At 40.7% G+C, this 72089-nt stretch overlaps 1 protein-coding gene across 1 annotated transcript; it reads right to left on the reverse strand.

The window, feature by feature from the left end:
• Positions 1–20657: 20657 nt before the first annotated feature.
• Positions 20658–41334, reverse strand: DPT (dermatopontin). Its single transcript, XM_020784992.3, has 4 exons — positions 39629–41334; positions 33319–33444; positions 26823–26930; positions 20658–25569 (listed from the first exon to the last, which is right to left on the reverse strand). Exons 1-4 carry the CDS (start codon positions 39925–39927, stop codon positions 25503–25505), a joined length of 600 nt encoding a protein of 199 aa, XP_020640651.1. The 5' UTR covers positions 39928–41334; the 3' UTR covers positions 20658–25502.
• Between the last annotated feature and the right edge of the window lie 30755 nt (positions 41335–72089).

Below are 72089 nucleotides of genomic sequence, written 5' to 3' on the forward strand. Positions count from 1 at the left end.
GCAAAGGTACATTAGAATTTTGATTTTGGCCCAGATACTGCCATGACTTTTTTTAGTTCCTGTTTTATTCATATTTATTTTCCCTGCTGCCTGCATCTCTGTTACTTAATTTTCCTTTTGTTCAGATCATTATCCACTTTTTCTCAAGTCTCTGGAGAGAGATTTGAAAGGATAAATCAACATCTCTACTGTTCATTTCACTTGGCACATCATTTTCCTTTCAAGACAGGTATTTGATATCTTGGGTTAGCATTCTAACTTGTACAAATCACTTGGAATGTTCTGTTGAATACCCTGGATTGTTTCTTGATTGCAAAATTACTCCAGCCATCACATCTCTGTAATCTCTGTACATAACTGATAGTACAGGACGATCATTTTGTACACTTTCATTGTACATACGGCAGAACTTTACCTTAACACTCCCTGTTCATGATGGTATAAGATGGTCATTGTATATAATTTGACTGGACGTCTGGCAAAACTTTGCAGTAGGGACTCCCCGTTCTATCCCGTCCACCTTCATTTGACTCTTCTGCAATCGCTGAGCAAAATCATTTTGCAATTAGATCTAGCTTTCCTCAGTCTTTTGTTTCTAGAGTCTTGGTCTCCTAGTTTCCCCAGCATTCTGGCTGCCAGCTAGTCACTTAGAGAGGAACTATAGAGTCCATTATTAGATATGCCCAATTAAGATTGTTAGATTTTGACCTTAACATTAGCCCTTTGTTACACTTCCCTCTTTCAGGATTCTCAGACTTCTTACATGTGCATTCCAATTGTAATAGCCAGCAATGATCTAAAACTGATTTCAAGCAAGGGTGGGGGAAAGAAGTTGTTTTTTCCCTGAGTTGTGGGAAACTTCTGCTTAAAGGTTGTAGCTGCATTCTGTTCCAGAGGCATGTATACACTCCTGGCAGGAAGCGGCAGCTGGCAGCAGGCAGGGTAACCCCTTCTTCTGCCCTTTCGCTTAGAGGTAGAGCATAAGATCAAAGGGTTATTTTAGCCAATCCTAGATATCATTAGGTAACTAGTATCCTATCTGTTTCTCTCATAACCTACTATGTAATCATGCTAAGTAAATAAAAGACCTCTCAGGGCGTTTCCAGTTGGCTCTGCTGTCTCCTTTGTTCTCTCTCTAAGGCAATTAGCCTTCCTTTGTTCTGTGATCACCAACACCAAGTGTTTTTTTGGGGGGGGGACCCTTTAAAGAGATTGCTTCCAATCAACATAAATATGCAAGGAAAGCTTTTCAAGATCAGATCATTTGATAAAGTTTATTGTTCTGTGGTGGCCAACCAGATGCCTATTGGAAGTCTACAAACAAGACATGAATACAATGGACACTCACCCAGTTTTTCTTTTTAACAGATATGCTACTTAGAATCTGAAAGGAATAATTGAAAACCAGTGCTTTTCAACTGATGGTACCTGTACCAGTGCAAATGTGACATGCTGTCAACTTCTGACCCTATGTGCCATGGACGATCATCTGTGACCTTTTGGCAAACTAGTAACAGCCAGGGTTTTATTTGTTACGCTTGCCAACATAACTCAGAATAAGGTTACAATATGAAAATGAACACTCAGATGTCAAGGTTTCCCATCTGTTGAGGTCAATTCCTAAGGCCTTCAGATCCCCCTTGCAGATATCCTTGTATCGCAGCTGTGGTCTCCCTCTGGGGCAATTTCCCTGCACTAATTCTCCATACAGGAGTTCTTTTGGAATCCGACTGCCAGCCATTCTCATGACATGCCCAAGCTAATGTAGACATCGCTGTTTCATTAATGTATACATGCTAAAAAATTCCAGATCATTCTAGGACTACTCCATTTGGAACTTTAACTTGCCAAGTGATACCAAAAATGTGTCGGAGACAACGCATATGAAATATGTTCAGCTTTCTCTCCTGCTGTGCACAAAGGATCCAGGTCTCACTGCAGTACAGGAGTGTGCTCAGGACACAGGCTCTATAGACCTGGATCTTGGTATATGCCGTCAGCTTCTTATTAAGCCATACTCTCTTTGTGAGTCTAGAGAACATGGTAGCTGCTTTGCCAATGCGTTTATCCAGCTTGACATCTAGGGAGAGAGTGTCAGAGATCGTTGAGCCAAAGTACATGAAATCATGAACAACATCCAATTCTTGCGTAGAGATGGTAATAGAGGGAGGTGAGTCCACACCTTGGCTGATGACTTTCTTCAGGCTATTAGTCCAAAATCTTGGCAGACCTTACTAAAATGATTTATAAGTTGTTGGAGCTGTTCAGCAGAATGGGCAGCAGCATCTGCAGCATCAGTGAAGAGAAAGTCCTGCATGCATTTCAGCTGGACTTTGGTTTTTGCCCTCAATCTAGAGAGATTAAAGAGCTTTCCGTCTAATCTAGTCCATAGATAGACACCTTCTCTTGCAGTTCCAAAAGCGAGCTTCAGCATGAGAAGAAGAAAAATCCTAAACAGAATCGGTGTGAGGACACAGCCCTGTTTCACTCTTCTTTGGATGTCAAAGGAATCTGATGTTGAGCCATCAAAAACTACAGTGCCCTTCAGTTCCTCATGAAAGGACCTGATAATGTTAAGGAGGTGGACATCCAATCTTGGGAAGTATTTTAAAAAGGCATCCCTGCTAACCAAATCAAAGGCCTTTTTGAGATCTATGAAGGCCACAAAGAGTAGCTGTCATTGTTCCCTACATTTTTCCTGCTACTGTCTGAGGGAAAATACCATGTCAATGGTGGATCTATTAGCTCGAAATCCACACTGTGATTCTGGATAGACTCTGTCTGCAAGCACCTGGAGCCTCTCCAGCACAACAGAGACAAGCAGCTTCCCTACAATGCTGAGAAGAGAGATGCCATGGTAGTTATTGCAGTCGCCCCTGTCTCCATTGTTTTTATACAATGTGACAATGTTTGCATCCTTCCTGTCCTGTGGTACTTCACCTTCCCTCCAGCAAAGACAAAATATTTCATACGGCTCAGTGGTGATGATCTCTTTACATCACTTCCGCACTTCAACAGGGATGTTATCCTTCCAGGTGCCTTGTTGGAGGCGAGGGAATCCAAGGCCACTTTTATTTCTGCTAAAGTTGCTTCGCTATCCAACTATTCCAAGACAGGCAGACGATCGATGTGATTTAATGCCTATTCGGTAACTACATTCTCTCTAAATATAGCTCAGAGTAGTGCTGCACCCAGCGTTCCATCTGCTGTGCTCAGTCCTGGATGATCACGCCTGTAGCAGTCTTCAAAGGAGCAGATTTCTTCTGTATTGGACCTAAAGCCTGCTTGATACCATCATACATTCCCTTGATGTTACCTGATCTGTCCTAAACCACTGTGAAATCATAAATCCTGTTTGTATCCATAGACTATGTCACAGAAATCATGGGTGCATGGCTTTGCAGTTGTGCAAAAATACTAATCCCAGGGATGGATCCTCATGATTTTAACACGGGATCTGCCCCATGCCACTGTCCAATCAGTGGGCGGAGATGGTGCCTATGATTAAGAATGATCCTACATAAAAATCATGTAGATATATGAGGATCTGTGACTCGCATCCCCCCTTTTTTAACTCCACTGCAAAGACAGCTCTTCACTCCTCACTTATGCTAAGCATCTCACCCAGCTCTTGCCTCCAACCCTGAACCTCAGGCTTTCCTATTTGGCTCCTTCATGATTGGACTCTCTCTCTCTCTCAATCTCTCCCTCCCCCCCCTCTCTCTCTCTGACTCTCTCTCTCTCACACACACACACACACACACACACACACATGAAGTGGTGGGAGTGACAAACCCCACAGAAACAATTCCCAGTGACAAACGTGCCCATATTTGCCAAAACAATTAACAATAAATCTATTTTTACAACTGAGCTAAATGAGATGACTCTCTTCCCAGCCAGTAAAGTACCTCACTTTTGGACCAAAAGCATGCTTCCTGGGGGGCGGGGGGGAATCCAACCTTTTTTGTACCCAACATTCCCTCTGAGCTGCGCAGGCACATGGGTGCACAGCACTACATCAGGGCTGCACAGTCAAGCTAGTGTTGCCATCCATTTGCTTTCAGCCGCTGCCAGAACCCCACATGTGGGGGCAGGGCTCCTGCCCAGCAGTCTGGAAAATTGGAGAGAACATTGTGCCATTAAAAAAATATTATTTTAAACGTGCTAAGCCTGATTTAAAATCTATTTCCTTTGGTAATGGGACCAAGCTATCAGTCGCTGTAAATCTCAGCAGCAAAATATCACAGGTAAAAAAGTTAATGTAGGCATGTGGTGTTATGTGCCAAGTCATGTTGTCAGACCCTGAGACAGGGTGCTTGACTCCCCCAGGAGTTCGACAGAAAGCCAAGAACTGCACTGTGAAATTCAGACGTTATTCCAATCGGCTTATAGGTCTGGTAAGCGTGAATTAGGTCATTGCTTCAAAACACAGACCAGACAAAATTCTCCCCCTCCCTACTTGGAAATGTTGATTTCATCTAATAGCTTCTCCCCCCCCCCCACAACCCTATGAACTCAAGCCCTGGAGAATAGAACACTAGGAGTGGCTTTGGAAAGAGCTCCAACAGAGCCATCTAAAAACAGACCAAGGATGTGGTTGATGCAAAGTCAGATTTCATGAAAGAAAGAGATTCAGTTTTGTAATGGAACATTTTTAGCCTACTCACTGCTCAGCAGTATGTAACAGAACGGTGCGAGCTGGTGTAGAGATGTCCTATTGATACACAAGAACAAATTAACACAGATGGTGTTCACAAACTAACAATCAAAAGTCTTTTACCTTCCACCCCCAATTTGCAAACTAGTGACACATAGTAACTACAGATATAAATCTTGATTGAACTCTTCTTGTGGAGTAAATGGGAATGAACTCATGTGGTGCTGTGGGTAGCATGTTGAACCAAGACCCAGGAAATCTCTGTTCAAATCCCTACTTGGCCATGGAAACTCAATGCAGGGTGGAAACAGCAAACCAATCCTTGAACATCCTACATACCCCACAAACTCTGTAAAGGTTGTCATTAATTCAGATGTGACTTAATGTAGTTTTTTATAGTTTAGTCATTAAGTTGTTTACGACTCTTTGTGACCCCAAGGACCAGAGCATGCCAGGCCCCCCTGGCTTCCACTGCCTGCCGGAGTTGGGTCAAATCCATGTTGGTAGTTTCGATGACACTGTCCAACCATCTCATCCTCTGTCGTCCCCTTCTCCTCTTGCCGTCACACTTTCCCATCATCAAGGTCTTTTCCAGGGAGTCTTCTCTTCTCATGAGATGGCCAAAGTATTGGAGCCTCAGCTTCAAGATCTGTTCTTCCAGTGAGCACTCAGGCTTGATTTCCTTTGGAATGAATAGGTTTGTTCTCCTTGCAGCCCAGGGGACTCTCAAGAGTCTCCTCCAGCACCAAAATTCACAAGCATTAATTCTTCGGCGATCAGCCTTTATGGTCCAGCTCTCACTTCCATACATCGCTACTGGAAAAACCATAGCTTTGACTATGTGGACCTTTGTTGGCAGGTGATATCTCTGCTTTTTAAAGGTGTTGTCGAGGTTTGTCATCACTTTCCTCCCAAGAAGCAGGTTTTTTAAATTTTGTGGCTACTGTCACCATCTGCAATGACCACGGAGCCCAAGAAAGAGAAATCTGTCACTGCCCACGTATCTTTCGCTTCTATTTGCCAGGAGGTGATGGGACCAGTGGCCATGATCTTACTTTTTTTGATGTTGAGCTTCAGACCATTTTTTGCACTCTCCTCTTTCACCCTCATTAAGAGGTTCTTTAATTCCTCCTCACTTTCTGCCATCAGAGTGGTATCATCTGCATATCAGAGGTGGTTGATATTTCTTCTGGCAATCTTAATTCCAGTTTGGGATTCATCCAGTCCAGCCTTTCGCATGATGTATTCTGCATATGAGTTTAATAAACAGGGAGACAATATACGGCCTTGTCGTACTCCTTTCCCAATTTTGAACCAATCACTTGTTCCATATCCAGTTCTAACTGTTGCTTCCTGTCCCACATATAGATTTCTCAGGAGATAAATAAGGTGATCAGGCACACCCATTTCTTTAAGAACTTGCCATAGTTTGACTTGGTCTGCACAGTCAAAGGTTTTGCGTAGTCAATGAAGCAGAAGTAGATGTTTTTGTGGAACTCTCTGGCTTTCTCCATAATCCAGCACTTGTTAGCAATTTGGTTTCTAGTTCCTCTGTCCCTTTGAAATCCAGCTTGTACTTCTGGGAGTTCTCGGTCCACATACTGCTGAAGCCTGACTTGGATGATTTTGAGCATAACCTTGCTAGTGTGTGAAATGAGTGCAATTGTACGGTAGTTGGAGCATTCTTTGGCACTGCCCTTCTTTGGGATTGGGATGTAGACTGATCTTTGCAAATCCTCTGGCTAATGCTAAGTTTTCCAAACTTGCTGACACATTGAGTGCTACCTTAACGGCATCATCTTTTAAGATTTTAAATAGTTTCAGTGGAATGCCATCAACTCCACTGGCCTTGTTCTTAGCCATGCTTTCTAAGGACCACGACTTTACTTTCCAGGATGTTTGGCTCAAGGTCAGCAAACAGACTATCTGGGTTGTCCAGGACATCCAGATCTTTCTGGTATAATTCCTCTGTGTATTCTTGCCACCTCTTCTTGATGTCTCCTGCTTCTGTTATGTCTCTTATCATTTTTGCCCTTTATCATGTCCATCTTTGCACAAAAGGTTCCTTTAATATCTCCAATTTTCTTAAACAGATCTCTGGCTTTTCGCATTCTATTATTTTTCCCTGTTTCTTCGCATTGTTCATTTAAGAAGGCACTCTTGTCTCTCCTTGCTATTCCTTGGAAGTCTGTATTCAATTTTCTGTAACTTTCCCTATCTCCTTTGAATTTTGTTTCCCTTCGCTTCTCTGCGATTTGTAAGGCCTTGTTGGACAGCCACTTTGCTTTCTTGCATTTCCTTTTCTTTGGGATGGTCTTTGTTGCTGCCTCCTGTACAGTATTACAGGCCTCCATCCATAGTTCTTCAGGCACTCGGTCCACCAAATCTAGTTCCTTAAATCTGTTTTTCACTTCCACATTGTATTTATAAGGGATTTGGTATAGATTATACCTGACTAGCCCAGTGGTTTTTTCTACTTTCTTCAGTTTAAGCTTGAGTTTTCCTATAAGAAGCTGATGATCAGAGCCACAATCAGCTCCAGGTCTCATTTTTGCTGACTGTATAGAGCTTCTCCATCTTTGGATGCAGAGAACAAAATCAATCTGATTTCATTAGTGCCCATTTGGTGATGTCCATGTATAGAGTCACCTTTTGTGTTGCTGGAAAAGAGTGTTTGTGATAACCAGCTTGTTCTCTTGACAAAACTCTATTAGCCTTTGCCCTGCTTTGTTCTGAACTCCAAGGCCAAACTTGCCTGTTCTTCCTTTTATCACTTGACTCCCTACTTTAGCATTCCAGTCCCCTATAATGACAAGAACATCTTTCTTTGGTGTCAGTTCTAGATGGTGTTGTAAGTATTCATAAAATTGGTCATTTTCAGCATTGGTGGTTGGTGTATAAACTTGGATTACTGTGATGTTGAAAGGTCTGCTTTGGATTCATATTGAAATCATTCTATCATTTTGTAGATTGTATCCCAGTACAGCTTTTCCTGCTCTTTTGTTGACTATAAGGGCTGTTCCATTTCTTCTACAGGATTCTTACACACAATAGTAGATATGATAATCGTCTGAATTTAATTCACCCTTTCCCATCCATTTTAGTTCACTGATGCCCAGGATGTCGATGTTTATTCTTGCCATCTCCTGTTTGACCACATCCAGCTTACCAAGGTTCATAGACTTACATTCCAGGTTCCTATGCAGTATTCTTCTTTGTAGCATCGGACTTTCCTTTCACTTCCAGGTGTGTCCGCAGCTGAGCGTCCTTTCAGCTTTGGCCCAAGTACTTCATTAACTGTGGAGCTACTTCTGCTTATCCTCTGCTCTTCCTCAGTAGCATGTTGGACGCCTTCCAACCTGAGGGGCTGATTCTCCAGCGTCATATCTTTTAGCTTTTTGTTTCTGTTCATGGGATTTTCTTGGCAAAGATACTGTAGTAGCTTGCTAGTTCCTGCTCCAGGTGGATCACATTTAGTCAGAATTCTCCACTATGGGTGTCCCTGTACAGCCTAGCCTATCACTTTTCTGAATTACTTAGGCCCCTTCGCCACAACAAGGCAGCAATCTGTGAAGGGGTGTGACTTAATGGCATGTAGACACAACTAGAAGCAAATAGAAATTTTCTCCATAGCTCATATTTCAGTAAGAGATAGGGGAGATATCTTAGAGATTATCTTGGAGATAATTTACATGTTGTGTTTCTGTAAAATCCATTGTACTAGAAAATATTATAATTGTTGTGTTTTTGCATGAACTAGTAAAAGTATTAGCAATAGATGAGTTGACCATGAATTCGTAATCAATCTTTCTGTCCTGGAGTGTTTACAGTATGTACCTAGTTTCACACACTGAGGAAAAAGACACTAGATTTTCACTGAGACAGGAGTTTTAATATGTTGTACCAATCACAAGGTCGGAAATCAACAACCTGGAACGGGATCTTCTCAGTAGTGACCACCTCATTATGGAACTCCCTTCTGATAGAGATTTAACAGACCCCTTCCCTCTTTGGCTTCAGAAAACAAGTGATGATTTGATTCTTCACCAGGCCTTCCACAGCCTTGACCCTGATTAAGTTTGTATCTTCTAATTTCAACACTCTACTCTTTTGGGGCTAACTGTCCCTGCTCTGCCGCCATCTTTTGTATCAGCTGGTTTTATATACTGTTAGTCTATGACTGGTCTTTTATTTGTTGTTTAAATTGATATTTATTATTGAATTTTATTTTATGTCCTTGTTATTGTAAGCCACCCAGAGCAGTGGCCTGGCCCCTAGATTACTGAGATAACATTTAAACAAATGGACAGATGGACGGAGGGACAGACAGACAGATAGGTGATAACCCCTCCACCCCTCCCCTTTTTGTTACCTTGGTCCTGTATTAATGCCATATATTAAGGGGATTGGAGACTAGTGATAAAATACAAGGGGGTGCTGATAAGTATTGGGGCTTTTCCAGAAAAAAATGAGCTAGGAAGCTATAAATTGCAGGGTGTATTGGCCAATTTGTCTGTATTTAATGGTGCAAAAATCAACTACCTATGATTTTAACTTATCTTTCATGTTCTGGTCCAAAGTTAACATGGCAGCACTTCCAGAAAAATTCTATGTGGAAGAGTATAGGATCATAATCAAGTTCCTGTTTCTCCAAGGGAAAGGTGCAAAGCAGATCCACGATGAAATGTAACAAACTATGGGTGACAGTGGCCCTTCATATGCGTGATATGTGGCCTTTCGATCCAGTTAAACATTGGACTGTTAATTTTAAAACTGGGCATTTCTGTGTTGAAAGTGAGAAACCCAGTGGAAGGCCTGTTTCTGTCTCTGTGCCTGCAAATGTGAAAGCCATCCATGACATGATCATGGAGGACCACCGAATATCAGCCAAAAGCATTGCTATATATCTGAGAATATCACGTGAGAGAATTGGTGCCATTATCCACAACAACTTGGAATTGAGAAAGCTGGCATCAAAGTGGATCCCCAAACTTTTGACAACCAAACAAAAGAGAAAATGTGTGGAGTCATTGGTGGCTGTTTTGAAACATTTTGCAAGAAATGAGTCAGATTTCCTGGTCAAACTGGTAACTGGTAATGAGACATGGATCCACTGTTATGATCCTGAGACAAAGGAACAGTCTAAGGAATGGAGGCCCAGTGGTTCCCCCAGGCCAAAGAAGTTCCGAGTGCAAAGGCCAGTGTAGAAGCAAATGGCAATAGTTTTTTGGGATAAAAAGGGAGTTCTGCTGGCGGACTACCCCCAACAGGGTTCAACCATAAATGCAAAATATTGCTGTGCTTTATTGACGAAGCTGAGGCAAAACATCAAGGAAAAATGTTGAGCAAAGCTCTCCAAAGGTGTCATCCTGTTGCATGACAACACCTCGTCACACACTGCAGGTGAAACAATGGCAAAACTGACCTCCTTAGGCTTTCAAGTGATGCCCCATCCACCCTATTCTCCCAACCCGGCTCCTTCTGACTATTATCTGTTCCCCAAACTCAAAAAACACCTAAAGGGACAACGATTTGGGAGTGTTCTGGAGGCAACTAATGCTGCAAATGGGTGGTTATACCAGCAGACGGAAGAATTTTATTTGCAGGGACTTAAGAAGCTGCAGGACAGATGTCGCAAGTGCACTGACTTCCTGGGGGAATATGTGGAATAGTGTGGCAGTTACAGCTTCCTAGCTCAATTTTTTTCTGGGAAAGGCTCAATACTTATCAGCAGCCCCTCGTAGTAGGTCCCAGTCTTCTATCTGCCACCCAGTGTAAAATATAGCTAAAATGTTTTTCACTCTTCTAAAAGGCTTGATAGTGCTGTAAATAAAGCTCTCCTGTTAAAAAGACTAAGTTGCATTGGACATAGAAGGGGGGGTGGATCTGTATTTGTGCCATGCCTCTTGTGCGTGCATCTCCTATTCTCAGTCCAAAATTCTAACCAGTAATCTCACACAGTGCACAAAGAACTGGGATTGTTCAAAAGAGATCAACTGGAACCTCCCACTGATGTGATAAATATTGCAAAACCGAAATAGATTGGTTGTTTACCCGGAGCCAACAAAGAGTTGAGGGCCAGTCCCTTGAAATCTAAAGACTTCTCCTGAGAGCCAGTTGATCTTCTGCCAGAGGCCTCATGGTGCCAGGTACCAGCTTCCTTTTAGCCAGCCAGGAATCTGACGTTGTGACTCATTGGCAAGCTTATCTCCTATTATGAAATTTCAAATGCTGAACTGGAGGAGGTTCCAACCTGGTTTTCACAAAGGGTTATGGTTGGAAAGTGCTAATTTCTCTCTCTCGCTCTTATCAAAAAATAAGCATTCTGATTATTATTTCTGAGGCACTCATTAACCTGTAGCCTAAACCTTCTGAAAAAGACAGTAGCAAATAAACTAACTAGGCTGAAAGGCCAACTGGGCTGAAACACCATTATAGGGTTGCCAGATCAGCAAGGTCCCGTTCCCTGAGGTTTAGGGCCCAAAATGAGAGTGAAATGAGCCTTTATGATGCCACACGTGCAAGCCCTTGAGATGTCAGTGGGATGACGTGGCAGAGACAGGCCATGCTGTAATTGGGATGGCACAGAGCTGACTGGCAATGGGCATGAGGCAAGTTCAGAGTCCAGATTCTAGGCCCAGAATCTAGGTAAAGCCTGGCTATGAGGCAATATAGCAACTGGAACCAAAAAAGTTAAATATTTTTTGACAACTTAGGGAGAGTCCTAGGCCATGAGACTTGATGAACATAAATGCATGCACCCATCTGATTTCTCCCCCTCTTCTTACAACTAACTTTTTGATATACCAACACCGCATGGAGAAAATACATAAAAACATCCTCGTGCCAAGCCAATAAGCCCTCACATCACTTGGAAATGGGAGAAGGGGCCCCTGGAACAATCTGAGAACATATGGAGGTGGGTGCCTGTCAACCCTTTAAAGCTACTTCACCTACAAAAATCCATTTTTCTCATCTACAACACTGCTTGTCCTGAAATATATTTCTTCACTTAGAATGCTAGAGAAGCATAGCAATGCCCTAAGACTCCAGCTGGTGGTATGAGACCTGGCAATTGAGACCTGGCAAAGTATTACTGGAGCACAGCTCTCCTTCAAAATTAGTGTTGTTAATAACATTTCACCATAAACCTTTCACTTCCCTGAGTATTGATATAATCAGGAAGCAAAAATATCAGCTTTGGAGAAAAGAAACCTGGAAGACTTAATTAGTTAGGCATCCTTCAGTCTCGAGAGACTATGGTAACATGCTCTGTATGGAGGACTTGGAACAGCGTCTGGTGTGGCTGAGGAGGCCAATTCGAGAGTGACAATCCCTTCTACATTGAAGACAAATACAATCTGTCCCCAGTCCAGCTCCCTGATTTTGCTGGGTTTGGGCCTGCCTCTTTGCCTCCAGGCTGAACGCTCAGATGTCAAGGTTTCCCATCTGTTGAGGGTCCATTTCTAAGGCCTTCAGATTCCCCTTGCAGATATCCTTTTAACACAGCTGTGGTCTCCCTCTGGGATGCTTTCCTTGCACTAATTCTCCATATAGGAGAGCTTTTGGAATCTAACCGCCAGCCATTCTCACGACATGCCCAAGCCAATGTAGACATCACTGTTGCATTAATGTATACATGCTAACAATTCCAGATCATTCTAGGAGCACTCCAGTTGGAACTTTGTCCTGCCAAATGATACCAAAAAGGTGCCAGAGACAATGCATATGGAATGTGTTCAGCTTCCTCTCCTGCCAGGATTCACTGCAGTACAGGAGTGTGCTCAAGTCACAGGCTTATAGTCCTGGATCTTGTTATATGCCGTCAGCTTCTTATTAAGCCATACTCTCTTTGTGAGTCTAGAGAACATGGTAGCTGCTTTGCCAATGCATTTATCCAACTCAACATCTAGGGAGAGAGTGTCAGAGATCGTTGAGCCAAGGTACACAAAGTCATGAACAACCTCCAGTTCTTATGTAGAGATGGTAATAGAGAGAGATGAATCCACGCCCTGGCCCATTACTTGAGTTTTCTTCAGGCTGATTGTTAATCCAAAGTCTTCGCAGGCCTTGCTAAAACAATTCATGAGTTGTTGGAGGTCTTCATCAGACTGGGCAACAACGGCTGCATCATCGGCGAAGAGGAAGTCCCCATATGCATTTCAGCTGGACTTTGGTCTTCACTGCGATTCTGGATAGACTCTGTTTGCAAGCACCTGGAGTCTCTTCAACACAACATGGGCAAGCAGCTTCCCTGCAATGCTGAGAAGAGAGATGTCACGGTAGTTATTGCAGTCGCCCCTGTCTCCTTTGTTCTTATACAATGTGATGATTTTTGCATCCTTCATGTCCTGTGGTACTCCACCTTCCCCCCAGCAAAGACAAAAGATTTCATACAGCTCGGTGGTGGTGATGTCTTTACAGCACTTCAGCAGGGATGTTAATCTTCCCAGGTACCTTGCCGGAGGTGAGGGAATACATTCCCTTGGTATTACCTGTGTCCGCTGCTATCTGTATCTGAGAGCAGAGCTGAAGCCAATAATCGTTGGAACAATAATCTCCTGGCAACCTGTTGGACTTTGCTACGAGCAAGTAAAAGAGCCTGTAAGTTGTCCTCACTAGGACAGGCTTTTTATGCTGCTAGAGCTCTCCTTTTATCCTTGATGGCTGGCATCAACCCCTCCAAATGGGCTTTGAACCATTCTGCTGTCCTTTTGGTCTTCTTGCCAAATGTGGACAAGGCGGTGTTACAAAAAGCGTTTGCATCAGCTGGTCCTGGAAGGGATTCCTCAAGCAATTGGGCAAATTCCTCCACTTTTCTTGTATCACGAGTCTTGCTGATGTCAATACGTCATCTTCCTTCCTTTTTTGTGTGATACAATCTCTTTGCTCTCAGTTTTACTCTACTATACACCAGGGAGTGATCAGTATTGCAATCAGCACTCTGGTAACTGCATGTGATCGTAATATTAGGAAGGCTGGAACTTCTAGTGAGGATCAAATAGAGCTGATGCCAGTGCTTTGATCTTGGATGTCTCCAGGAAACTCTGTGTTGAAGACTTAATAGTGCCTTGGTAAACATACTGTATGCATGCAGTATACATGCACCAAAATGATAGCAGGGTCCTAGGGACAGGCTTTGTGCCCCACAGATTAGATACAGTTGTGGGGGGAGGTGTGGAGAGCTTCACTTGTGACAACTTGATACTTTCCTAAGGATTTAAGCAGTTAAAGAATTATGTCTTCTAACCATAGGCTGCCTATAGTGCATAGTTCGGCACTAACTCTACTCCAATTAATTTTGTACCACCTGTACATCTGTTCCTCCTTCCTATATTTATTCCTACTAAGACAATCATCTTGATTCCATATAAATTAACAGTTTCAGCTTAGACCCTTAGACTTCTAAGTCTCTCAGACTACAAAGTAACCCTAATAGACTCTTAAGTCACAGAGTTATTTTTAAAAAATAATTTGGGTGTCACTGTGTCCTTTGATGTGCCAGGCAGTTCTAGCAATCTCTCTAGGGAGAAGAGACTCACAGGCTATTTCCAGCTGCAACTGGAAGTAAAAGATGATACACAATGTTCAGATAATTTTTTAAAAAACATCAGGCTCTTATCTCGCCAGTCCCTTTGAGCTGTAGCCAGCTTGTAATCTATGGGCCGGTTACCATTTTATCTGGAGCTCAAAGCTATTTTTCCTACTGATCAGTGTGTTGCCCGCATCAGATCTGTGCATTCAACATAAAGAGAACCTTTCACCAAAGTAGCTCTTTAAAGAGCTCAGATTTGTCACTTCTGACCCAATTCCATAGTCATGGAAGTGAAGTGTGCCCAAAAAATGGCTACCCATATGTGTTTTTCTTTGTCAATTTTCAAATATATATCCTTTATGTGAGCAAATGCAAGAAAGCTTTTGGTGGGCCAGATAGGCGGGGTATAAATTAAATAAATAAATAAATAAATAAAATATCAAGATGAAAACTCTATAGCAGACCTATTGAATCCAGGGGAACTGCTTAAATGTTGACATGCAATTATCAGGCTTCAATAGGATGCACAATTCGATTTATCAGCATCCCCAATTAGAGGAAGCTCATTAAATCAATTGTTGAACAATTACTTAAACTATCGATTTAATGGGTCTTCTCTGGTTGAGGCAGGATTGAGGTGAATTCAGGCCATTTATATAAATCGTAGTCAAAGCCGTGTGTGAGATCTGAGCAGAAGTTGATACAGTGACCAAAGAGAAGTTCCTTGTTGGGGCCCAATTACAAGAAGAGAGCAAAAACGTCTCAATATTGTGAGTGACCCATCGAAGCTAGAAGTAGGAGGAGCAGCAGGTTAACAGCATACCCTTTCTCAGGTAAAGGCAGTATATACCTCAGTGTTTGAGACAAACAAATAGAGACTAAAGTTTTGGAGTTGGACTGAGGAAGGGTCAAGCTATATATCACATACATGATTGATTGATTGATTGATTGATTGATTGATTGATTGATTGATTGATTGATTGATTGATTGATTGATTGATTGATTGATTGATTGCACTTATATGCCACCCATCTAGACATTGTCTACTCTGGGCGGCTCACAACAGACAAAATAAAAACAGTTAATATATAATAACGATTTATCAACAATATACAATGATAACAATAACTCAAGATGGGATGAAAGAATAAATTACGTAGTGCCTGGAAGGAAGGCCTGTCTGAATAACCAGGTCTTAAGTTGGTTTTTAAAGATGCCCAGCAAGGGAGCCAAATGGATCTTGGAAGAGAGTTTATTCCAAAGAGAAGGGGCCAGTGCCGAGAAGGCCCGGTGTCTTTCTGGACTTCCCTTGGCATTAGGCCCCTCAATTGCCCCTCCTGACTAGATCGAGTGGCGCTGGTAGATCTAGATGCGAGGAGGCGCTCCGCCAAGTATTGAGGTCCTAAACCTTTAGGGCTTTATATGTAATCATTAGAACTTTGAAGTCGCCGCAGAAGTGGATGGCCAACCAATGTAAGGTGGCCAAAGTGGGAGGGATATGTTGTTATTTCCTCACTCCACTGAGAAGTCTGGCCACCGCATTCTGCACCATTTGTAGCTTCTGCATCAGTCTCAAAGGTAGCCCCACGCGGAGCACATTGCAGTGGTCTAATCTCGAGATTACGAGTGTGTAGACCAAAGTGGTGAGCGCCCCAACATCAAGATAGAGATGCAGCTGGGCAATCCGCCAAAGATGGAAATACGCAGAACGGACCACTGATGTCACCTGAGTTTCCATGGTGAGCGCTGGGTCCAGATGTATCCCCAAGCTGCGAACCTCACTCTTTGCAGTGAGAGTCACCCCCCCCAAAAGAGAGGGAGTTTCCCAAACTGCTGATGGAGGGTGCACCCACTCCATCAATAGAAGTCACATTAGTGTCCAGGATACATGTTTCCAGTAGAGTTTTGTGTCAGAGTAATCATGCTTGCATAGAAAGCCCAAGTATGTCTCCTCATAACCAACCATAAATCAAAGAATGCAATGTCTGAATTACAGGAATTGTGAAAAGCTCCTAAAGTGACAATCCAATGTTATGCAGTATGTAAATCTTTCCCCTTTCCAGTGATGTGCTATGCATAATGCATAGTTTGACTTAGAGAAGGAGAGAGAGAGAGGGAGAGACTTGGAAAAGTTGGGAGGAGAGCTGTCTCTCTAAAGATCTGATGTGGGACAATGGGATTTTTTAACTTTGTGAGCTCAACTTGTATATCTGTAAATAAACAGTCATACAACAAAGGGGTCACAGACTTCATGGGGAAACTGTTGAAAATACACAACCTACAAACAGTATTCAGATCCACCACAAAAATACAATGAACGTTACGGTCAGCCAATGACAAAGGGTATTCCCTCACCGCTGCAGGAGTATATCGGATACCTTGCAGTTGTGGCCAGGTATATATTGGGACCATAAAACGTAGCATCCAGACCAGAATCAAAGAGCATGAAAGACACTGCAGACTAAAAGAACCGGAAAAATCAGCAGTAGCTGAACATTCCCTGAAACAAGCTAGACATGAACTCCTATTTCAAAACACAGAAGTACTGGACAACACCAACAATCATTATGTTAAACTACACAGGGAAGCCATTGAAATCCACAAACACCAGCACAGCTTCAACAAAAAAGAAGAAAGTCTAAAAAGCAACAAAGTCAGGCTCCTAGCACTGAAAAATACAGCCTGCAAAAAGGTCAATGAACTCTACCCAGCCACAAGGACCAGTAATCACTGCACACAAAAGATTAGCCAACGATGCCCATCGATTACAACAAAACACCCATAACAAAACAAAAAAAACCCACCCTGATCACGGGAAACACCCAATCTCCTGAAAAAAAAACCCTGATCCCACAGCTACAAATACTCAACAATCCCACACACTACACCAGAACATAGACAGAATTCTAGCTCCTGTCCTCTGAAGATGCCGGCCACAGAGACTGGCAAAACATTAGGAAGAAAAACCTCCAGAACATGGCCAAACAGCCCGAAAAACCCACAACAACCATTTCTCCATGTTTATCTGTTCTGTTGCTGAGAGAGCTGTATGTAGTTCATGGTGCCTTTTGTTTTTGTTTTAAAGAGAACTCAGAACTACTCTGCATTGTTCGATGGCCAGCAATTAAACCCTGTGTCTTCATTCTACTGTTCATGATATTGTGTCTGTTTACCAAGTACCAAGGCCTTGTGTCCAAGTAAAATGAGAATCTCACTGTTCTAGGCATCATTGGGCTGACAATAAGAGAAGGCCAGTTCCAAGACAAGGCAAGGGCTCATGGGGCAAAAATTGCAGTAAAAAATACTGGATTTTGCAATGTTGGTTTCATTTCTTTTTTTCACATTGTTAATAATAAAAATGATTCTGTGCTGTTAAATCAATTCTGACTTATGGCAACCCTTTCTAGGCTTTTCCAAGTACAGAATACGCAGAAGTGGTTTACCATTCCTTTCTTCTGGGGGCATCATAGGATTGCGCAGCTTGCCAAAGGCCACATAGGCTGGCTCTACTCAGAGAAGGCATAATAGGGAACCAAACTCTCAGCCTCTGGCTCCACAGCCAGATACTTAAACCACTGAGCTATGTTACCAGGCTTTTATTTAATATCAGCTAACATAACAGAATGTTTGCATCTCTTGCATTTTGGACTATACAAATGTTCCTTTGGAATTGCCTGTTGATAGTTTAGGTGGCAAGGCCTAGCTAGATATGCAGCTGTCCATACATATTAAAATAAATGAATACATATAAGATATGGTGGAGGAAGCGTGGCCTTGCTCCTCCCACATACACCCACAGAGAAGTATTTCCCAAAGTAGTGAAAGATGTCTGCTTGTCACAGGGCAAGCTTTCTTACAGTTACGTATTTTGTGTTTAGTGCATGTTTTTTTTAACTAATCATAGGGAGTTGGTGCAGGATTTATATCCAAGTCTGATTGCCAAAGTGCACAGCTCTCCACCACAATCCACTATAGGAGAGCAAATATGTTAATTACAGGGAACATGTATTTCTCTTGATCACTACCAGCATGATAATGATCGTCATCTTAGAACTACAGAGATGGATTCAAACTCGCAACTTCTGGCTCCATAGCCAGATAGCTTCCCAATATTTAGATTGATTCTCTATGAGATGGTAAATATGTGCCTTGAATGCTGATAGTTACAGGTTCAAATCATTGCATCCCCCATTAAAAGAATCAGGTGGGAAATTTACTGCTCCCAAAAAAAGCATCAGTTTTAAGGCAATGATTCCCAGTCTTGGAGCACTAAAGCTTTGTATACTTCAACTCCCAGAATCTCTGCTCAGCTCAACCAGTGTTGAAGGATTCTAGGAATTGCAGTCTAACGACATCTCAGGAAGCATGGGTTGTCTTTCTCAATGGAAACTCTCCACCACAAACAACAGAGGCTAGAGCTTTTGTACAATCTTAGAATCACAGAATAGTGAAGTTGGAAGGGGCTTACAGTTCAACCCCCTGTTCGATGCAGGAATACAAATCAAAGGATATCTGCCAGGTTGTTGTCTAAGTTTTTCTTGAATGCCTCCAGTGCTGGAGCACTCACCAGCTCTCAAGGTAATTGGTTCCACTGTCGTAAACACAGGTTTCCCTGTACATTCCTAGCATTTCCAAGTTAGGCAAAGATTTAATAAAGATTGGAATGTAGAAATGATGAAGATGCTCTGGCCAAGAAAGCTTTGTCTGTGACATGTCAAGCATCTCACCTGTTTTTATCAACATGGTTGAGGTAACAGAGACAAATAGAAAGATGGTGCAGTATTCTTGTGGCATTCATAATCATGGAACATCATATTCCAGGAGCTCTCCAAGAGCAAGAAAGAAGGAATTGCTAGCAGTAGTTCATGATGAAATGAAATGGTAGAATCAACAGCAACCGATCACAACAGATTTCTTGGATACACTAGCACTCTTTGATGGAACCTCTTCAGAGCTCACTTACATGCCAAATCGAAAATATAGTAGGAAGCAATGTTTTGCAAATGCACTCTGGTTCCAGACCTTAGAAAGCTTACTTTTTGGTGTAAAACTCTCAGACTCTTCCAGCCCACATAAACAGTGGCCATAGCACCTGGGGATTCTAGGAGCTGTAGTCCAAAAAGGTCACAAAGAGTTGGACATGATTTAACAACTAAACAACAACAACAAGTCCAAAAAGGTTGCGTTCCCATGCCTTGTGCTCTGCATCTGCTCAAGCAACAGCTCTTTATGAACAAGACAGCAGAGAATCCATCTTTCCTGTGCTTTTTAGACTTCTTGGGGAAAGCATCATGCCAAAGGTGCAGCTGTTGAAAGAGACAGAAAGGAACCAAATGCACAATAAGCAGAAGAAGCTGGCAAGGGTCTGGACTGAGATAAAGTCTCTGCAGCGGTCCAGAACAAATCCATAGAGGCTCTTCTAAAACAAGGGCACTTTTGTGGACACAGTGCAGATCTGGGCAGCCTCCTACTGAGTTATTTGCTCCTCACTGAAGCTTCTGTAATTCTATCGCCTGAAAATTCATGCAGATACTGCCTTTTCCACAACTGTGCTTGTTCAGTGTATTGTGTCTGTTTGCCAAGTAGGAAGGTTGCGTGTCCAAATAAAATGAGAATCACATCGTGCCAGGCATTGCTGGGCTGACAGTAACAGAAGGACATTTCGAAGACAGGATTTCCATTCTTGCATCTTAAAGAGAATAAATGGTGAACTGAGAAATGAAAATTTGGTATTGGTTGCTTGCCTAATCAGTATGTCTGCAATTGTGTCAGTGATTCCTGTGGTTATTTATTTTCTAAAGCATGGCCTACCAGAATTTGAACTTTACTAGATGTCCTATCCTGTCACCCTAATTTTGAATTATAAATTTTGCTTTTGAGGCCCATCTGATTTTGAGACCTTTCTGTTCCCCCTGCAAACCAGCCTCTTAAGGTTTGGAAACACCTTAGTTCCCATTCAGTCCTGGTCAGGACTTTCCTTAACTGAAATGGACTTTAGAAATAGCCCCTAATTTGGTGAAAACCCATCAAAGTTGAGAGGGATGATTGAGACAGTTTTTTTTCAAGTTCGTGAAATCCACAACTTCCAAGCAATCTCATCTTTAAATCCTGAAAACTGATCACAAAACAAAACCCGCTTACCTGTGAACTCCTTGAGGTGAAAGTAACTCCAGCTGGGACACAAACAGGTCAGAATTTTCCTCTTTTAATGTCTGTTCCTGATCTTTCTACCCACTCTTTTTCTCATCTTCATCTCCCCGTGTTCACTCAGACATTCTCTCTACTCACTGTCCTCATTCAACGGCGCCGTAACTTCTTTGTCACATAACGCTATCTGCCAACAAGTCTTCCACTTTTCTGTTGGCACTTGAGACATGAGAACTTTGCTTATTTCCAGGATATCCTCTAGAATATCGTTGTCTTACATTTACAATTAGTGAATGAATTGACTCAGCTGAAAAGTCTTAGAAGCTATTGCATCAACCAATTATTTATTTCCTCATTTCATTATAATAATCCATAGTGCAGTTATGAACACTAAACATAAAAAAGATGTCCTAATACAGACATTGAAAGTAAATTTCATAGTTTCCAAAAATTTGCTGTCTAGTATCTCTGCTTTTTAAAATATAATCTTTCCCTGATGATAGGAACATTTGCCACTGGCTTCCGGTTCATAGACAAGCCTTAAATAATGCTTAATAAAATTATTTCCCATATTTGATCTGCACAGCATATGTCACCAGCAAACTACCTTTCCTGGGTGATTAGGGAATTGTATCACTCAGTAAGTTGGAGGACACGGCTGCAGAACCAAGGACGAGGAGTTCATATCCTCACCATACTTCCCAGGAGAGGTGCCAGTTGAGATCACACAGTGCATGTGTGGCTGATGGACTTACGTGGCCTGCAACTTGTTCGGGCTTAGGTAAGGTGTAAAATTCCAGAGTGCCCCTAGAAGAAAAGGCTGGTGAACTACCTCTTAGTGTTTTATACTTCAAAAAGCCCCAGAGGGTCACCATAAATTGGAATCAACTTGATGGCACATAATTAACTAATCACTCCAACACATCTGAGGAGCACCATATTGAGAAAGGTGCCATTAAGACCATCAGAGGTCACTGTATTAATCACTTAGACTTTATATATAAGATCAACTGAAGAAGTTACTCTATATCAGGCAGTGCTATTAATATCTTGTTTGTTTCCTGACTCTGGGCAGAGCACAACTGACAAATAAAGCTCAAGGCAGACCCAGGGAGCTTGCGAACAGGAGAGCAGACAGGGAGTTTGCCACGGGAATTCATTGGGGGAGGCCCCTAACAAAGGTTTGACTGTCCCAATGAGAGTTATCTGGATCAATCTAGCTGGGGCAAAAAACAAAAGGAACTTGGTAATTAGAGTCTACTACTGACCGTCCAATCAAAGAGAAGAAGTGGACAAAAGTTTTGAAAAACAAATTGCAGGGTTTTCAAAGAGACATGATGTAGTAGTGATGGGAGATTTCAATTATCCAGATATATGTTGAGAGGCAAATTCTGCCAAGTATGGCCCTTCCAAGAAATTCCTGGCTTGTGTAGCTGATAATTTTCTCCTACAAAAAGTGAAGAAAGAAACGAGAGGATTTCCTATCCTCGACTTGATTCTGACCAGCAGAGATGACTTGGTGGGGGAAGTGGCAGTAAGGAGAACTCCAGGCGAAAGTGACCATGTCCTTCTAGAATTCTTCATTTCAAAGGAAATGAAAGCAACGTGTAGCCACACACTTCTGCTGGATTTTTAAAAAGCCAATTGTAATAATCAGGCAACCTCCCTGATCAGGTAGCCTCCTTGATAGACAGAGGGAATGCTGTAGATTTAGTATAGCTTGACTTCAGCAAAGCTTTTGACAAAGTGCTCCATTATATCCTGATTAGCAAGCTAACTAGGTGTGGGCTCTGTAGCCAATTGTGCATCCACCTGACACTGATCAAGTGTCAGATGGATGCACAGTTGGCTACAGAATCGTACTCAGAGGGTGATGATTAATGAGTCCTTCTCTAACTGGGAGGAGGTAATAAGTGGGGTTCCCCAAGGCTCAGTCCTGGGCCTGATGCTCTTCAATATTTTTATTAATGACTTGGATGAAGGAGTGCAGGGAATGCTTGTCATATTTGCAGATGATACCAAATTGGGTGGAATAGCTAATAATCCTGGAAGACAGAAACAAAATTCAAAATGATCTAGATAGGCTTGAGCACTGGGCTGAAAACAACAGAATGAAATTCAACAGGGATAAGTGCAAAGTACTGCACCTCAGAAAAAGAAACCAATTGCACAGTTACAAGATGGGGGAATACCTGTCTCAGCAAGAGTATAAGTGAGAGGAATCTTGGAATTGTTGGAGACCACAAGCTAAATTTGAGCCAACAGTGTGATATGGCTAGAAAAAAGGCTAATTGTATTTTAGGCTGCATTAATAGAAGTGTAGTTTCAAATCCTGCAATGAGCTAGTCTCCCTCTATTCAGCACTGGTTAGACCTCACCTTGAGTATTGTGTTCAGTTCTGAACACCACACTTCAAGAAGGATGCTAACAAATTGGAACAAGTTGGAAAGGCTGAAAGAACTGGGTATGTTTAGCCGTGAGAAAAGAAGACTGAGGGGTGATATGATAGCAGTTTCCAAATATTTGAAAGGCTGTCATACAGAGGAAGGGCAAGATCTGCTTTCAATCATCTCAAAGTGCAGGACATGCAACAATGGGCTCAAGTTAAAGAAGGCCAGTTTTCCATTGGGTATCAGGAAAAGCTTTCTAATTGTTAGAGCAGTACAACAGTGGAACCAGTTAACTCGGGAGTTGGTGAGTGCGCCAACACTGGAGGCATTCAAGAAAACTTGGATAATCACCTGGCAAATGTGCTTTGATTGTGTTCCTTCACTGAGCAGGGGGTTGGCCTTCATAGCCTTGTAGGCCTCTTCCAACTTCATTTTTCTATGATTCTATGATAACAGATAATCTCTGAAGTTGACTCCTCTGACGAAGGCATATTCAAAGCTTTTATGCATCACAAAAGCACAGAGCCGTTGTGTTTGCCCCACCCACAAGTGCTTTCAGTAAACATTTTTTTCAGGATTTATGACATCAGACTACTGACACAAGTCTTCAAAGGGGACATCAGCTCCAGGGGCAATCTGAACTTTTGACCCTATCCATCAGAGCTCCATTAGCTAACTCTCAGGAGGAAAACTTTTTAACTCCTTCATGGCCAAAAAGGCATTAGTATTTGGGAAAGGATTTTGTTATTTGTTGTAAACATATTTAAAAAGGAATAGAAAACACAAATATTCAGAAGCTCATTTGTTTAAACTGTGAAATTACTATTTTGCTTTGTGGCTGGGGGTGGTCTTACTTAAAGTTAGCAGAGCTTTGGTACCTGTATCCTGTCATAGTTTCAAACATTCCACCTATCTTGTCACTATACAATTGTTTCGTGATTTTGTTTTTTTTTAAAAGCACCCCAAGACTATATGCCATCAAATCACTTCTGATATGTGGTGACTATATGAGTTAATGACCTCCAAAATGTCATATCATCAATAGCTCTGCTCAGATTATACAAACAAAGAACATCTTATGTTAGGTGGTTTTCTCTTTCCACTGCACCTCTTTCCCAGCAGTATTCTTTTTTGGTCAATTCTGTATTCATCTTATATGTGTGTGGTAGTTTATTCATTTTTATTTGAGTGAGAGTCAGGCTTGACTTGATTGAGTACCCACTTTTCTGCCTTTCTGACTGGCTGTAATATTTGTAAAACTCCAATACCACATTTCAAATGAGTAGATTCTTATCCCTGTCTTTCTTCACTGTCTTTCTTGAATAATTTTGATTTTGGTTTCCAATGAAAACCTTTGCTGTCAAAACGCAAGGAGACATATTTTGGAAAAAATACATACAGTACCGTACAACATGTCTGTAGAGCATTTGGCCCAATATAGCTTTTCTTCCTCAGATTGCCTCCTCTAAGGGAATGGGATGGAAATTGGAATATAGCTTTCTAGTCTGCATTCTGTGAAGCAGGCATGGGAACATTAGTTTACATTAAAGTGTGTTTGTTTATTCTCTGTGTTGCACTTACTCACATCTTTGCTTCACCATTTTATTAAGTCCAAAACAGTCCTTGAAAATATTTTGGCACAGAGGGGCTACAGACATGTCCTAGCTCTCCTGGCTTCTGAATTCTTCCAGTAACCATATTACAGGTCATGTGCTCATCCTCCGGAACCCTCTAGCACTGAGTAATTCTACATGAAAGAAGTTGCTATTGAAATGTGTGTGTGGTGTATATATACTTAAACATTTGTTTTTTAAAAAACCAGAAATTCAACTCTTCAGGAAAAAAAAACCCTCCAGTTTATGAATCTGGGATGTTGTGCATCTGTACCCACAATTCAAAAAGCCAAGAAATGGCCTGTGTTGCTGCACAATATCGTGCCTGCATTGCCAATAAAGATGCCAAGTTTTACGTAGCGAAGGGCAGCCAGAATGTTGACAACACCAATGATAGCAGTCAGGACTATCTACAGGATAGCCTGTTGTGCTTAATTCCATTCACAAAGTGACACCAACCAAGGGAAAATTCCAGAAGCTGAGCCTGTTTTTCATCAGTTAACCACTTCTTCAAAAACATCCCTGACAATTGCTTTGTGATGTGTTCAATTAATTGACAACGGCTGTCAATGGATACTAGAGATGCTCTACAAAATCAAGCACATGTTGTGTATACAGATGAGCTAGACAGCCAAGAAAATCACTTTGTCGAGGTTTATAACAGAAAACATCTAAACAGTGTCAAGTAGTTCTCAATTTAAAAAGATAACTGAGGAAATGATCTACTGTTTTCTTTAAGTGTATGTTACAGTCCAGACAGGAGTGTGAGAAGTTACCGGGGAAAAAGGACAGGGACAAAGCTGTTGTGGAAGTAGTAAGTGGACTATGTGCATTACATGGCTAGTGATGGTCCTGCAGTTGCATCCACCAGGTCTGTGGATAAGCGAGGAAGCAGCAGAAGATGAAACACTCTGCACACATGCTTTGCAGAGATTATGTGAACTCAGACAACACAGTTAATGTCAAGAACCATATGGATGAGCCCATAGAGTTGAACAGTGTTTTACTTTCCAGCCTTCTCCCCAGAGGAGGAATCCTACCTCTGCAAAGAAGCTGGTGAATGGTTGATACATTGTTTTCCCCTATCTTTTTGCTTTTACCCACTAACCTTTCCCCCACAGCCACATTGCCACACCATGATGTATATTCAATGTGTCTAAACATTGTCAAATTGACAGTCAAAATCTGTCATCCTGCAGACAATAAACTTCCATTGGCGATCCCTGGAAGGGAAGAGAAAAGAAAAACACATTAATGAGTTGTGAGTGAGGACAAATACTAACACAGAACACAGTGGAGGGGGAAATTCTTGCTTTTGTTCTGATATTCGTGCCTATGTTTTCTTTAAAATTGTGATGTTTATAGTCTGAATGTCCTCCAGTAAGGAAAAAGTGGCATATATAATTCACCTACATTGCTCCTTGTCCCTGAAATAAGCTTGTAAAGGAAGTCCAGGTAAGGGTGTATAACCCACAATTATCCAGAGTGTTTCATAGTTCAAGGGCCTCTACAATCTGGATGTCCTACATCCCAGGTAAACACTCTTAACTGCTACAGCAATCTGGTTCTTCTTGTGATTTGTACAGGTGATTTGTATAGGCAACTTGCAAGAAGAAGCAATAAACCAACCAATCTTCCTTCCTTCCTTTGTATCTAGTTATTCTCATGATTTTTAGAACATTTGTGATGGTCTCTTTTAACAAATATTGAGAGTTTGATCTGAAATGCTCTTATTTTGGCTGCTACGTACCTTCATTTGATATGTACAACTGCTGTTGGTCCCCCCCAGTTAACAAGTTCCTTCCAAGATTAAAATTGTTGGAAAGGATACAATTCTGTGAAGCTACCTGAAGCAAACAACTTCAGGCAGTAAAACTGAAGGTATGAATAGAGGCACATTTTCATAGATTAACATGGTCAATCAAATGAACTATCAAAGATCATAGCTCATTTTTAGTTCATTTCACATAAACAGATTAGTACTGTATTGATCCTCCTTTGATCTTAATGGAATACATTCTGAAGTTAAGAATGTTTGCATCTCTCTGAAAGTGAAATCAAGATCAAAGTTGATGTGGTGGTGCTGTGTTCAGCCAAACAGCAACTTTGGCTAGAGATTTTCTGCTTCAAATGGACCACTGGAGGAAGTTCAGAAATTAGTTGTAAGTGTACAGGAAAACCTAAGTCAGAAAGTCTGGTAGATTAACATGCCCTCAATTGATTACAGACTATCTCTAATGGCAGTTTGTGGCTCCAGATTGCTCTGAAGAGGTGAGGGATAGTTTATCACTCTGTCTACTGGAAGGAAGCTCTTATTTACCATGATGACTAAAGTCCCTACTTTCCAAACTAGTCTGTTTCATCCTTAATACAGTATTGCTTCTTGTGTTTTGGGGGACAAAAATCACAGCCTTAAAAGCCATTTGTTAATACTGGGAGAAAAAAATGGATTTTCGAGAAAATATTTAAACTTGACCTTTCAACACCAGAGAAAGTTGTGGCTGCTCCACGGATATAGTGATCATAGGTATACATTATCATGTCCATCTCTTCTCCATAGTGTGTTGGATATTCTGTTGTCAACCTGTTAACAGAGGGGGAATCAACTTATCCAATGTCTATAGAAATGGTAGTGATGGAGAAATAATATGGCTTGTTTTGATTTTATATCCCTTTCCTTTGTCAGCTGATTCAAATTTGTGGTTGCCCCAAGTCATCCCACACTTAGTGTGATCCAACGTGTGAAGTCACCTGCTTGTGGGTTATAGACAGGGCCATATGTCCTGTGATTCCATGTCTGCATTCAGTAAAAACAGGACTGGGCACTGAGGACAGAATTCAGCATTCTGAAATTCTAGTCTCTCTCTCTCTCTCTCTCTCTCTCTCTCTCTCACTCACACACACACACACACACACACACACACACACACACACACACACACACACACACACACACACACACACACACACACACATGGTATCATGGGAAACAGAGAGACAAAAATAACATATTTCTAGGTGTTATGGTAGTAAAGATGAACCTCAAAATTTGTGGGCAATAGGAGAAGTCTCAGAAGTAAGGCTTGTATTTAGGCATTCTCCACTGCTTTTTGACCTTCCTCTCCTTGGCTAGTATGAACAGAATAAATTAAATAGAACAAATGTACATAAAGCAATATATATTTTTTAAAAAGTGCTTAATTTCTCTCTCATGTGCCAGTTACAAGCTATAATGTTTCTTTGTTCACAATATAGACTTCTCCCCAAACTTCTCTTGGTTATAAATTTCTGCATCCTAACTCGGCATTTTGAAATGGAGGATAATGACACCCTCGGATGAATGGAGATTCATGGGTTGTTTCTTTTCTCATTTGTTTTGCTTTTCTTTTCTTTCCTTTTTTCTTTATGTTCTTTTTTTAAAAAAGCATTTTGAGATTTAGTTGTTCACATGGAATTCTGTTACCAAAGTAAATAACAAAGAAAGTATTGTCTTTAAAATTGGAGGGGATGTTGCTTCAATTTTGAGAGACACATCCTTCATCAAAATAAAAAAGAAAGAAATAGATCTAGTCGCAACTGAAGTTAGACCCATTGAACCAATGAAACGAAAATGATGTTGAGTTATCAGGTTCCCATTGATTCATTGGGCCTTGTGAATAACAGCTGGATCTAGGCCATAACATATTACCTAAAGCCAATTGAATACAGATGGTCTAATTGATCCATTAGTCCAAAATGCAGGCTTCTAGCCATGTTAGGCTTGTTATGCTTTCCATCTTATTTATGTGTCAGACCTTGGCAAAAGCGAGGCAGTGAGGTGCAGAGGTGCTGGCTATCAATCCAAGTATGCCACAAGCAAATATTCGGTTCAAAATTAAGATTAAATACCAATACAGCAGCTAATAATTCCTGGAAGCACCAGGATGAGTATAAATCAGGATTGGGCTCAAGATCCAAGGTTAGGGGTGAGTAGATTACAACTCCAAAAATCGCATGCCCAGTGGATTCTGCAAAAAAGTAATTTTTGATTGAGATGTACTACTAGATCTCTGGATGAACTGATGTAGATTGCCAAGGACTTTTGACTCCCAGTGTGTCCACAACAGCAGCAATGAAATAACAAGCTTTTTCCCAGTGCTCAAAAATTACTTTTTAAAAGCAGTTAGCAAAATATGCACATTTGTAAGAAAAGACAAGAAAAACAGGCACTTTCCATCCTGTAGCAAAAATCACACACACATACAATCTCAAAAGAGATTGAATAGTCCTGAATGGGGGATAAGAAATGATGGAATTCCAAAGGTGCAGACTTCCAGTGTATCTAACTATACAGTGATGGCTTATTGATACCATTTTAATGGCTATGGTGTGTGTAATTTGGTGCCTAAAAGCATTCTGTGCTTAAAAGCTTTAGTACTGTCTTCTGAACTACAACAGAGAACTCCATGTTCCCCAGCAAAATACACACCCTAGAATTGTTTAGGGAGGTGCCATGGCAGTCAAACTGGTCAAATTGCCATAACTGTATACAGTAAACACCCTAGTTACCGAGGGATGATATTCCTAGCTAGCCTTACAAAGGGGTCATGTACAGTGCTGGAGATAAGATGCCAGATGGAGATATTCCCAGTCAATTTTCTCCATTCAGGACTATTCAACCTTTTATGTATTTATATTGGCTGGGGAATTTGGGGAGCTACAGTCCAAAAAGTAACTTGCCCAGCTCTTGTCTGGATTGTTCTTGTTTCCTGATGATTTGGAAGCAAGACAAGTAAGTATAGGTCATTTCTCATTTAACTGTCTCTGGAACCAAACATCGTAGCTAAAGGCAACAGGGCAAAAAAAAGTTAACTCTTAAACATAGTTTTCCTCTGGTACTTGTGGGTTACTTCAGTTCCATGCAAATGTTCTAAACATTGCCTAGTAGTTGCAATGGTATTAATAGTACCTCTAACACCATTCTCTTATTGCTTGCTTACTTTTGTTCAAGAATCTGAAGTTAAATAGTAACAGTACCACTCTGGTACCAGAATGGCGTGTGTTTGTTTGGTCAGGTGATTAATGAAGAATACATGTAATGAGCCCAAATTACTGGAACTTCCTATATTATTTCCAGACTTTCCAAAGAAGACTATCCTGGTGTGAAAACTGGAAATGAAGAATGCAATGCCTTATTTTGTTAGTCTGTTGCCAATGTGACCATCTAAAATCCCTTAGCTGTTTGCAGTGATTACAGAAACACTCAAATTACTCTGTAGCTGTATATAATCATGCATATATTCTACAGCAGGCTTGTCCAACCCGCAGCCCGAGGGCCACATGCGGCCCAGGTCGGCTCATAATGCGGCCCAGTGCAATTTTTTATTTTTAAAGAAATTCCAATGTTTCAAGTTACACTACCGGCGCTTGCGGCCGGAATGTGGCTGGGGCACGTCACAACAGTGGGGGTGGGGAGAGGGAAGGAAGGAAGGAGCAGGAGGAGAGGGGAGAGGGGGGCTGCCTGACTGCATTGCACCATCCCTGTCAATAGGTGGACCCCCTCCCACCCCCATAAAGCCACTGGAGTCAAAGCTGGCAGCCTCTACTGTCTGAGATTGCAGTTGATGGTAAGCGCTCTTGGAATGGGGCTGCGGAGGATGGCGAAGACTGCCCCCCCATGTGACCCAAACCAAATTTATGTGCGGCCCAAACCAAATTTTCATCTTCTAATGTGGCCCAGGGAAGGTGAAAGGTTGGACACCCCTGTTCTACAGCTTTGTTATTTTGTTGAGTAAGTTTACTTTTTCATGTGCCCAGCAGATGTGATTTAATTATAGATCCTTCCTCCACCCATTTCTTCTCCCTCCTCTTCTTAAAAGCTCATTCAGTATACTTTCTAAACATTACTGATAACTGAACAACTTAACAAATAAGAACAAGGACAACTGACACATACATTCTGGAACTATTTAAAATTATTGACGTCATTTAACTCCCCTGCTTGACATTTCTGTAGACTCCTTGTGTATTTAGCAACCTAACAGTGCAGGGTTCTAAACCAGAAATCATGGAAGATTCTAAATCATGTAAGGGCTTTATATCGTTGTTGTGGGCTTATGGTTATTCACTTTCTAATATGTGAAGGGAGGTGCAATGAGAGATACTATACAAGAGGCATCTGAGATAAGAAACGTTCCTCTTTTTTTGGATAACAATTCCCCGAATGGCAAGAGGTTTCAAAGAGCTGTAATTGGAAAAAATAACTTTTCCAACCTCTGCCCTTGGCTTGTTTGGACATTGCCTAAGGAGGCAACAGTGAGAGAAAGCAGCTGTGGAACAACCAAACGTTCTGGAATTCAGTAATCCTGAGTATCAGGAGATGAAAACCACCCAGAAACAGTTTGTGCAGACATTTCAGTTCCGTAGGGAAATATGTTTATGCTTGAAAACTTCAGACAGAGCGTTTTCTTCTTTTCACTCTACTGCTATTGGTCTGGGTAGTTGCAGTGGGATTCTTTTGTAATGGCACAAAAATAACTTCAGTTTTTTTCTACTGAAATTTTCTGAAGCTCTAAAAAGTTACTGTTTGAGACTATAACTCCCAGAATCCTTCAATGAGCATGATCTATTTCGGTCCAAAATTTTTTTAGTTTTTCCTCCTGGGGGATTCTAGAAGCGGCACTCCAGAAAGGAACATCGTGTAAGAACTTTGTAAGATCAAAGGCATCAGAAATAAAGAAGATGATGAGGAAAAATTACAGCTGTCCCATTTTGTGCCAGTCTTTGACCTTGCAGCTGTCACTATCTTTCTTATCTCCAGTGCTTCTGGGCAGACTGGCTGAAAGATTCTGGGGCATGTAGTATCTTAAAAAAAAAAAGATACTACATCAGATTGATTCCAGAATTTGAAATTTCCTTTTTAAAATCTATCTATCTATCTATCTATCTATCTATCTATCTATCTATCTATCTATCTATCTATCTATCTATCTATCTATCTATCTATCTATCTATCTATCTATCTATCTATCTATATCTATCTATCTATCTATATCTATATCTATATCTATATCTATATCTATATCTATATCTATATATATATATATATATATAATTGCTTCTAGGCAATTGCTGATAGGACATCTGATTTCTTCTCACAGAACCATAAAATTTAGTTAATTAATAGAGTCTTTCCAAGTAAATGCACCTTAGGGTGCCTTCCAAGATTATATTACTCTAGTGTAATAAAATGTCCCAGATGCAAGAACAAAGCTCAGTATGGCTTAAGGATAGCACGGAAATGCAAATAATTTCATGTAGGTAACATAGGCCAATTAGGACACCTCCCAATCACCAGGATTCTGAGGACAAAGTTCCCTTGGGTTTATAAACTGTCAAAGGGATGCATTGCTCAGCATCTATGCTTGTAGACTCTGCCTGATACAATGAGGTAGAGGCTTGACTGTTCTGAGAACTCTGAAACTCAGTGTTGAATCTGTAAAATGGGGGTTATGATCTACACTGATAAGAATCATAATGACAAGTGTAATTACTGAAAAGTTCCAGAAGCAAAATGTGTGCAAGAGATACTATACCAGATGCAGAGAAAATGTGTTTCAAATGTAAAGGTAAAGGTAAAGGTTCCCCTTGACAATTTTTGTCCAGTCGTGTTCGACTCTAGGGGGCAGTGCTCATCCCCGTTTCCAAGCCATAGAGCCAGCGTTTGTCCGAAGACAATCTTCCGTGGTCACATGGCCAGTGCAACTTAGACATGGAACGCTGTTACCTTCCCACCGAGGTGGTCCCTATTTATCTACTTGCATTTGCATGCTTTCGAACCGCTAGGTTGGCGGGAGCTGGGACAAGCGACGGGCGCTCACTCCGTCACAGGGATTCGATCTTACGACGGCATGGTCTTCTGACCCTGCAGCACAGGCTTCTGCGGTTTAGCCTGCAGCGCCACCATGTCCCTTGAAGTTTCAAATGCACATAATCGCAAATGACTCAAACTGTGGTGTAAGTTACGAATTGTGTATTAATACAGCAGATGTGACTGGACAAAGATTTTTGCAGAGTGGATCCATTGAAATCAACAAGATCTAAGTTGCTCTTGGCTTGCTTATGTCCCCTTGAATTCCTTGGTTGCTACTGAATGAAGAAGTGGGGATCCAAACCAAATATTTCAAGATAATAACCTACATGTGAGATGTGGTAGGTGTATTGAAACATAAATTACTTCGTTAATGGCATTGTTTGTTTGCTTGCTTGCATCCTGCCTTTCTCCCCACAGGGAACTCAAGGCAGCTTGTAAGGGATAAAATAACAGCAACAAAATCTTCCTTTTAAAACACCTTTGGTGTCACTGTTGTCTTAAATCCAGGGACAGAACATCACCTCTTATTAGGAACTATGTTTCGAAGGTTTCATTATGACAGAGGTTCTGTGCTCTGCAAGGTATGTTTTTATAATTCATATAGGCTTAGAGCTGACCAGACAACATAACAAGAGAAATCTCAGCAGCAATTTGGGGCAAATTAAGGTCCACAAGGTCATTTACTGTTGCATTTCCTGATAAGAAAAGCAGATTCCTACAATGGTTCCTTAACTTGCAGCAATTTGCTCCTGAGAGCTATGCCAATAGAGTTACACCAGCATAAATACATTAACTGGATTCCAGCCCTAACATTTTTATATGTATTTGACCAATAAGAAATCAGAAATGTCCAAAATAAAAACAATTAAGTGAAATATGAAAAATTACTTGAAAAAGGAGACTGGATTATGAAAGCTCCATATATGCTTTTTATAGATTTTATTCACTTTAAAAGATATGCTTTTCAGAACAGCGATTGTTCCCTTTGATCACCTTTACAAGCCCCTACTGTGTACTTTCCCAGTTGTTATCATTGCTCCTTCTGCACTGAATTGTATACATTCCTTACAGAAATATTTCATATCGATAATGGATCCTCAGTGTATTTTTGCAAACTCACCAACAGGAATACGGGCATCTTCGGCTATAACGACAACAATAAAACTGCCACTCCCGGTCCAGCACAGATGGAAAATACTGGCTTTGGAATCCTGCCACCAATCCATTATTTGAACATGTTTGATACCTGAGAAAAAAGAGAGGTAAAACAACCAAACCGAGAATCACAATCTGTTGTGTTGTGGGTGGGTGTTTAACTTATGAATTCAACTTGTACGTGCTTTCTTCTTCTTGAAATCTGAGGGCAATACACAGAACAGAGCCATTCCCCAACCATCATGCCTTCCTTAATTCCTGTTGCTTGTCTCATACTATTGGTCCTGCTTCATAGAGGACATCCCTTTATATGCAGGCACTGGTTTAAAGATAAAAACTTAAGAAAGGGGAGAGCAGAGGCTTGAAAATACCCAATGAACAACAGTAACAGACTGAACAGCTGCCCTTCTGGCCTCCTGGTAACATTCTTCACCAGTGATTCAAACAGCTGTCTGTATAACTCAGTGAGTTGGGTACCACCAGAGCTGGATTTCCATTGTGGTTTCCAAGAAGAAAGCTAAGCCTTAGGCAAGATGCACATTCCTAGAGCAACCCCAGAACATTCCTGAGCACGCTATTCCTAGGAAACTCTGGAAGGGTTGCCATAAGTTGGAATGCACTTGATAGCATATAATTATTGTGATGAGTACTAAAACAGTTGTATTTCACTTAAAGTATAGTACCTTTTTTCACACACACACCCATTTCTTTTGTTGTTGTTTAGTCATCAAGTCATGTCCGACTCTTCATGACCCCATGGACCAGAGCACTCCAGGCCCTCCTGTCTTCCACTGCCTCCCATAGTTTGGTCAAATTCATGTTGGTAGCCTTGATGACACTGTCCAACCACCTCATCCTCTGTCATCCCCTTCTCCTCTTGCCTTCATATTTTTCCAACATCAGGGTCTTTCCAGGGAGTCTTCTCTTCTCATGAGATAGCCAAAGTATTGGAGCCTCAGCTTCAGGATCTGCCCTTCCGATGAGCACTCAGGGTTGATTTCCTTCAGAATGGATAGGTTTGTTCTCCTTGTTGTCCAGGGGACACTCAAGAGTCTCCTCCAGCACCACAATTCAAAACCATCAATTCTTCGGTGGTCAGCCTTCTTTATGGTACAGCTCTTGCTTCCATACATCGCTACTGGAAAACCAAAACTTTGACTATGCGGACATTTGTTGGCAAGGTGATGTCCCTGCTTTTTAAGATGCTGTCTAGGTTTGTCATCGCTTTCCTCCCAAGAAGAAGGCGTCTTTTAATTTCAGGGCTGCTGTCTCCATCTGCAGTGATCATGGAGCCCAGGAAGATAAAATTTGACACTGCCTCCATATCTTCCCCTTTTATTTCCCAGGAGGTGATGGGACCAGTGGCCATGATCTTAGTTTTTTTGATGTTGAGTTTCAGGCCATTTTTTGCACTCTCCTCGTTCACCCTCATTAAGAGGTTCTTTAATTCCTCCTCACTTTCTGCCATCAGAGTGGTATCATGTGCATATTGGAGGTTGTTGATATTTCTTCCGGCAATCTTAATTCCATCTTGGGATTCATCCAGTACCCCATTTCTACCTGTGCTTCTAATTTGTAGTCTAATTTGTCTAATAGTCCATATGCTAATTTGTATTTAAACAAGTACCCTCCTTTGTCTCTCTTTTGAGTAATGCATTTCTTCTGTTTTGGATAATTGTTGAATGGCCACTCTGACACCAGTGGAGAAGATTTCAGATCATCCCCTTGTTCCACCTCTCTCTCAGAGGGCCTGCTAATAAAACTTCTGACCATGTAAGATTATCTCCTAGAGAGATGTAGTGACAATTATGTAGGGAAACATATCCTCTGGCATCTATATACTCTGAAAGACTGTCACCTACTTTTTGTGTAAGAGAAGGCCAACCTACCTTCCTCCCAGAGTCTGAAGATGTTGCTTTCAAGGACTGTAGTTCCCAGTATGTGTGGGGGGTGGTGGGAATTCTGGGAACTGTAGACTATATATATAGTCTACACTATATATATAGTCTACAGTGTAGACTATATATATAGTCTATATATATATATATATATAGTCTACAGTTCCCAGAATTCCCCCCACATACATTAGAAAATATATATTCTAAGCTGTGCTTCACTCTCCTTGTCTTTTACTACAATTTATGGTAGCTTGAGTTCTGTTTCTTGGGCTGGCTGTCTACTGTGGGGGAAGAGAGGAGAACAAGTGGATTTGAAAGGTCCCCAATTTTTTTTGTAGAGAGGTGCCACATGTAGCAGACTGTCTCTTGTTTACACGGTCCTTCTTCCCTTGGAGACAGAGACAGGAAGAAGATGTGGCCATCTGCTCAACCTATTGATGCATGTTTCACACCACTTGCTAGCAGCTTCTGGCATTCAATATAAAAAAACCCCTAAAATTTAAAAAGTAACTTTACCTTATAATCTTTGAATAATCTCAGAACTGCAGAGCTGAAAGGGACCTTATGGATCATCAAAGCCAGCCCCTCTCAAGAAGGCACAGTGGGGAACCAAACTCCACCACAGAGCTTTCCAGCAGTTCTGAGCTATAGCTTGTTTTAGTTGCTTGTGAGAAAAGGGAATATAAAGAATTACTCTTAAATTGTGAAAATATAACTATAATGAACTACTTTTTTAAAAGTAAGCTTCCTAAGCTCAGTGTTAGCCTGCAGTAAGTGGACTAAGAAAATTATCAGTACAGTACTTCAGTATGGCAGTGGAACCAGTTAACTCGGGAGTTGGTGAGTGCTCCACCAACTGGAGGCATTTAAGAAAAACTTAGATAATCACCTGGCAGTTATGCTTTGATTGCATTCCTGCATTGAGCAGGGGGTTGGACTTGATGGCCTTGTAGGTCCCTTCCAACTTCACTTTTCTATGATTCAGCTGCCACTGGAGAGAGTGCAGTTTCTTTCATTAGTAATGCATTCCTCTAGATTAGGAGATGATTATCTTTACAAGCCTGTCACTGAAATCAAATCTATTTACAATAGCATGTTCCTTGCAGCAGCTATTTTGCTTCATGAATCTTGGCACTATTCCACACGAGTCCCTGCATTCTATCTTTTAAACCAAAGCAGACAAACCAATGCTGTTTTATTCAGCTGCTGCTATCAAAGTCAAGCGATTCTTTGAAGGAGATTGTTTCATTTTCTTTTTTCTTTCTCCAGCAGTGAAATGTAATACTATTATAAAATAATAGCTAGAATTAATGATTTGATCTCTGACACTTAGTACCTCAGTTAAGGAAGTTGTTATCTTAAATTGGTACAAGGGTGGTGGGCGGGGAAAGACGCTGTAAGGCGAGGTTAAAATGTCTAATGTGAATGTCAGTTTCAATTTATAGGATGAACACCAGAGATACGCAGAAGGAACATTACCTCAAATATCTGCGTAGCCTTGAATTATGAATAAAGAATCACATTCTCCTCATGTCTGCCTTCCATAAGGAAAAAGGATACAAAGAATGGAATATGGTAGTTGTCTCAAGAGATGGTTTTTAAAAACCATCCAGATAAAACCATTACAGTCTCTATTTTCATGATGGGGTACTGGAATGTCTTCTCCTCTCACAAACATGTAGTAGGAGATGAAAAATGATTTTTGAGTGATAGGATAGACCAAGCATTGCTTTTGGTGGCACATTCTTGCATCCCACTGTCATATCGAGTTAAACAGTTTTTGCAGATTTTCCAACAAAACTATTTGTCCTCATCTCCAACACAAGGAAAGGCTGGTGGAATAGAGAGAAAGAGCTGGACTGAGTAGCAGTTTCAAATCCACTGATTCTAATGTTTGGTTGTCCATGCTACTACCTACCTAAGCATGAGTAAGTCACTCCTTAGCCTAACCACTCAGGTTTGTTGTGGGAAAAAATGATATAAAAATCTTAAAGTGCATGCAATGGGATGGGGTGTAAATTTAGTTACATGCATATTGACTGTGATGATTTGTCTAGCCCTCTATTCTATGCTTTAGTCTCTGCAGTTACATATGTGTATTGTTGTGTAAAATACTGGTGATGGTGACTGGAGTAATGAATGAAAAATGTTTGTGTGTGTAGACGGATAGACTGAGCAATAAAGAGTAGAACTTTAAAATTTTGAACAACACATCTTTCAGCAGAGAAGCTGGAAATCCCATCAACAAGAGTTCCTTTTGGACCAAAGAAACATAATTCTCCATGGACAAAGTCAAGAGATATAAGCAAAAACAAGGACTAAAGGTAACAGATATGAAAAAGTTTTGTTGAGTTCAGTTGGCATTTTCACCTTTAAGCCAAATAAACAAAGGTTCCTGGGGAAAGTGGGTGCTGTGCCCTCTTGTTCAACTTTGCATTTTGGCATTAATATATTTAAATTCTTTGGGATGGAGGCAAGAGTAGTAATAGGGCTTCAGATTTTCTAGCTTTCTTGACTGATAGAATAGGTGTATTGAAAAGACTAATACATGATTCAATTATATTTTGAGTTCTCTAGGTATCTATTGATTAACAGAAGGAAAAGAGGAGGAGATGGGTTGACTCAACAAAAGAAGCCACAGCTGTTGCAAGATCCAAGCAGAAAGTCAATATTGCTACAAAGGGGGGAGGCAGTAGGACAGGACAACAACCTAACATGAGACATTGTTGGTTTACAAAATATGAGCAGTTCTGTTAAGGATAGGACATTTTAGAGGTCATTAACTCATATAGTCACTGCACATGAGAAGTGACTTGATAGCGCACTATATCTTTGGTTTTTTTTTCTTTTCCTAATTACAAGTCACTTGTACAGTGACAAGATGAGTGGAAGGGTTGAAATTGTAACAGGTTATAGGCACCAAAGCTCAGCTAACACATACATACACACACACACACACACACACACACACACACACATTTTACTGAATATATGTGGCAAAGTACCCTTCTTTCTGGAAGACTGTCATTCCATTAATTTCTTTAAAGCAAACCTGTTTTTTTAACTCTTTAAAGAAAACATTTCTTTTCAGTCTGTTTCTATAGCCTTCAGCTCTAAATATCATTCTCCCCTGCCTATAGATGTATACAATGCTTCATTTCATGAAGCTCCTGCTGGTTAGCCTGTACTACACATACTCAAACTTAAAATAAAATGGCTGTTTTGCCCTTTTGAAAGACCTTTTTTGAAGATCAATATTTCAGCCCCTACAACCTGGATTCTTTCAAAATTAAAAAAAAGGTGGGACCATCCATTTTCTTTCAAGATAAGCAAGATCGATCTTTTCAATTTATGTGATCTGTTTTAAATCTGGAGATGTTTAGTGTCACCTTTTACAGAATGGGGGAAGATAAAATAGTTTTTCTTATTAACAAAATTATAACTCAAATCCTTTGTTCAAACTTCCCCAAATGTGATACAAAGCAAGAGCAGAGTATTTGCTATGTTTATGCAAATATGGTGCTGATCTGAAGCCCCGTTTAAAAGTTACAGATTTTTGTTTGTGTTGCCCCATTTTTAGAATTGCCTTTTAGAATGTTGATTTGCTATGCTACCACAAGATCATTGTAAAGTAATAGTGTGAAGTAATATCTTTTCCTGGCTTCTAATACAGTGGATTTGAATGTTTAACAGCACAGTCCTATACAAAACTAGGTCATGGTCAGTTAAAGAGAACTCACTCCCAGATGAAAAGGCATAGTATTGAAGCCTAAAACTCCTGTCCATATAGAAAGAAGTATCCTTCATTCTGAAACTCCTCCTGCAACTGGCAAACCTCTCAGACTATTGAAATGTTGGCTGGAGATCAAGACTACTGCATAAAATTAAAGCTGATATAATAGAACAATGATCTCTTTTGTACATCCTTCCCCTGTGCTGCAACAACATTCTCTGGTCCAACAGATCTGCATGTTTTCCTACTGCTTCAAAAATCTGTTTAGCTAGAGGCAAAAGAAACAAGTGTGTACATGAGGTGCAACAATTCTTACTAAAACAGCTACTGTCCGTCTCGAGCCCACGTATTGCTGAACCTGCTGGGCAAAAACTGAGGAGATGAAACAAGCACGGAGATAAATTGAAGAAAATCCAAAATTAAGCCCACCAGAAGAATGAGACTGTGCTAGTGATTTCCTTGTCAGTGGGAGCCAGTAGCAGCCTTGTCCGATGATGCATCTTGAGCAGATCAACAGCCCGTTAACATGCCTTTCTGTGGCTGCTGCAAACATTGCTGTCAACTATTGCCCCCGCCTGAAAATGCATAAGAGGTTTTTTTTCCCATTGCTAGTTCTGATGAGAAGATTAAATATGGTCTCCTACCATTGTAGTCCAGCTCTGTTGATCTCTTCCCACCAACACTCTGTTGGCTCGCCCAGGTTGTGTGGAGTGGGCATGCAGGCATAGTTCCACAGTCGGTCAGAGCCTTCTTTTTTGCTAAAGGTGCTCCTCACAGCCACAATCACTTGCCCATGAGGACATTGGAAGTTAAAGCCCTGCCGGTATGTGTTGACCCATTCATCATCGCCCCTGTAGTCAGCATAGGGTTGGTAATAGTCCCCATATTGACCCCATGCCACAGTGAGCAATGGCAAGAACAGGCAAAGAAGAAAGAGGTCCATGTTGCTGGTGTCTCTGGCTGTAAAACGCCCTACTGGGTTGTTGTGCTGGCCTTTTTATATCACGTCAAACATTTGGATTCCAGATGTGGAACATCTAACTCCAAATGGTATGTGTCACTGTTTAGCCAAGCCTCTCTGTACTAAAGAACTGGCCGCAGATGCATTCAATTAGTTTTAAGGTGGAATTTTACAAGCGCACTAATTCTTTATATCATCAACATGGAGATTTCTTAAACTATTATAATTGTAAACTATTTAGTATCCCAAGAGACCTCTATATAAAAGAACTTTATAATCGGTCTCACAGATGTGCACACAGTAGCTAAAGATAGGGAAGGAAAAAACTGTTTAGATCTGAAAGGAATTTTGCTTCAGGCAGTTGTAATTTCAAGAAACACAGGAATTTCAAGAATTACTAGGAAATAACTTCAGGTTACCATTTTCATCTTTAGCTTCCATTCTTCATTCAGCTGTTCCTTTCTTCTATAGAGACAGAGCATTCCTTTTTCCATTTTTATTGAAGAAGCATGCTCTCTGACAGATGAAAACAGACAGAACCTGATTCAATTGTGTGTACATGTAGTTGATGAGCTAAATGAATGTTGCTCTTTCAGGAAACAACAAATCAGTAGTGAAGAACAAATACAGGGTGGAGGACTAAATGCATTAGGGCTGACCTAATGCGTTTTGCTGCCTGGTCAGGGACAAACTAGATGATCCTGTTCAGCTTGAATTCAAAAGCAGTGCTCCCTTAAATGCAAAAAAAATGTCTGTTTGTCCTAGGAAACGTTTTGCTCTCCATATCTTGCCAATTGGCCTGCTCTGTTTTATGATTGGTCATTGGGAAGTTAACACAGGCATAATTTAAGTCTGGGGAAATACCATAGATGGAAGACACATGTGCTATCAGCTTCTAGCTGTAAGCTGAGTGTCATATTTAGTTTGAACCTGTGAGAAGTAGATGGCATCCTCTACTCACCTATGTTAAAAGTGAGTATCCAAAACCAACCAAGTGGTTACCGGCATGGGAGACTCCCCCTTTCTGCCAGCAAAAATAAAATAAAAGCAAAGTAACAACAAAGTAAATTGTTAACAATATGTTGCTCTTCCATGGCATCCAAAGTCTGCACCCTGATGCACCTGAGTCATTCTGCCTAATGACAGGACCAGCTCTACTTCAGCCACATGCACTCTAAACATGTGCACCGACCTAACTAGATCCAGGTGGATAATTTTTATCAAGAAAAAACAATGGCACAATAGTAAATGGATGTATTTTCTTTTGGGAAGACTCCATAATTTGTATGTGTTTTGTGATATTGAAGGCTGATTCCCCATAATCAACAGGATGAAATATTTAAGATGAATGAATAACATACCTAAGCTGTCATTCAAAGTTAAAGTATCCATGTAGATTTGTTTAAGCCCCGTTTCTATTAGCTCTGTCCTTAACTATGGATTTTCTGATAGTCTAACTATACAGAGTAGTTCTGTTGGCTTTTTGTCTGCAGCTGATGTAATCCACTGGGGGTGGGGATGTTTGATACAGGATTATACTAGCTATTGGAAGTTTAAAATGAATTTTAAAAACATTCCAAAAAGCTAATTTAGGTTTCTGTTTGACAGTAAGAAACATCTGTACAAGAAACAGATAAAAATACTAACCAGTTTGAATAAATTAGATTGAGGCCAGAAGTATATCCAGTGGCCATACCTGGCTCCCAGCTGCTTCATTCTTTAGGTTGGTTTGTTTTGGTTTTTTGTTGGTTTGCTTTTTGTTATCCAGTAGTGCCACTATTTTTTTAAAAAAATTGCTGAACAAAGAGAATTGTATTCCTTGAAGCTTCCAGAGAGAAAAATTCTAAGCCTTCGAGAATACACAGAATAATTCTCCTTTACAACAAGATGTATGGCCCATATACTTCATTTTACTGTACAAAACGTTTTTTTTTTCTGAAACTACAAGTCCATGGCTGCACTTTATGGATAATGGGGGGGGCAGCCAGTTCTGGTTGGGGGGGGTCATGCCTCAATCCAAACAGTCACCCAACCTGGCTTAGGTCAGTGATCTAAAAGACGGGACCACTAGAGTGATCATGGGGGTTCTGAATTGTCAGCTCATGACCAAGTGGGGAACATCCTCCAGTTTTAGGGGTTAGTAGCCCTCCCTCCTCAGCCCACAAGCCACCCCTAGGTGGGGTGTGCAACATGCAAGGAAAAACAATGTGTGAATTTATATTACTTGAAGAGAAGCCCTGCTATATGACCATGAATGCTGTCTCTTCATGCAACATTATTATGTTTGAAATTCAGTGGAGGTCAACAAAAAGATGAGTTTGAATCCTTGTTCACAGTAAAACTACAGTATAAAAGAAGAAAACTAGGAGACCAGTGAAAGAAAGAAAATGAAGCGGGCTTACATGTGCTCCATATGAAATGGAACAATAAGTCTTGATAATAAAATTGCATGGGAGGCAGATAGAAAGTTGAACTGGAGTATCTGATCTACAACTGAAACTCTGCAGAGGAATTCTGGATATCTTTGATAATAAAGTATTATCTCACAAATCACTGCTAGGATGCTTGGCTTTAGCTCTTTCTGCAGATGAAATTGTAGCTTCACGAGCCACATGCTCATGAAGCTGTATCCACAAGGATATTTGATTCTGCTTCCACAGTATAGGCCAAAATCTTATATCATTACCTTCCTGATCCAATTTTCATATTGTTGTTACATGTTGTCAAGTCACCTCCGACTTATGAAGACCCTGTGAATGATTATCTCCAAAATGTCCTGTCTAGAGTTGGGGGTATTTGTATTTGTATATGAATATCCCCATACAGGTGAACATAAAGAGGGTCTGGCCTCCTGGGGCTGGACCGTCCACTCACCCATCCGCTGCTGCCATGGGCCCTGGGCTCCTTTCCAATTGCTCCAGAACTCATGGCCCACTAGCCACTCATCAGCCTGGCTGGAAGGCTCATCTTCCCTCCTTTTGCCAGGAGTGGCTAGTCGACCACAAGCTCTGGAGCGATAGGAAAGGAGCGTGGAGCTGGCTACAGCAGTGGACGGATGAGTGGATGGTCTGTCCCCAGGGGGCCAGACCCTCGTTACGTCCACCTGTGCAGGGGTATTCATATATGAGGACAAATACCCCATCCTCAACTGCCTGGTTCCATTCTTTTAGACTCAATCCTGTAGCTTTCTTTGTGGAGACAATCTATATCTATATTTGGTCTTCCTCTTTTCCTGCAGCCTCCAACATTTCCCAGCATTATTGACTTTTCCACAGAATCTTGCATTCTCATGATGTTCCCAAGGTATGACAACCTCAGTTTCATCATTTTTGCCTCCAGATATATTTCAGGGTTGATTTGACTAGACTTCATTATCTTTTCTAAATTTTTCATTGTTGTCCTTCCAAGTCTCAGTCTTCTTCATCTTGGTTTTTATTTTCTTTTTATTACAGGTATGTCTTTTTGCACTCTTCTCAACATCTCTGGTTTCAATCCACAGTTCTTCTGGCTGATGGTAAATTGAGTTTAGTCATGAAAATCTCTTTACAGACACATCACTGTCTGTCAGTCTGTCTTGCTTTTCATGAAGTAAAAGCTTAGTTTTTATTTTGTTGTCGGGTTTGTTTGTACTTTTCGAAATCCCACAAACTTCATGGCCATTGGAATTGTGGGAGTTTTCAAAATATGTAACTTTTCCATAATCTGAACTCTTTCTCCATCTTGGTTATCAAGTCTGCAGTGCAACTACCCATCCCTTGCTCCCTTGAGACTCCCATGAATTGTTGATGTAGCCACCTTGCCACTCCCTGAACCCTGGTCTCAGAAGTGATTGCCTCACTCAGGCTAATGGCAGGGCTGATTCTGATTGAATATGCTGGCTGTAGGATTCCAGTAAACAGAGTCCAAAAACTAACTTTTCACATCTCTGCTCTCCCCTCCTGTCAGCTCTCTTTTTTCTTGTGAGTCATCCAATATTATTTTCTTTCGAGTTGCTCCTATAATCTCACACCTATATTTGAAGTGCCTATGTTGTCTGTCACTTTCCACATCAGTTTCACACTCTGGCTGTTTATCTTTTAAGACTCTGCTTTGACCCATATCTCTTTGCACGCTTCTCTTTACAATATCTCACCTTCATTCTCTCCTCATTCTCCTTCTTTCTTCCTTATGCCTGTGTAACCTCATCTCCCTAGAGGTCACTTCTCTTCTGGAAGCTAAGGAGCTTTGCTGCCTGAGGCAGAGCAGCAAATCCTCCCACCACCATTGGAACCAAGAACACTACATTCAATAGGATGCCTATGGCCATTCAAATCAATATAGGGAAAAAATACAGTGATAAACTAAATAACCATTTGCTGCCTTCTTATGACATCCAAGAACAGGTGTCTGCAAAGAATGCCTTGCCCTGACTAATGGTATTTTTCCTCCTTTGCCTTCATGTCTTCTCTTAAGCTGTTTACTCTGCTTATCAGCCTCCCCCTATGTGTGTTGTAGCGTTCAGCCCTGCCCTCACCTGTCCGTCACAGCTGAGCAGTGGAAAAGGAGCCAATGAGGGAACGGAAGGTGGTGCTAAAGGGGGAGGGGCTGGGATATAAAGGGGGGTGTATGGAGGATGAGAGAGAGATTAGTGAGTCTGTGGGCCTGTGAGCCGGAAAGTCAGTGAGAGTAGGGTTCTGTGTGTCAGTGAGATCAGTGAGTGAGAGAGATTGATTAGCAACTTGTGATTTACCTATTATATTTTACTGATCAAATAAACAAGTTTAAGTTTTAAAGTAACACAGGTCTCATCTTATAATTGGTATTGAAATTGAAATACTGGTGGCAGCATCTAAAGAAGAAAGAGTGAGCACCTCCTGGAGGCCTGAGATAATACAGGCTTCAGCGTGCTTGCAACATAAACTAACAATGTTTTTCCTACTCTGTCATTAAATCTCTTCTCAATATCAAAAACACTAACCTAACAACTTTCTCTATGGTATTTCCTAGACTTCTTCCCCTCTTCAAAGGCATCAGTTCTTCGGCGGTCTGCTTTCTTTATGGTCCAGCTCTCGCTTCCATACATCACTATAGGAAAAACCATAGCTTTCACTATTCGGACTTTTGTTGGCAAGGTGATGTCTCTGCTTTTTAAGATGCTGTCAAGATTTGTCATCGCTTTCCTCCCAAGAAGAAGGCGTCTTTTAATTTCAGGGCTGCTGTCTCCATCTGCAGTGATCATGGAGCCCAGGAAGATAAAATTTGACACTGCCTCCATATCTTCCCCTTTTATTTCCCAGGAGGTGATGGGACCAGTGGCCATGATCTTAGTTTTTTTGATGTTGAGTTTCAGACCGTTTTTTGCACTCTCCTCTTTCACTCTCATTACAAGATTCTTTAATTCCTCCTCACTTTCTGCCATCAGAGTGGTATCATCTGCATATCGGAGGTTGTTGATATTTCTTCCGGCAATCTTAATTCCAGCTTGGGTTTCTTCCAGTCCAGCCTTCCGCATGATGTATTCTGCATATAAGTTAAATAAGCTGGGGGACAGTATACAGCCTTGCCGTACTCCTTTCCCAATTTTGAACCACTCAGTTGTTCCATGACCAGTTCTGACTGTTGCTTCCTGTCCCACATATAGGTTTCTCAGGAGACAGATAAAGTGGTCAGGCACTCCCATTTCTTTAAGAACTTGCCATAGTTTGCTGTGGTCCACACAGTCAAAGGCTTTCGCATAGTCAATGAAGCAGAAGTAGATGTTTTTCTGGAACTCTCTGACTTTCTCCATAATCCAGCACAAGTTAGCAATTTGGTCTCTAGTTCCTCTGCCTCTTCGGAATCCAGCTTGTACTTCTGGGAGTTCTCGGTCCACATACTGCTGAAGCCTACCTTGGAGGATTTTGAGCATAACCTTGCTAGCGTGTGAAATGAGTGCAATTGTACGGTAGTTGGAGCATTCTTTGGCACTGCCTTTCTTTGGGATTGGGATGTAGACTGATCTTTTCCAATCCTCTGGCCACTGTTGTGTTTTCCAAACTTGCTGGCATATTGAATGTAGCACCTTAACAGCATCATCTTTCAAGATTTTAAATAGTTCAACTGGAATGCCATCACCTCCACTGGCCTTGTTGTTAGCCAGGCTTTCTAAGGCCCAATTGACTTCGCTCTCCAGGATGTCTGGCTCAAGGTCAGCAACTACATTGTCTGGGTTGTCCGGGATATCCAAATCTTTCTGATATAATTCCTCTGTGTATTCTTGCCACCTCTTCTTGATGTCTTCTGCTTCTGTTAGGTCCCTCCCATTTTTGTCTTTTATCATGTTCATCTTTGCGCAAAATGTTCCTCTAATATGTCCAATTTTCCTGAACAGATCTCTGGTCTTTCCTTTTCTGTTATCTTCCTCTATTTCTTTGCATTGTTCATTTAAGAAGGCCCTCTTGTCTCTCCTTGCTATTCTTTGGAAGTCTGCATTCAATTTTCTGTAACTTTCCCTATCTCCCTTGCATTTTGCTTCCCTTCTCCTCTCTGCTATTTCTAAGGCCTCGTTGGACAGCCACTTTGCTTTCTTGCATTTCCTTTTCTTTGGGATGGTTTTCGTTGCTGCCTCCTGGACAATGTTACGAGCCTCTATCCAAAGTTCTTCAGGCACTCTGTCCACCAAATCTAGTTCCTTAAATCTGTTCTTTACTTCCACTGTGTATTCATAAGGGATTTGGTTTAGATTATACCTGAGTGGCCCAGTGGTTTTTCCTACTCTCTTCAGTCTAAGCTTGAATTTTGCTATGAGAAGCTGATGATCAGAACCGCAGTCAGCTCCAGGTCTTGTTTTTGCTGACTGTATAGAGCTTCTCCATCTTTGGCTGCAGAAAATATAATCAATCTGATTTCGATATTGCTATATTCTCCAATATCAAGGTGGCATACTATTTAGACCAATTACAGCAGATTTTCTTCTTTAACCTTCTGATCCTTTTTATTTCAACCTGGTGCCTTATGAATAGGTATTTTGTAGTGGCAGTGCACTAACATTATACGGTATGGTCTGATATAGTAGACCTTTGATGGTCATGTTGTTTATGACATCCCGAGTGATGTGAAGGTGTCTAACCTCTCCTAACTCTCTCGCATCCCACTCGTGTTATCTCCTGATGTACAAATAACAATATACATTTTTTATTTTTATTTTTGAAAAAATTATGCAATGAGATTAGTGCTAGACAGGAAAAAAAACCAAGGTGTTTATTGCTGAACTCTTCACTCCTGCTGATCTAGTCCTATTCATCTTGCTGTAGATTATCACACTTCAGATTTTTCATCTCCAAAAGTTCTTTAAATACTGTATCTACCTTTAATTTATCAGGAATTTGGAAACAAGACTTGCCTGACAGTAAAATAAAGCAAACGTGATGGGCTCTGGGTTTTTTTTATTTTTTTTTATTAATTTGAAACAGAATGATAAACATGGTGGAAGAGGGAATGAAAGGGTTGGAGAATAGGATGGAGAAAGAGGCAGAGGAGGAGGATGAGCAAGAAGGGGCTCAGTTGTTGTGTGAAAATTTTGTTTCCACCCTCTGTGCACACAAGAAGTCTGTAAAGTCCTGGAATAAAAGACCTTGGATCTGTTGATCCATAGAAGGAACACTACAGTACCATTATGTACTATGACGAAGCTATACAAGGATAATGCAACAAGGTCCAAGCTGGTCAAAAGGTAAAGGTAAAGGTTTCCCTTGACATTTTGTCTAGTTGTGTCCGACTCTAGGGCATGGTGCTCATCTCCGTTTCCAAGCCGTAGAGCCAGCGTTTGTCCGAAGAAAGTTTCCATGGTCACGTGGCCAACACGACTAGACATGGAACGCCATTACCTTCCCACTGAGGTGGTACCTATTTATCTACTCGCATTTTTACATGCTTTCGAACTGCTAGGTTGGCAGGAGCTGGGACAAGCGACGGGCGCTCACTCCGTCACGTGGATTCGATCTTACAACTGCTGGTCTTCTGACCTTGCAGCACAGAGGCTTCTGTGGTTTAACAGCCCCACCACATCCCAAGCTGGTCAAGCTCTTACTAATATTCCATCAGACCCAGGTTTGATCAGGAAACAGAACCAGGCTTAATTCCCAAAGTGAGGGCTCACCAACAGCCAAGAAAATGCTTAGTCAAATATACACTTTTACTGGCTTCCATATAAATGAAGAAGTGTGTCCCCAGGACTTTTTCCCCTGGGAATCGAGGCAAAGGTACATTGTGACATGTTAGTAGACATGGGGATGAATAAGAAAATGAATCGTGCTATTTGTAGAAAATTGCTGATTTGTTGAATATTCATTGCTTTGTATTCATCAAAGCAATGAATATTCGACAAATCATGTGGAGACCCTGACAAATATGAGACCTTGACAAATATGAAAGGATGATTATTTACCTGTTCTTTTAATTTGTCCTCATAGGCAGAGAGGGAAGGCTGTGCTGCCAGAATGGCAGCTTCTATTCCTGCACCTTAGCCTTCCCTCTCTTGCCTATGCACCCGCCGAACAGTGGCTTCCATTCTGACAGCCTAGCCTGCTCTCTCTGCATATGTATCCACTGAACAGATGATTGGTGGGCACATAGGCAGAAAGGGAAGATTAGGCTGCTGGAATGGAAGCTGCTGCAGCTGCTGGGAAGATGGCAGCAGCCGCGGTAGAGGAAGCCACAGACTGTCTAAAAAATCCTGACAAACTAATTTGTGGTTCATCAGTAAAACATTAGTAAATCAGTAGTTCGTGGTTCATCAACCCTGACAAACCATGAACCAAGACAAACCACCACACTGTCCTCATCTCTACATGTTAGCATAATTTCTGAACATGGGTGTTTGCCACTGCAACACAGTGGCTGAAATCCCATTGCACTTGGGAGTAGCATAACGTTACACCTGAAGAAGTTCACAGTGAGAGCCAGGCACTCCACATGTCTGATTGTGCCATTAGTTGCTCAGTTGATTGAGCATCCAGTTGCACAACTGATTGCTCAACCAGTTGCGCAACTGCATCCTGGGAAATGCCTCCTAGATACAACATCTGTCTTGGTGCAAATTTTGCAAAGGCATGAGCAACTTGAAGTCTAAAGTTATGTAACTGTAGCATGCAAAGACCTTTTTAAAATGTGATGCACTCTCACATTGCATCTTGAACACTTCTGAATGCTCCTTTTTGGCAAAAACATTAGTACTTTGTACTAGTTCTCCAGCAGTTCTAGCCCAGATGTTTTGGACTACACCTTCTAGAATTCCAGATGGCCAGTGTTACATACAGCTATGACATCACCTGCCCGTCACTGATGAAGCTGTCACACTCAATCACGAAGAGTGATTGAGTGTAACTTAACGGCCCCTTTGTGAGGTATAAGGAGGCTGTTACAGCCAGCATGGCCAAGTGCATCATGTCCTGCATTCTTCGGGCATCATGGCCTTGCTCTGACAGTTCCATAAACTGCACTCCATTATTAATACATGGTAGTGGATTTCTCCTGGATTGCAGGTAGACTATTATTATCATCAAGCCCCATCACTCTTTCAACATGTCAGCTCATGTCAGTTGTAAAACATTCATTTTTACAACTTAGAAGAAAAGTAATGAGGGGAAAGTGGACATATACGTAGTCAAGCATTGCCAAATTTTGCACTACATGGAAGTACTTCGTACTCACTGGATGGGGTGTTTTTAATGAGATATCCAGGTCGGCCAAGTCTTGCAGTTCTTTATTCACATGCTTTCATTTTACTTTATTTCTGATGCCGACCATGTTCTGTAGGGCTTTGAGCAGGCATCAAAAAACCTCCAGAAATGAATCTTTTCAAGCCCTACCTGGGGATGCAAGGAATTGAACCTGGAACGTTTTGCATGCAAAAGCATGTTTTAAACCAGTGGTTCTTAACCTTTGTTACTCGGATGCTTTTGAACTGCAACTCCCAGAAACCCCAGTCAGGACAGCTGGTGGTGAAGGCTTCTGGGAGTTGCAGTCCAAAACTCCTGAGTAACCCAAGGTTAAGAACCAGTGTTTTAAACCATTGATCCACAGCCAAGACTTTAATTCTCCAAAGATTATCATTTCAAAACAAAGCAAAACATGTCCATGTAAAATCCTCTCTCTGCACCACAATTGCCTTAATTGATTACTTTACTCGGAGTAATTACTTCTCAGTTCCTGAGTGCCAGTTAATCCAGAAGAAAACTGGGAAGTACTTAATCAAAGTTAAAATTTCCACCTACAGTTAAGGCAATCAAGGTATGGAATTACAAGTTTAAATAAACATAAAAGCTCTAAGCTATTATTAATCATTAAATAAGTGAAAAGAAGTTGAACTAGACATAAAATAGCCATGTAAAAACAGAGAAGCCACGCTGCAGATTTTTATGACAGCTTTTGTGGGATGGTCTAATTTTTCAGAAAAATAAGAAATATAGATGACCCAACATATTACCTCCAGAGCTTGGACATAGTACATTATGTATGATTACCCATAACTTGTTTCTTCTTTTGATAATTAGATTATCCCATTGCCATGATCAGATCATTTCCTTGTAAAAATTTGGATCGATGGTAATGTAATGAGTAGGAACAACGGTACTTGTTTGAGTGTGTATTGAGAAATTTCTCTCCCCCCCCCCCCCAATTTCTTTGAAAGGTCCTTTATGGAGCAAGTAGCATCATATGTCCCTTTACATATCATATAACACAGTGACAAATTATTTTGTGGGGGGCTTAGGACTAGATATATAACAACTGTCTTTGGAAAAAGTAACTTTCCAAAATCTCTTTATCTCTTACAGATAGACAGAAAAAAACAGATATGAGCAAAAATAGAGGTGGCAGAACGGAAGCATCATGCCTCAATATATATACACCTTATGCTTTAAATACAGTATATATTACCCCTGATTCACTAGTTTGGGTTTGTTTTTTGTTTGTTTGTTTTTGAGTACTTCAGAAAACTGCCAGTCTTCTAAAGAGAGGCAATAGTAGTGGACAGGTATGCATACCAAAGAGTTGTTATTATCTTTGATCGTTTGATCTTTGAGTTTAGTGAGGGACACCCCCCCCCAAGTTCTTTCTTACACACAGCCTACAAACTGCAGGGGTAGTTTCGCTTCTCTGGCTAGAATCTTATTGGTGTGTGTTTACAATTTGTGTCATGTACCACATCTCACTGGGACTAACTGATGAGCTGCCACAGCACATCTCCATTGCACAATCAGATATGTGACCAGTCATGTGACTGACATGTGCCCTAACACATCATCAGTTAGAAGCACTTTAAAACCTCCTGGAATTATTAGAAGCACCCATGACCTTTTTTTAAGGAAAAAAGAAGAAGGAAAGTTCTTTAGCTGCTGTCATGTGATAGAAAGATCATCATACTGGCAGCTGGAACATCCACATTTTAGTCCTTGCTGAAGACAAAATTCACTGGGTGATTTTGTGGCTGATCCCACTGCTGGAATAAACCAGCAGAGGGATGGTTTGTTTTGGAGTTGGGCTAAAATTATTTTGGACTACAAATCCCAGACTCCCCCAGCCAGCTTAGTCACTGACTATGCTAGCTGGGGAACGGTCAGTTTTGTAGCTGAAAAAGTAAAAGGCCCGGGGTCTAGTTCAGAGTGGGTAATGCAGCAGATTTAGGAAGAGTCTCTGGAATTCATGTGTCCTCCCCTAACTATATCCTAACCATCATAATTGGCATTCTGCTAGTCTTCTGGGTCCTCCTGAACCAAGTTCTGAATGTATTAAAAGGCTGTAAACAAGCACTGATGCTTGCCATAGGAATAAATTTACATCCACGATACATTCAGGGAGCTGGATTGTTTCCAGCATTTAAGTTTCATTGGAAATATTTCCTTGTTGTTATCCACAGTATATGCCACAATGGAATGATCATAATATCACTGCAAAGTGCTGTGGGGTTAATTCCAAACTAATCACTCTTAATAACTCTCCACAGATCCACAGGGTAAAGCTGAGGTCAGGACTTGATTGATCTGCCAAGTTAAAACATCAGTAGGGGACTAAAATTCTCAGGCTGGTCATGGGAATGAGATTGAGTCAAGCTGGGCATTTCTCAGCGAAACACAATGATTACTGTGTGACTTTTTATCTTTCAAAGATGTTGCTCAAAAGGCTTAATTCTCTCTGCTGTCCTTTACCATGGGACAAAGCAAGTGCAGAGTAAACCTATTGAACACCCATGAGTTGCTATTATGACCACAGTTTATTTGTTTGCTTATTTGTTGGGGAAATCCTCTTAACATGCTGACATGTCTTCTCAAAAACAAACACAATAAAAGCATTGATTGCTTTTTATGTGTTTTAGCACAGCGCTCTGACAGTAATGAGACCTGACATTTATGTATCCCAGGGAGCATGGAGTAGTGATGCCAAACCTTTTTGAGCCCAAGTGCCCACACTGGGGGAAAACAAACAACAACAACAACAACAAAAACCCAGTGGCGACCGCGGAAGTGGCAGTGGAAGCGGGAATCCCTGGCACGGAGGTGCCTCCAGACCCCACTCTGAATCTGCCTCCAGTCGTGCCCAACCCTGCCACTACCTATAGCATGGCTAGCCCGCCGCCACCAGCACCAGCTGCTCTGGATCCTGGCCCGCCGTCTGTCGTTGCCTCCTCAGGTTTGGCTGCTGGGGTAGTGATCTAGCAACTTATGGCTTGCGTGCCCACTGAGAGGGCTCTGCGTGCCAGCTGTGGCACATGTGCCATAGATTCGCCATCACCGATAGAGCCACTAAAAGAGATCATGGCTATGGTACACAAGAGTTTGGGGAAGTTACTTTTCAGGATGACAGTTTCCAGATTTCCCAGCCAGCATGCCCACTGGTCATGCCAGCCTGGGGAATTCTAGGAATTGTAGTGCAAAAAGAAAACATTTCCAAACTCATTGCCAGCCCAATTATACACTACAGAAAGGTACAATAAAGGTCTTTTCCTTATGCAGAAGGACTACAGATATGGTCCTACAAACCTACTGCAGTTTAAATCCTTCAAGAAGTAGGGGTGACAGGGAAACACGGATGTTTGTGCAGCCTGATGTACAAGTACCAGCTGCTGGTGTCTGCTGCCCAGATGCTAACTTTAAACCTCAAGGCCTCTGGTCTCCCAGCTCTTATGATTTACATTCAACTTGGATTGGACTGCCTTTTAAGTAGAGGATATCTTTATATAAAGCATCGTCCTGTATAACTTTGGCACTCTAGAAATCTGATCTGTCATTCACATTAAAGGCATAGAGATCATTTACTTTGGGAAACTTTGCAGCATATACAAACAAGTGCAACTTACACAGGGTGTCCCATTGCTCCATGTTGTTCCTTGACACCACATCACTCATCCATTAGTCAGACAGTGCTAATTTGCAGGGTTTCACAAACTGTAAAAAATATACTTTCTAAAAAAATCTCTTTAACTTTTTGGAAAAAAATTATGTCTTTTTTTCCTTTGTGAAGAAAAGTGCACATGCACGTGTGTGCGTGTGCACACAACACACACACACACACACACACACACACACACACACACAGAGAGAGAGAGAGAGAGCAGGAACAAGAGGACAAGCTAATTGACTACAAAGAAACAAACAATTAATCAAATGCTACTATTTTTATCAATTTAAGCCAAGCAACAAGTTATCCCATTATTGCATTTTGTGCATTTTTCAGAAATACACAAAACCCAGTTTTAAAAACACTGAAATTCTCTTTGAGACCAGCAAAATGCATATATACACACACATTGCTGTTTTATGGGTAGGGAGAAACCTTTTACATTGTCTTGTCTACGAATCAAGAATGAGCCACGTCAACATTTACATTCCTAGTTGCAATCAGCTGTGCTAAGAACTGTATATCCCTAGCACATCTTTGTGGTTGCAGTATAATTAACATTGCTTCTTTCATCAAAATTTTATTTGAGCACTTAAGGGAAATGTGCACCCAGAATTAGCATGAGGCAAGACCATTAACACTTGCCTGCCTAGACAGAGTTTAAACAATAGATCACATACATCAACATATGTAATTTCAGACAAGCAAGCTGTTGCTATTGTCCAAAGACATGTCTTTTCTACAGGGTGCCCCTGTACAGGGAAAGAGCAAAAGCTACTTGTGAGTTGTTCCAGAGAGGACAAACAGGGTACAAGAAAAGAGTTTCAGCATTCTCTTCTGCTACTGCTCTTTTCAACAATCATCTTCCTACCCAGAAGAAGAAGAAGAAGAAGAAGAAGAAGAAGAAGAAGAAGAAGAAGAAGAAGAAGAAGAAGAAAGAAGCATCCTCGATTTGGTTGCATACATTTGCATGCAATATACTGTCCACAGATGGAGATTAGTCACTGAATGAGAATTGTGTAACCAGTGCAGTTTATCGTAGTTCTCTGTGTTTCCATAGATGGAAAGGCTTGTATGGCATGTTCAGCAATTTCCAGTATCCTCAATGCCTTCAGGCATGATTGTCACACAGAGACACGGAGGTGACTTCCTTGTAAGTGTGACACAAGGAGAAATCAATGAACTTTCTCAGGCTCATCATCTGCTTGTTCATTCTATGTGTTACCTTGGATATCTGGGCAAAAGATCAAAAGAATTGCTTTTCTATTTAAAATAAAAATAAAATAAATCCTAGTTCAAGTGTTTTGCCAAGACATGAAATACAGTACTGTATTGCATATATGAATCTAAGTTGAGTTTCATTTTCTTAGCTTTTGGGTTTGATTTTGCTTAGGGTGGTTTGGTTCAGTTGCTTCATCTAATGCAGTAGTTCCTAACCATGGGTCCCTAGATGTTCTTGGACTAAAATTCCCAGAAACCTTCATCACTAGCTGTGCTGGCCAGGATTTCTGGGAGTTGTAGTCCAAGGACATCTGGGGACCCAAGGTTGGGAACCACTGATCTAGTGTATACCTCTTGGGGCTCAGATGACAAAATATTCTTATATACTGTACAAAACACCTCTTGCATATTGAAAACAAAGGCATATGGAGAAAAGTTCTAGCCCAGTCTTCTTCCTTGTAAGCTCATTTTCTACATGTACGAACATCTTTTTAGAGGAAAGTACTCTGTCCTGTCTCGCAAAAGGCATGCAAAATTGTGTCCAGATGTAGCTTACTAGCTCATTCGCAGTTCCTAAGAATCAGGCCGTAGTGATGCTTTGGTAAAATAACTTCTGGCATCACTTTTTTTCCTCTTGTTCTCCCTTAAAGTTTTTGAGTGCATTAACATTGGACTCCAAACCATACTGCTGGAGGGCTGCCTGAGTTTACTTTGGCTTGCTTTACTCCCTGGATTTCTGCCACATTAAACATGTTCACTACTTCAGTTCTTGCATTAAGGACATGGAAAATGTGGCTCATGTACGAGTGTGTCAAGCCATAAAGTGGTCTTCAGTCTAGCCTTTTGTATTCAGGGCCTATTCAAAGAGGCAACTTTTCTACTTGGACAAAAGTTCTCACTGAACTGCTGGCCTTCAGACATGTTTACTTGTAATAACAAAGCAGACTTCAAGATGGCAAGGGAAACCAATTCACGGCACACATGCAAACTTTCCATAATGCCCGACTAGTGCTTTGCCTAGTATCTTAACTAAATTAACAGCCCATTTGTCCTATTTGCATTTTGCTTAATTCTGTTAATATTCAGTGGCTGAAATCTGTTGCTCAGCATAATAACTCACAACTAGAGTGAGGATTTCGTATACCAACTCCTTTCTTGATGCAGTGGGTCCACTCTATGCTTACTTTGCTAAGGAACAGGAGTTCAGCCAATACGTGCCTCCTATCCTAGCAGAAGGGTGAGGGAGAACAAAAATATTAGTCATGTGTTTTACAACTGAAGTAATATGCATGATGGTCTATAGTATAGGAGGCCTCCCATAAGGTGATTAAATAAAAACCCTAAAACATTCACCAGTTTGCATCATACCGATGAGACAAGAAAATACTCTTCATTAAACAGACTTAAAGCCTTTAAAGAATAGTATACACATGCTACATTTTTATGAAAACAGACTCTAATGGAGCAACAAATCCTGTCACAAACATCAGTGTAAAACTGTAAGGAGCCCTGGCATGTTTCTGTGATATGATATGGTGGCTAGGAGACTGTCTGTCAAATTATATAGTGAAGAAAATGTGTATTTGCTGTTATTATAAAACATTTTCCCTCAAAGCATGCTTTCCTTCAAAGCTCCTTGCCTGAGCAATCAGATTTGCAAATGAAGCATATATTTACAGTCAACCCTCGACTTACAAGCTTAATCCATTCCAGAAGGAAGATTATAAATCGAAACGTTCGTAAGTAGAATCAGCATTTCCCATAGGAATGTATTGAAAACCAATTAATCTGTTCCGGCTGTTTTTGGTTCTTAGGTCGAGGGGCAGTTTGTAACTTGAATAATTAGTTCCCATAGGAACTAATACAAAGCCGGTTAATCCATTCCTACCACTAGGGGCAGATTTTTTTCTTTTTTTCCTTTTAACCTAAGATGACTTAGGTTAAAAAAAAGGAAAGAAAAGAGGGAGGGAAGGAGGGAACAGACACCTTTTCAACAGAACACCTTGAAAAGCACCTTTTCAGCCAAGACAAGCCAATACAAACACCTTTTGGGGAAAAGGGGGGCAGCAAAGGAGGGAGGGAACACCTTTTAAAAATCCAAAAATTAAAAAAAGCCAAAAATTAAAAATAGTCCGTACAGCACTGTACCAGGCAGTCTGAAGACTGTCTCCAAATCCACTCTCAAAATGCTGGGAAGAGTGAGGAAGCAGACAGGCACCCTTTTCACTGGCCATTGGTTAACTGAAAGTTCAAATTTCGCACTTTCCCCACTCCTGTGCGTTTTTTTTAACTCGAATCTAAGTTTGCAAGTCGAGTCAATATTTTTCTATCAGAGCGGTTTGTAAGTCGAAATGTTAATAACTAGGGCCGTTTGTAAGCCGAGGGTTGACTGTAACTCATAATGACCAGTCACAAAAGAGCAATAAGCTAATTTGTACTGGGGGAGGGGTGAAACAAGCATATGCTAGGATAAACAGAGTTCTTTTGTCTCTAATTATGTGGTATCTATGTTACTCTGCCTGAAATCATGAGCTGTGAATCAGGAATTTCCTGTCACTTTGAATCTTGACACTGCAATGAAATCACAAGATAGTTTCATTAGCCATTCTCTGGCAGTCTATCCCTTTCCCCCTCCAATATGAAGCATAATAATACTTTCTTTATAGCAGGGCTGGCCCTACCAATATGAGGCGGCCATTTCAGGAACATCAATTTGCCATTATAAAAGTTCATAAAACTGCAGAGTTCTGATAGAACCAGACTGCTGGATAGCTTCGTGGTTTTGGTATCTGGCCATGGAACTAGAGCACTGGTTCTTAACCTTGGGTTACTCAGGAGTTTTGGACTGCAACTCCCAGAAGCCTTCACCACCAACTGCGCTGGCTGAGGTTTCTGGGAGTTGCAGTTCAAAAACATCTGAGTAACAAAGGTTAAGAACCACTGAACTAGAGGATGAGAATTCAGTTCTCCACTGTGCCTCTTTAAGATGGGCTAGATCCGATGATCCATAGGGTCCTTTCCAGCTCTGGAGTTCTAATATTATTATTATCTTATCCAACTTCCTGTCAGTGCAGGAATCCATAGCTAATGTTTTCTTCAGATTTGTGGCCATCTAAACTCTGTTTTAACGAACAAGAGGCTAGCTATTTCCAAAGTAATCTGTTCCACTGTTGAACAATTTTTCTTGTCAGAAACTCCTTTGTCATGTTTAGTCGCAATTTCTTTTCCTGCAGTCCTTCAGTTTGGTTCCTCCCTTCTGGAGCAACAGAAAGTGGGCTTGTTCCATCTTCCATGCAACAGCCCTTCAGGTATTTGAAAATGGCTATGATATTACCACTTAGTTTCCTTTTCACCTGGCTAAGCATACCCAATTTCTTCTTTTTAATTATTTTATTTCTTTTTATTATTATACAGTATTTTTCTCTCAGGAACAGGGTGAGGAATTTAAGAGATAACCCACCTCATATATTCTAAAATAACTTTGCTGATTTGGGTACTATGCTCCTTGATTTTTGTAACTGGAGCACCATCATTGCCTATTCTGCCTCAAGTATCAGGATGACTTCAAATAGACTCGCTTACAAGGATTGTTCTAAAGGTTTACAATCAGATAATGCTCTCCCTTGCTACCTGAGAGGGGTTGTTAAACAGATTGTTGTGCCTTACTGCTTTTTGATGTTTTTGATGTTGCTTTTGTTTACCATGTTATCGTGTGGTATTTGGTCCTTTCTAGTATCTGTATACTTATATACTTACTGTTTTTAGCTTTAACTATTGCCTTTTAATGATGCAGGCAACCTTGGGTTCTTTTCAAGGAGAGGTGGAGGTAAAAATATTTTAAATCAATCAATAAATAAGTTTGAGGAACAATTTGAGTCCTTCAACTCAACGCTGATGACATATCGGCGCCAGGTCAAAACCTTCCTGTTCCAAATGGCTTTTAACTGAAATAACATCAAATGTGGGTCTGATGGCAACTTTTAGAATATATATTTTAATTGCATTTTAATTATTTTTCCCTTTTATTTTGCCTTTTTATTGTATTTTAAATGCTGCAAGCCGCCCAGAGACCCGGGTAGTGTGGGCGGCATATAAGTTAATAAATAAATAAATAAATAAATAAATAAATAAATAAATAAACAAACAAACAAACAAACAAACAAACAAACAAACTTGGTTGCATCAAACACTCTTATTTTAAAGTTAGTGAAAGTTTCCAAGTCTACAGATAAATATTTTCCATATTTTTTTCTTTCTTAGAAAATCTGCTAATTTACTATACATATATGGGCACCTTTTAATGCATTTTCTGTACAGTTAGGTCCTTAGATTTGTATTCCTCTACTGAGCAGGAGATTGGACTCAATGGCCTTATGGCACCTTCCAACTTTATTATTTTATTATTTTACGACTGTTTCACAGATTCAGTGGGTTTTCAGAAAATGAGAGGATAGGTGCACAGATCTATTTTTGACATACTGTCTCAAATGGTCTGGAACAAACTGAACTCAAGGTCATTGCTCTTCAACATTTTGTTTATGCAGGAGGTCTTACGGAAGACATTCTGGACCTGCAAGTTAGACTAGACCATCAGGATCCACAACCTGGCAAACAGCGTATGGCTGGTTTCCTGCGTCCAAAGGGAAGGTAGCAAGGCACAAAGAAGTTAGTATTCTCTTCTATAGGGTACAGTATTTCACGTTCTTTCCTGCTGCTCCTAAATGGCATTGTCTTGTTTATTATAAGCAAATGCTACCAGTTTATAATGTGATCCTGCACATCTTTTATCCGAACCTATGTCCTGTTAAATTAAATGGAGGTTTGTGGATGTTTTCTGTGTGTATGCTGTGCTGTCAAGTTGGAACCAATTTCTAGCAGCCCTAATAGGACTTTCAAGGTAAGTGAGATGCTCAATGAGTGATTTTAACAGTTCACCTCCCCAGGGAGTTTCCATGGCTGAGAGAGGATTCGAACCTTGGTCTCCAGAGCTCTAGTCCATCACTCTATCCACTACACCACCCTGGGAATCTAATGGATTTAGAATTTCAGTGTTAGTCACATGCTCTGAAGTCAAAGGAATGCCCTCTTTAATTTTTGCATACCCAATCTACTGGGGGTGGAGGTAGCATACAAAGAAAACAGCTGAATGTGAGATGCAGATTGTTTTTTCAAATGCACACTCTTTCTCTCTTGTATGCTAAAATCAAGTGATTTACCATAGACAAATTTCCAGTGAATGCAGCATTTTCTCCTTCACACTCATCATTTCTGACACATGATTTTCAGCTGCTACAGTTTTCTCTTTCATCATTTTTCATGCCTTTAGTAAAGGAGTATTGAGGAAGTTATCTGCCACTCAGCTACATGTGCATATGTGTGTGCGCTTGTGCGTGTCGTGGCAACGCATACACACCCGCGCATGTTCCTGTTCCTTTGGCCCTCAAGAATGATAGAATTATCCAGTGTGGCCCTCACAGTCAAAGGTTTCAAGACCCCTGGTCTACAGGATACCCTTTTCTGCTCGCTACTATTCACAAAGTTATACCAAGCAAGGGGAAATTTCAGAAGCTGACTCCTTTTCTCATCAGTTAACTTCTCACCTAAACACAAAGCAATTGCCAGGCCTGTTTTTCAACCAGTGTGAATGGCTAAAATGTTATCACAAGCAAAAGAAAAATGCAATCGTGCCCCGCTGGACGATTACCCCGCTCTATGACGAATCTGCATTACGTTGATGTTTTTTGCAATCGCTGTTGCAATTGTAAAACGATGGTTTAAATGGCTAAATTTCACTTAGCAATGATCAGTTCCCTGCTTCGGGAACCGATTTTTCACTTTGCTGATCGTTGGGTTTCAAAATGGCCACCGGCTTTCAAAATGGCCCCCCGCTGTTTTCTAGGACAGATTGCTCGCTATACAGGCACTGAAAATGGCCACCGTATGGAGGATCTTCGCTGAACGAGCAGGTATTCAGCCCATTGGAATGCATTGAACGGTTTTCAATGCATTTCAATGGGTTTTTTTGTTTCATTTGACGATGTTTTTACTCTACAGCAATTTCACTGGAACAAATTAACATCATCAAGCGAGGCACCACTGTAACAAAAAGGACTCTAGTTCTTATAATGCATATGTATTCACATTTATTTGTGAATTTGATTATTGATTTCTAAGGGGTATGCTAATTTATTATTCATTCCAGCCTTGGTCTTATTTATGAATATCCTGTAATGAATTTCAGGTATTCAAAGGGACACTGTGCAAGGGAAAAGACACACCTCAAAGTGAACACCTCAAGAGTGTACATAAACCTCAAAGAAGTTAGTATATCTGTATAAATTCCAAATCCATGCTGTTTTACTAGGCCAATGAAAAGGCACCATTAAAATAGCGGCCTGGACAATATACAAAAACAGGAAACCTAAAGAAGATTCACAATGTCTTTAATGTGCATTCAGTAATCAAGCAAGTAGCAAGTGTATTGAAAAATAAATTGTGACTATTGCTGATGGATAGCAATAAATCATTAAAATAAATGTTTTGACTGAATGAAAACTGCCCTTGTTTCACTCAGATATAGTTTCAGCTCTGTTCTTCCTAGCTAATAGTCAGGCTTCTTTCCAGATGGTTCATGGATATTTATTTTATTTCATATACAACCTCCCCGTCCCCCCAAAAAATGTTGGTATATAACATGAGATATTATACTTGATATATTATATACTAGCATGTATATTCTACTTGATATATTATACGTTAACAAGAAAATGAAACTCTCCAACTCTCTAAATGTAGAATGTCTTTGTAAATATCAGAGCACCCAGGCCAGTCAGTGTATTCCCTCCATTACCACCTGCATGCAATTGGACACCCTTGAGAGAACTCATTCTACATAAGTTACAGTTAATGCCCATGACGTTTTCAGGGATTAGGGGGATGTTTTGCAAGGACTGTCTTTCCTCAGAAGAGTTTTCCAGGGGATATGGAGGTCAATCCTAACATCTCTGCGATAGCCAACAAGAAAATAATACAGTCTAACATTTCTGCAGTGGGAAATATTTCTTACATTGGGAGTGGAATTCTAATTTGAAAAGGAGTCTTGGGGCCACATTCCAGCAGTGGGTGCAGTTGAGATGCACAAGGAAGCACCAAGGTCAAAAGTAGGTGAGGGCATATCAAAGCTGACAAGGTCAGATATAATTGCTACCAATGTGGTTGTTTACCCACCAACTTCATTTCAAGTCAGTGCAGATCTATTTGAGACTTAGCTTCACAGCCAGGAAGCCTCAGCTCAAGGAAGAGCATTTAAAGTTCATATACTGTGAAAATGCTCTTGCTTCTGATCATTGATGTTGAGGAGACAGCAGAAGCAACTTGTTGGTGGACAGAGAGGTTTCCTGCCCTGATGTACAGTTTCAAACTAACATTGGCTGTTTTATTGAATATAGTTACATGCCGGGATGGGATTTTCCGATTTCTTGCACTACAAACCCAATAATTCCCCATTCTGGGAATTCTATTTGAATTATACGTACAGTACCTTGCTGCCACCTAAATGTGGCTCACCTGGAAGAAAAGGCCTAAACTGCTAGGTTTTGAGGCTTATCTAGGCCTAGCTTTCCCAAACTTCCTGTTCAGAAGGGAAGCACAGGAAGTTTGGATGAAGCTAGGCCCAGCTAAGCCTCAAAGTCTTCCAGTTTAGGCCTTTTCTCCAAGGTGAGCCACACTTTGGTATTTGTCAGGTGGAACTCCCCGAATGGGGAATTATAATACTTGTAGTCCAATAAATCTGAAAATCTCTTCCCTAGTTGTAAGGTTTTGATGAGCGGTACAATTTCCAAGCAAAAATATGCCTTTCAGCTAATATTTTCAGCACTCTGAAATGCATGGTAATAACTAGCAGTTCTAGTAACTGTTCCATCTGTCAGCATATTTTTCAGTTTCTTATACAGTAAAAGGATTATAGATTATATTTCTTTCAGACATGCAAAAATTTGCCATTTTGGCCACCACCCTTGCAGGATATTGCACAGCCCTGGCTGAACATCTTAATTCTTCTGAAGTTTCAGCAGAAATCTCCATAACTTTCTTCTTCTAGGAAGATAGTAGCTGCCCTCTATTTAAGGATTCTTCTCAAACATCCATGTCCTCTGCAATTCTTGCAAGAAGTTAGAGAGAACAATTCATTCTCTGTTCTGGGCTTTCAGATGTTTCCTGCCTACTGTCTAGTTTACAGGGCTGTGCTTCAACACAATGTTTTTGGGAGGTGGTGTTTTAATGGGATTTTTTTTAAACTGCTTGAAGCCATGTTCACAGCAAGAGCTGATTTATAGTTAAGTTTTAGTTGCTTTTTGAACCTGATTGCATAGCAACCACAAGATACTTTGTGAGTTTCGGAGCAATTTCACATGGACTCGTGACATTATAATAGGAATTTGAAAGCAGAAACAGGCATTCCAGAAAGCCTGTAATTATGGCTGAAAGTATAGTAGTGTTGGAGAGAGGTGACTGAGACAGTCTTTAAGATTTGCAAAATTAGATTTCGAAGAAATCCCATGCTTAAGCTCCAATGACCAATTATCAAATAAAGCAAGCTACACATACACCTAGAAAAATGAAGAATTCTTACTGTGACCTCAGATGCTTTCATTTGTTATAGATTTCCCTCTTCTAATCATGAGCCATCTATGATAATTAGTTTTGCCCCCAAATTACTTCTATTTGGGCACCGCCATTCCAGTATCACTCTAGTACTCAAATGAAACATGTAACATATTCACCTTTGCAATGCTGGCCTAGAAATCTAGTTGGTCTTTATTTGGGTTGCAGAAAAGTTATCACTGTGGTGACAGGATGTTTCTCTTCCAAAAAAGAGAACCCTTCTTGGGCTCACATCTGGTAAATCCTGAGTAGCCCAAGATATTTTGCTGTTTGACGCAAAGAACAGGACATCGTTTCCCCATTCCATGCACAAAAGATGACTTCCCTGGCAGCCGAATTTTTCTTCAACATGGTGGCGAGATACGCTTTGTTTTAAAAGAAAAAGAGCACTTTTAAAGCAAGCATTAAAGCAAAATGTTGCTTTTGTTGCTACTATACAGCAGATTTTGGCAGCCAGGCCAGTGGCAGCCATGGTAGAGGATTCAGGTGTGGGGCAAGGACTGAAAGGTGCATGCAACCTATAGCTTCCTTGTTGCCTCTCCTGATTTATACCCACACAAGTGTGCCAGCAATAGACTGCCTACTGCAGTGCAGAAGGATGCAGGTTTCTCACTAGCCTCTTACTATTTTTTCCCCTAAAATGTTTGTCAATGAACCTTTGAGATAATTTGATTACAAGAAAAACACCATAGGCATCAGGGCTCCAGGTTATTATCTTGATAAACACTGGTAGACCAAGTTTATTATGTGGATGAAATCAAAGCAGGACTTTTTTTTTCCTGCAAAAAGCCTATTCAGCAAATTTCACTATAACTGGCGTTGGCCCTTCGCCAACATCAGAAGTAACACTCTCATTTTCTTCGCCCTTTTCCTGATCCTGAACGTCACATCCAGAGGCTGTAGTGCAGCAATTAGAGAAGAGGCAGGTGCATTTGTACCACATAACAGTCTGCTTAACGTTTGTATACTGTTTGCACACTGTTGTGCAGACACCAGGATGCGCAACAAAGATTAGCCCCAATTATTGCATACTATCTTTAGCTTGTCCCTTTCACATTTCAGCCACCAAAGAGGAAGCAGGTGGATGAAAGCTTGTTTAGCTGTTCTACAAGGTTACCAGTAATATCATTTCTCAACACAGCGTTAATGTCATTCCCAGAGAAAAGCTAATTAATTAATGTGATAAAAATGAACATACATCATCAGTCCATCTAATGCAGCATTGTCAGCTCTGACTGATAGCAGTTCTCCATCTTTTCAGATATAATTTTCCCTCACCCTCTCTGGAAATCCCTGGTTTTATAAGGCCTGGCTCTGCTTAGCTTCCAGAATCAGGATTTCTATAAAAATGACCACAGTAGACAAAATTCTCAATCTGAGAAGGGCCTGTCTTGACCAAAAGGGCAGTCTGAAATGGTGCATTGAAGAAGGATTCTGTATGCAACTTTATTTCATATACATTTAGTATTACAGTGGTGCCTCGCTAGACAGTTACCCCGCATGACAGTTTTTTTGCTAGACATTGACTTTTTGCGATCGCTATAGCGATTCGCAAAACAGTGATTCCTATGGGGGAATTTCGCTGGACAACGTTTGGTCCCTGCTTCGCAAACCGATTTTTGCTAGACGACGATTTTGACAGCTCCCTCCGCACTCACAAAACTGGTGTTTTCGGGACCTACACTTCGCAAGACAGCTATTTAAACAGCTGATCAGTGGTTCACAAAGTGGCTGATCTTCGCTAGACAATGATGATTCTTCCCCATTGGAACACATTAAACAGGTTTCAGTGCATTCCAATGGGGAAATGCTTTTCGCTAGACGATGATTCTGCTAAACAGCAATTACAGTGGAACGGATTATCATCGTCTAGTGAGGCACCACTGTAAATCCTAGAATTCTGTTGCTTAATGTAGTTAGTTACACTAAAGTAGGCCCATGTGAGTCAATGAAATTTGTGGAGAAGCTGATTCACCATATCCCCACTGGGCCAGTAGCCCTAATCTTATGCAACATAGCTGCACTAAGCAACAGGGTTTCAGCTAGGGTTTGTGTGCTGTATATCAATGTGAGGATCATGCAGGAGATACCATATCATACTGGAACTTCACATATCTGTCAGTTATAGGATTTAATAAAAATATATGGCAGAAAAAATAAGAAACTTAAATGGTTATCATTTTATAACATGGAAAATGTAAGACACATGTAACTGACATTCAAAATCTACTGTACTGTCCAAATATGGTATTAGGAAATTACATCACCCATCACATTGTACTCCAAAAGAAGGGGCTAATATAGAGCCCAGCTAATGCAACTGAGCTAGTATCAATGAAGCTACCAACATGAATTTGACCCAACTCCGGGAGGCAGTGGAAGACAGGAGGGCCTGGCGTCCTCTGGTCCATGGGATCACGAAGAGTAGACATGACTTAATGACTAAACAACAAAAAATGTAATTGATCACTACCCCAGCTCATCGCTTAAACAGGGATCTAGACAAGCTGGCATCACTTACCCACGGAAAACCTAAAGTTCCATGTCCGATTGTTTTGGCTAAGCATAACATCAAAAGGTATATAAACAAGAGATTTTTGCCATGTTTATGGAATTATGTAATACAATGTGATTTATTATAGCTGAATGCTTATGTCATACTCAAATTTGTTTTATAAATAATATGTCTTGGAATAGAGATTTTTAAGCGACTTGTATGGGAGTTTATATATTTATTCATAGGAAACTAGTGTTAATATTGTCTCCTTTCAATTACTAAACTTAACTTTTATGTCTGTTCAACAAAAGAATATCTACATTTTTCATAGATCAAAAATTCTGTCAGCATATAAGAACTAGAGAGTTTTTGTATTAGAGGACTGTGAATTTTATATACTTTTTATATACTTGAAACAAACTGTATTTTGCATTTTTGCTCTTATTTACACAATGGATTGCAAAAGTTCTTAAGAGTACCCAGGAAGGAAAAATTCAATAAATATATAGCAAGGTGCAAAATCTTCTGTGACTACAATTAAATTCCTTGTCAGATGTGAGTAAGAAATAAATCTATACATACCATCTATACCAGGGGTCTCAAACTCAATTTACCTGGGGGCCACTGGAGGCAGAGTCTGGGTGAGGCTGGGCTGCATCAGATTTTCTGCCAAGTGGAGCAAAAGCCCGAGGAAACCACCCAGGAGTTTCCTTAGCCCGGCTGGGGCTCCAAGGAGTAGTAGTAGGAGGAGTAGGGGTGCGCAAGCTGTCTTGGGAGAGAGCCGGCGAGCAAGTCTTTTTTTGACTCCTGACAGCAAAGGCCGCGTGGGCGCTTCGGGGGGGCAGGCAAGGCGGGGGCCACAAACTATCATCTGGTGGGCCACAAATAGCCCCCGGGCCGCATGTTTGTGACCCCTGATCTATACAATGTGAGGAGCACCAAACAATGGGAAGGATTTGCTATGAACACCACAGTAAGATAGTGATTCTCTTTGTTCCTATACAGTGCCAAAAGCATGCATGACAGTATAAAGAGCTATCATGAGCCATAAACAAATGACTCACCGTTTCCTCCATACTGCTATGAATATGTGCAACAACTTCTAGAGATGGGATATTAACCTTCCCCATGGCTCCTAGTATTTCTGGACAATCCTACTCACATTTGTGGCAGTGTGTATCTTCAGGATACAATGGGCTAATTTTTACATGAATGTTGCAAATGCAATTGTAATTTTTCCATGTGTGCATTTTTAAAAAATTAGAAATTGGCAACAATAATTTAAACAATCTCAGTACTTCATACACATGTATCCCATAAATTCCTTGCATTGGAAAGGCAGTGCCCTCAAATCTCTGTACTTCACCGTCCACAATAAAGACTGCAATTGTGTCTTCAGTCCAGCACTCAATGGCCAAAATCCTGCTGCACAGTAACACTAGAGTAGGCCCATTAAATTAACACCAGCAGTAGGAATAGATTAAAAAAAATAGATACCAGAATAGAAAATACATAATACCCACAGAGTTTCTTTCTTCCTAGCATACATACATTCAAGTCTAGAGAGGAATGATCAGCCACTTCTGAGCACACTGTAACAAGAACGCCCTGGAAATGGCTGCCCATACGTCTGAATCAACTTGATGGTATGTACTCATAATTATTATTAATATTACCTAAATTCAGGAGTTAGGGCCTGTGGCGGAATGCCCATATCACTCCTGTCCATCACATGGAGCTCAAGTGCAGGAGCCTATGATAGGACAGGAGGGGCGGAGTTAGAGTGACAGTTGGCGAGTTAGAGGAAGAGTTAGAGAAAGAGAGAGAGAGAATGGAAGTGAGAGAGTTAAGACATTGAATTGAGAGAGAGTTAACACAGAGATTGGAAAGTTGGAGTGTTATAGAGGACAGGAAAGAGTTAAAAGGAACAGAGAATAGATAGATTATTAAAGAACATTGTTAAAGAGGTTACTGCAAATAAAACATATACAAGTACTGTAAATGTGTATTCAAATCCCATTTAATGAATGATCCTCAACATCTGTGATTTACATATCAACTGAATGATCAATAAACCTGTTATATTGGCAGCACATGTCTGATATATATTTGGTGTACTGTGGACTAGGTCCACTGGTGGCTCTTTTGTCAAATGTTTGGAAAACAATGGAAACTCACTGTTTTAATAATTACAGTTATTCACAGGTGGTTACTACACTACTATTTTAGAAATGCACACAGACACATAGAGTCGTCTGTAAGTTCCATTGATGCAGTGGCACTAGTCTAGTTGTAATTTTCTTTAGAATATTAAATCACAACTAGAGTAAGCCCACTTGAATCAATGGAATTTATGGAGGGGTTGACTCACCAGATCTCTACTGATTTAATGGAGCTACTCTATTTGCAACTTACTAATGGATTTCAGTCAATGACTCACTTAGAATGCTAAGCATAGGCACACCTTATTGGTTTGAATGATTGTACCTTTTCATGTTCATAAAACTGCAGAAATGAAAGTGTAGATGTGTTTGTTTTCACTAGCTCTGACAGGTGCTTAGCACAATTAAAACCTGTCAAATATCCTGCTGATTCGTGCGAGTCTTATTTCCAAATATGTATGTCTTGCAGCCTTAGATCTGTAGATGGAGCATTTGCAAGCCCCATAAAAAAGTTTTTGTTAGGATTTGAGCCTGTAAATTCATACACATGTCCTTGAGCATCTGCTTTATGTTTATTTAGAATATACATTCCTGGACATCTCAATCATGTGCAGGACAAAAATGAGAAGCAGATACTTCTGCAACCAATAAAAACAATGAAGCAAGCCCATGTTTGTCATCTTCCAAAACTAATTCTTTTGTGGAAGTAATTTTTTTTTTATGTACAACAATGTACATTTATTCAAATACAGTCATGTCATCTTCTTGGTTGCTGCACAATGCTGCACAATGGTGGAGGATGGGGTTTTACTTAACTAGGGCTTATTTTGGGGGTAGGGCTTAAATTACGAGCATCCTGAAAAATCATACTAGTGCTTATTCTTAGGTTAGGTCTTATTTTCGGGGAAACAGGGTACTAGAACACAGAGTCAACCTGTGAAACTGAATGATGATCCTGAACTGTTCCTGAATTTGTTGTTCTGAATCTAATGGTAGAAGTTTTGGAGCTGATAAAAGGAAATGGATGAAACCTTGTTGTATAATTTGAGCATATGGAAAGGTGATGATATCACTGCAGGAAGTAATTTTTTGTAATTAAAAAATTATCCTTCTGTAACATGGCTTTTTCAACTCCCATGTAATTCCTTCTATTGCATGGAAGCTGTGAGAGCTGAAGGACAGGAGGAGAAAATTTTTAATTATTGGAAATTGCCACTGCCACATTATGGGCAGGGGAATATTTTCTGATGGTTGTTGTGGGGTTTTCGGGCTCTTTGGCCATGTTCTGAAGGTTGTTCTTCCTAACATTTCACCAGTCTCTGTGGCTGGCATCTTCAGAGGACAGCACTCTGTGCTCTGTTGTAGTTGGCTTAGGAGTGCAGTATTTATGGCTGTGAGATAGGCTTTTGTCTTTTTCTGTAGATGGGTGATTAGTGTGTCTTGTGAGTGTATTGTTGTGCTAAGGAGAAGAGATTATCTGTCACTGTGGTTGATGGGTGTCATTAGCTAGTCTTTTGTGTGTAGTGATCCCCTGTCCTTATGGCTGGGTAGAGTTCGTTGACCTTTTGCATGCTGTATTTTTGAGAGCTGGGAGCCAAGTTTTGTTAAGCTTCACACTTTCCTCTTTTTTGTTGAAGCTCTGCTGGTGTTTGTGGATTTCAATGGCTTCCCTGTGCAGTCTGTCGTAATGATTGCGGGTGTTGTCCAGTATTTCAGTATTTCGAAATAGAATTTCATGTCCAGTTTGTTTTAGGGCATGTTCAGCTACTGCAGATTTTTCTGGTTGTTTTAGTCTGCAGTGTCTCTCATGTTCTTTGATTCTGGTGTGGATGCTTCATTTTGTGGTTCCAATATATACCTGGCCACAACTGCAAGGTATCCGGTATACTCCTGCAGTGGTGAGGGGGTCCCTTCTGTCCTTTACTGACGGTAATATTTGTTGTATTTTTGTGGTGGGCTTGAATACTGTTTGTAGGTTGTGTTTTTTCAAAAGTTTCCCCATGCGGTCTGTGACCCCTTTGATGTATGGCAGAAATACTTTATTTGTGGGTATCTGTTTTTCTTCTTCAGTTTGGTGTTGTTTTCTTGGTTTGATGGCTCTTGTGATTTCATTTTTGGAGTAGCCATTTGCCTGTAGGACCCAATTCAGATGGTTGAGTTCAGTGCTGAGAAACTGAGCTTCACAGTTCCGATTTTTTGTGTAGGTACCAGTGTTTTGATTATGCCTCTCTTTTTTTTTGCTGTGGGTGGTGGTTGGAATTTTTTGTGTAGGTACCAGTCTGTGTGGGTGGGTTTTCTGTAGACCTTGTGTCCCAGTCGTAGGTCAGTTTTGCATAGGACCATGACATCTAAGAACGGGAGTTGGCCCTCTATTTCTTTTCCCATGGTGAATTGTATATTTGGGTGGATGCTGTTGAGATTGTTGAGAAATTCTTCCAATTTTTCTTCACCGTGACTCCAAATTGCAAAGGTGTCATCCACATATCGGAACCAGACTGTGGGTGCGAGGGGTGCCGAAGCCAGGGCAAGTTTTTCAAAAATATTTTCTGAAATTAATGCTTTCTTTCTTCTGCCCTCTGGCTTGCACACAGTGAAAAGGGTTATCTGAAAGTCAAGAAAAGGTGCCGGACAGAGGTAGTCCTTTGCCAGTTATACCATTATTTTGCTTCCCTTTAAAAGAAAACAAACCTACACACAGCACATAGTCAAACTGTGGAATTCACTGCTCCACAATATGGAGTAATCAGTTGTCATCTCCACTTAAACTCACAATTCTGCAAGTGCCCAGTCTCCTCCACTATCTCTTTGTACAGGTAAAAAGCAATATATATGCAAAAAAGGTGTTCTTGTTCACATATAGGCTCTCCATGAGGGTAAGAACTCTGCTTTTCCAAGGCTTGTATCCACATGTAGAGCCCACGTATGTGCAGGCATGAATGTTTTCACTACCAATACATCAACTTCCACATGCAGAAAGCAGTGATGGACAGGACAGTGGCTAGGCACTCTCTCTTTAGCACAGTGAGTGTATCTCTGGAGCTAAAGACTGAATATTCCTATAGTAATTCATATAGAAGCCTCATAGCACAGTAATTAAACTGCATTACTGCAGCCAAAATAATAATAATCTTTGCACTGCAGAGCTTGAAGGGATCCTATGGGTCATTGAGTCTAGCCCCCCTCAATTAGGAATTGAACTCCCAACCTAAGCCACTGAGCTATCCAGCAATACTGTACAACTGAGGTTCAGTCCCAGATAGATGCTTTAGGTTCACTCAGCCTTCCATCCTTTTGAGGTCAGTAAATTGAGTACCCAGCTTGCGGAGGGGTGGGGCAAAGTGTAGCCTGCACAATTAAATTGTAAACCACCCAGAGAGTGCTATGGGGTGGTATATAAGCAACAAAGTTTGTTGTTTTGTTTTGCTTTGTTTTGTTTTTCTTTAATGGCCATTAACCCTGTTAGCATTAAAATGGAATTAGACAAAGATAATGACTCCTGCCACAGTCATGACTGCTGTATGTTACATCCAGTATAAAAGGCAACAAGATTCTGGATACTTGTTGCTAGGACACATGAGAAGGTGGGGGAAACTGAACTCATATCCTGAACAGCAGAATTCTACTCATCATATAAATGAGCTCCTTTCATGTGGAGTTCCTCTTTCTCTTCAGTGGAAGAAGCTCAGAACACTTCTGTTTCCACTTCAGTGTAGAAATCTAATAGCCCTTGTAGCAGAATCATAAAAGCCACAGACCAGCAGAATCACAAAGTTAGAGGAGAAATTCAAATGTCATCAAGCCCAGTCCTCGGTCACAAAATAAAGCGATATCACAATAACAGTTCAATTAAAATCCTACCAGTTGTGAAAAAGCAGCAGTAAACAGATATTTTCAACACATACGTAAAGATAGAAAATAATTATTTTTCTATCATTTTTATCATTATTTCTCTGTAGATACTGCACAAATATCAAAATTCATCCTTTACTCTTATGGAGAATGTAACAGCAATGAATTTATTTTGCTGGCTATATTCTCTGCAGATAGATTCACTATAAATATGTAGCTGGAGCTATTGAATGGCTATCAAAACACATTGAAGGCTTTCTTCTTTCTTTAAGGCCAACCTAAACTTCTCTCATCTGGTCTGCATAATCTCCGTAATCTTGCCATTTCTTCGAACAATGGAAAATTGCCTGAATATTTAAAAACGTATTGTTCTTAGGGAAACATAATGTTCAGCTACTTTG

The sequence above is a fragment of the Pogona vitticeps genome, chromosome 3 (assembly GCF_051106095.1).
Source record: "Pogona vitticeps strain Pit_001003342236 chromosome 3, PviZW2.1, whole genome shotgun sequence".
NCBI classification, from domain to species: Eukaryota; Metazoa; Chordata; class Lepidosauria; order Squamata; family Agamidae; genus Pogona; species Pogona vitticeps.

What these genes read in the sequence shown, in the direction of transcription:
- DPT (XM_020784992.3), bottom strand. Translation starts at nt 39,927, where the DNA reads ATGGACCTCTTTCTTCTTTGCCTGTTCTTGCCATTGCTCACTGTGGCA. An exon ending in AACAGAGCTGGACTACAATG is followed by an intron (nt 33,445 to 39,628) that starts GTAGGAGACCAT and finishes CTTTTTTCTCAG; the next exon opens with GTATCAAACATGTTCAAATA. An exon ending in ACTTTCTCTGGTGTTGAAAG is followed by an intron (nt 25,570 to 26,822) that starts GTCAAGTTTAAA and finishes CTTCCCTTCCAG; the next exon opens with GGATCGCCAATGGAAGTTTA.